The sequence below is a fragment of the Ambystoma mexicanum genome, chromosome 1p (assembly GCF_040938575.1).
Source record: "Ambystoma mexicanum isolate Mex_15411 chromosome 1p, UKY_AmexF1_1, whole genome shotgun sequence".
Lineage (NCBI taxonomy): Eukaryota > Metazoa > Chordata > Amphibia > Caudata > Ambystomatidae > Ambystoma > Ambystoma mexicanum.
This window is the reverse complement of record NC_090921.1, coordinates 1,327,434,336-1,327,506,424: the sequence shown is the minus strand read 5'-3', so window position 1 is coordinate 1,327,506,424 and position 72,089 is coordinate 1,327,434,336. Positions and strand designations below refer to the sequence as shown.

Genomic DNA, 72,089 nt, shown 5'->3' with positions numbered 1-72,089 from the left:
AACATGCAGAGCGGGGCTTTGAAGTATAACATGAACACTGCACATTAGCCATGATCCAGAAGCCTCATGGCTTAGTGCAAGAATGAATGATTTGTTGAAGCAACAAAAGAAACTGACTTAGACTATCGCACTCAAAGGGGTGGTCCAAGAAACAGCAAACCCCCTTTGAAAAAAAAATGACAAGTGAAAAAACCAGAGGCTTGAAAGACACTGCCTGTATGGAGAAACATAAACAAAGCTGCTGCTTGTACAACTGTAGGCGGTATTGGACTGAAAGACTTTACCTTTGAAAAATGGAGTGATGCCAGCAGTGCAAACTAAATCAAGATCATGAGACACTGGAAGCAAGTTGGCGCCTGGCATTTGTGATCGCTTTGGTGAAAAAGAAAAGCATTGTGCGACCTGGGTACTTATTATATGGCTTTGTAAAAGCACAGATCAGTCTGAGGTACCATTGACCAACTATGATCGCATTGCACAAATGAGTTTGTGATTAGGCAGTTACACCCCGTATGGTTGAGTGTAAATAAGCCCCCAGAAACATGCAGAAGGGTGATAAATAATTGCAGTAGCAATGATAAAGTGTGTAGTTACCTGATGAGACTTTTTTGAAGATGGGGGTGGTATTATGGGAAGGGGTGGATAACGCTGATATTGAAGTTTTGATGAAATCCTAACGTTTCTGTTTGTATTTTGCCTACGCAAATAACCAAGAAATAGATTGGGGGGTAGACGTGTGCAAATGCCGGGTGACACTGATCAAGGAAACAGACGCATTCTCAGAGAAAGCGAGCCACTGCGACATGCTATTTCAACTTTAAACGTGCCCTGCACCGCACTCAATGCTGCAACCTGCGAAAGGTGTCCAACAGAGTAATAACTTCTGCTGAACTGGCACGATGCAGACTTGGCTAATTACCAAGTATTTGATGCTACACATTCAAATGACTCAGTTGCTGGAAATAACTTAATTGACATGGTTTGCCCTTTCTTGTTTAAAGGACTGTGGACAATGAGTTGTGGACTGTAACATCAGGCACCACAAAAAGCTGTGTGACACAGCAATTGAATGCTAACACATTGAAAAATGGTTTTTAAATGCACTGTTGAGATGAATCTGAAAAAAAAAACGAAATGGTTTTACTCTTCCAACTGAATTGCTTTAACCAGAGATGTTTTGTTTTTTGAAGAAAAAAAAAATATTCTACATTGCACGTAGGCAGGAGAATGATTTATGAACTGTTGAAGCAGCAGAATTATGCAAGCAGGAGCGTAATTTATTTTGAGATAAGATGAGTGCGCACATCAAAGTCACCTGTGCGTAGGTTAAGATTCTTAATTGAAGTAATGCTGCCAAGTGTGTGAGCTATAATTTGAAATGGTAATCTTTGAAACACTGGATACTTTTACAGCCAGCTTAAGGCAGGTAAATGAAACCATGACTGACTTGATGTTTGATTTTATGACACAGAGTGTGACACGGTTTTTGTTAAACCAACCAGTTTCATGTTTTTGTGGGGACAGCTGTCTCCAGCACACTAATGCAAAGAGTCACCTTTTGATTGTAGACATTTGGAATAATTCTTTGGAAAAGCGCTACAAATGAGTATCCACATGGAATTGCTAGTGTACTGGCCTGGCACATTGTCGGGCATCTTTTGTCACTGAATGGATACGATTTGTTTAATTTGTCTAATGTGATGTTTTTCTGATCAAGAACTGCAGCGAGTTTCTCGCCAAGATTTTATGGACTATAACTTGACTAATGCATTTTTATACCATGGTGTGATGAAACAGCCACTGCCGGATAGTAGTATGGTGTTTGTGGCTAAAGTTAATATTGTATATGGTAGATATCCCACTTGAAGAAGAGTATTCTCCAAGTCACAATAGGTAGACACTGTGAACATGTTAGATTTTCCAGTAGTAAGGTAACATGTAAATTGTAGGCTGGTAATGCACACCTCCATAATTACAGTGATACACTTAGACATAGATTTATCATGAGGCAATGTTTCCTTAGTACTACCAAGCTGCTACAAATGGAGTCCATTTGTATGGCCCATCGCTAGAGTGCGCGTAGCTAGGGAGCTAGATTCATTAATTGCAGGTGCTTTATATGCTTGTGACATAGAAACTGTGCACAATAAGCTAGCCACTATGGGTTCTGATGCCAGCTCTGCTATAGAACCTCTGGCCTAGTGGGGCCCATTGATACGCCCAACACTGCTCCAAGTATTGACAACCACTGAAAATGGCAGAATTTTAGATATGAAGACATTTTTTCTGCCATAGGGCAGGTCAACAAGACTGCTAAATACACACAATGCATTGTATGGCAAACATTGTTTAATCAGCAGGTGTTGGCTTTTTACTGGGTGGGGGCGACCATCCTCCACACACTGGCACGCAGAGCTACAGTTACCAGCATACATATGGATTGAATTGCTTGCTTTTGATTGCATGAATAACACATGCCATGCTTTGATGTAAATTAGTAGAATTGTTTTTATTTAGATAACCTGGTGCCCATGGGTTCACCTTGTTCACGAAATTAGATGGTTTCTGGTTGGGTTCCACATACATGGGGGAAGTGTCTAGTCACACAGCCCACAGTCACGCTTGAATGCCCTGGGATCAGGGGGAGGGTAGGCCCTTAGAGTGAAAGGCTGCCAGGTTTTAGAATTGGTAACCATACATAAATGCAATAGTGCATTGTAGATTAGACTACACTGGATTGCCTTGACATTTTAACTGCATGCTGCTTTTTAACTGACAATCAGTCATACAAAATTGATTTAGGTATTGTTTGTGTAGGCCAGGTTTTGGCTAGAGTAAATGTCCATGTTCACTTGGTGTAGGTATTTTTAGTGTAGGCCAGGTTTTGGCTAGAGTAAATGCCCATGTTCACTTTGTGTAGATATTTTTGTGTAGGCCAGGTTTTGGCAAGGGTATATGTCACTGTTCACTTTGTGTACATTTTTGTTTAGGTAGTGTTTTACCTTGCATGCCACGCTAACTAACCGCTAGAAGATAGTTTGCTTAAACCTCTTGCAAAGCCCCAAGGTCTTTATCACTGCACTAAATACTATATTGATAGGTATTAGTCAGCATTTGTCGCACAAACGTTGAATAGGGGTGGAATGTAGTGATACACGAAATTGCAACCTTGCCAATCAGGGCTTTAGATGACAGCATTAGCCGCTGAAAGCCAATAGTGTATTCAAGGTATGTGCTAAAAATGCTGACAGTAGTCTGTTGTAGCACTTCCATTATGCAGTAGTGAGCTACAAGGAATACGCAGGCCTAGTATGAAATAGGTCACATTATGCATTGTTGATAGACAGGCAGGGAGAGGGCCCCTAGCTCTGTAGCTAATAGGTATTTTCGGAGTGTTTGGAACATTATGGCACCTACATAGCGCTTAGATAGCCAGTCTTAAGCGCTATAAACACTAAGTTATGAGTGCATGCCTTTTAGAGCTTGCAGATGGGGTTAATACATCCCTGCTTCCCTTAGAATATTCAGCCTCACTAACGGTAGCCCTGGCTCCAAGCTAATCTTGCTTTTCTCTGGGAAGGCACTGATAAAACATTCCAGTGTTCGCAGATGAGAGCCAGGGAGGGGCTCAGACGGAGCAGTGGAAATTAACAGAGCTGGGTTTTTTCCATGAGCAAGCCCATATTTTTGCACAGGGAAAGTTCTGGAACTATGCGTCATGGTGACTGACAGCACGAGATTATAAAATATCCATGCACACATGACTCGGTGGGAGATCGTCCTGTGGGCTTGATTCGTGTACAGTCAAGTGCCCGGAATTGGCTCTCACGGTGTCCTCCAGCATTGTTTTTCTGAGCGGGGCTTGTTTTTACAGCTAGCTTATGAAAAGCCAAGGTCTCCCAGTGCTGATTAAAGGGACGTAAGACTGTGTTTCTCTATGTTTCTCTATATTTCTCTATGTTTCTCTATGTTTATCTAAGTTCCATGTTTCACTATATTTTGCATTGTTCTAAGTTTATGCTTTGTAATATTCTTTAACTTGAATCCCAAATGTATATGAAATTCACTGCTTAGAATAAATATGCTAAAACTTTGAGGGTGTCATTTGTCACTAGCATGAGATCACTGCTCAGCACAATAGTACCTGTATTTTGGGCTGAATTGGGTATTTTTGCTCTCAAAGGGCTGGCCCCGAGGAAGATTTTGCCCATATCAAGACAGCACCCTATCCACATTCACTTGCCTTCTTCATAGACCTGCCCGCTCACTCAGTGTTAGTACAACAATGGCCCTCTCCACAGGCCCACTTTTTATTTTTCTTCAAAACACTCTATGTTAGAATGCCAATGCCTGGCCATTTCCCTTATCTGGCACTGCTTCTGCCCCTAATATGCCAACCATGAATATGTACGTTATCTCTGGTGTTGACCTTTCCACCTCGGCCGACCCCACATAAACCGACAAATACTCCAAACCGCTACTAACCCAACCAAAATACCAACAACTAAAACAATAGAAGTACCCAACATATACTATCCTGTCGGGTGCCGTTCTTCAATAAATCGACAAATCATAAACACCCTGTCCCCAAAAATGAAGCAACTACACAAATGCCTGCACTATGTGCAACTCCCATCTAATGGGGTCCGCCACCTTCTATGCACTCTTCTGCTCTAACGCAGACATGCCTGCCAAAAACTCACTCCCTATTGGAGGAGAGGAACTAAAATCTAAGACTGCTACGGCTGATCATCCTCCCCCTGTTGGATGCGTCCTAGACACCATAAGAAATGCCCCCCCCCCCCCGTGAGCATGCAACCACAGTGTTGCACGTACATGCAAGGGTACACTCAAGTGTTCTAGAGATCCTCTAGTCCTCCCAGCACTGAGCCTTCCCAATGGCTCGCCCCTCCACCTGAGTGTAGGAGGTGCGAGCCAGGCAGACCTTTGTGAACTCTGCATCTGCAGGCCTTCCTTGGGTGTGCACTTAAAAATGGCCCGTGCTCGCCTGGTCCGCACCTCCCAGGAGGGCCGCCGGAATACCCTAAACTGGCGGAGGGAACTGAGGATCTCGCTGGGGCCTCCAAATGTATCAGTGGTCTGCCAAGGCTGTTAACAACTGGAACACCAAAGGAATCCAAAAAGGAGCATACACCAAGCAAGAAGTAATGCTGTTTATTACAGGCCCAGGCGCAGCTGGGAGAGCATGGTTCAAACAGCACGGTGGACCAGAACTGTGTGAAGAGAGCTGTCAACGCTGACCACAGCGGATTAACTTTTTATACATAATCAACATAATTTGCATAAGCACAGTTGCCACATTTCTGAAAATTCCCTAAAAAGCTGATTGGCGAGACTACGTCAGTCCCCTATGGCTAGGCATACATTGAGCGTTGATGATTTTTGCACGCCATCCTGATTCGCATTGTCCATCACCCCCCTCGTGACATCACAAACCTTCTCACAATGGCATTTATTAACATTAACTGATAGAGCTGACTCTCGGAACTTTATTATTCTGCCATTGGTTAGCTCCCATGGGACACACAAGACAACCAGAGTTTGGCAAAGGGAAGACATTCACACCACATCCGACCAATGAGGTTCCCAACCGGATATCAGCAAGGATACAAAACAGTGTTGCACCCTAGGGTCACTGAAACTCTCCAAGTGATTGGTCCCATCCCAGCTCAACCTCTCGCCCCACAGCCCTCTTCCCAGGCCCATCTGCCAAATGGAGATTTGAAACTGCTTACCCCATTGTGATTTTGTTTTAGTTGCTTGCCTCTATTTGTTAAGTATCTACATTTTCCCAGCGAACATCCAGGTGCCTGGCTCACTGTCCACGAATATATCTGTTAGCCCCATTCCCCCGCTGCTACGTTCTCCTGGGAACAGCCAACTTGAAACATTTCTCCATCACTCTGCAGCAGCAGAGTGCTATTTGCTCCGGGCCCTGGGCCTGGGACTTCGAATAGCCAAATGCTTTTACTTACCTCTGGCCTCTGCTCTGGCCTATGCTCTAGCATGGGTGCTATTTTGTTTTATCTTGCGGTATACAACCACTTCTACCCCTTTCCCCCAACCCTTATTCCTATCCCTGGCATGCCCCTTTGCCCCTCGCCTGACTTGATGCCCCACCCCTGCTCTTTCCCACTGACTTCTCCGGCTTCACCTGTGCACACGTTGCATAGGTTACAGTGTACAGCTATCAATGAGGTACCCACCTATAAGGGTGCCCTCTCCCCTTATCCACTGTGCTCCCCCACATCAGTCACATAGTTGGTAGATGCGCCCCCCCCCCCGCGGCAGCACTGAATTTGCACTTTTACTGCAGTCTTGCGAATGATTGAAGGGATCAGCACAATATGCCATCAACGTGTGCGGAATGGAGAGGGTTTTGACTAAAAGGGAAAGGGGGATGCCATGTCTCATCCGATAATGTATCAGCCCTCTGAGGGTCGCCTCCCACATGTGGTCCTCCCTCATATAACTGCCACAGGGTCAGTATCAGGTAGTGGCTTCCGTCTCCTGGCCACATGGGAAGAGACTACTGCCGGGAAAGGAGTGATGGCATCATCAGATTCATCACATTTGGCTCTTTCTTCATGTGGGTGCATGTCCCAGACTCGCTATGGCTTTAATTGGGATCTTCTTGGTTTGCTTCTACTACTACTACTTCATCTTTGGACACAGCCAACATGGTGTACTCTCCTTCCAGGTAGCTTCCTCCTGGGAGGGTCTCTCTCTTTTGGCAGTCCTTCTTCCCTTTTTATTAGACGAGCGGCATTAGCCGTTCAGTGGCATGTAATCCACACACCTTGGTTCTGCGGCACCTGCCATGTAGATCCATGCCATTTCCTCGTCCCAGTAGGGAGAGCTTCATTCCTCACTAGGTTGTTGCTGTTCCTCATCCCAGTATTTCTTGGGGGAAGAGACATTGTCTACTCTGCAGACATACATGGAAGTGTGTGGGGTTATGTCTTGTGCAGGGCAACAGGGTGAGGGAGGTTGGGATGTAGGGGAATAATACTGTGTATCTCCCAAGATGTCATCCCTCGTCCCATGGGGTTTTCCCTCACCATGAGATAGATACACCTGCTAAGTACCACCCCCATGGGGACCATCAGGTAGCAGCCTCACTTCCCTGGTCTCATGGGTAGGGGCTTTCCCCACAGAAGCAGTGGCGACATCCTGGGCTTTATCACATTGATCAAAGACATATACAATGGATGTATCTAATAGCACATTTTTGAAAGTATTAGCCTTTAGATCTGTTATTAGACTTGGCAGAAACCCGTGCCTAAGTATCACATACAGTCTAATTACCAAACACATGGTAATATGATGCTCAGACAGGTCTCTATAGCAATAGGGCAAGGCAGTGCAGGGCCAACATGGTAATGTGGGTGTGTTTGCATGGTCAGTGAGTCTCATTTTGATGAGTTAATTCATTGTGCAGCCACAGGTTTTGGCCAGTGTGATGGAACTAATGTAATTTAAAATGCACAGTTAGGAAAGCTTTTTTACCCAAATGTTCACATTGGGAACTGCTCAGTCTACTTCAAGAGGAATGATAGATTTGGGAGTGCAGGCCGGGGTTTCATTGTTGACTGACCAGATTTCAGTCAACTGTCCCAAGCCTCTGTGATACTCCAAATATGTTTTCTTAATTGGGAGTCACTGACAACCATGATACTAAAAGTAAAATACATTAATATTACAGTTGAGGATGGATGGATAAAAGGATGGATGTTGTGTGTCACACCTGAAGGATATGGGTCAGTAATATAAAACATTGTTCCATTGAACAGAAGGAAGCCAACTGGGCTGCTGAAAGTGCAATAAAGTTTGAATAATATTTTAATTAATTTAATGTAATACTCACTAGTGGAAACTTCCGGACAAACAGTGTCACTTAGCTAACACATCAATGTTTTCAGCATATGAAGAACAGACCCGAAACAAAATGCAGCATAAAAGTCCTTTTGAGGGGTAATGCACTTTTGTGGGGTACCTTCTTCAACAATGTATGCCTGACACGTAGAATTCTCCTGGCAACAGACATTGGGGGTCATTACTAGCAGGCGGTACAAGGTAAAAGTGTCTGTAACTGGAATTTCTGTACTTTCACCGGACTGCCGAATCACAAGTCTGCGCAAATACCGTTTTACCTGCATACTCATTCTGGCCACCATTGTCCTGTCATATCGGCATCACTTCACACCACTGACATTGGCATCAAATCGATAGATCAGCCAGACGACTGCGTTGAAGTGCAGTGATGTCGCCTTTGCTGCCACTGCCTTGCACCGGGAGCTATTGACGTTTCTTGACGCCATTTCTTTATCAGTATACTCAGGTTCAAACATAAAAGCAGACAACCCATCCTAAACACATTTTAAAGAGGCTCTGTTAAAAAACGAATTTGCTAGTGTTGACAACCTATAACAAAATGTATAGATGAACCAGGTATTAGTGAAAAGGATAAATGATTGAACAATGGTAATCACATAGTTTGTGAAATTAACAAATCGAAAGATATGTAGATGCAATGCTTGCCACACAATTTATTTACATTATACATCGTAAACAAAGTGTAGTTTATGTATTATTTAAAAAAGCACAATTTCAGAGAATGCTTTGTGAAATGCAGAAACCAAAGCTGCCGATTGTTTCGTAGACCAAAACATTTCAATTAAAAATCTATTCATCAATTGGTGCATTCCTCGAACATTAATACACCCTGCACCCGTTTTATATATATCCAATGTTAAACACTTAGTTTGGCTGAGTTTCACCAAGATGTACACGCGACACAAACGTGGATAACAAACTTAGAACTGCAAAGGGCTGTGCTGATATGCACTGAAGGTGAGGACTTCTTCTGCCTTTGCATGATGACACGTGATTGCGTAAAAGCGTTCTCAGAACGTGTAACTCTCTGGCGGCGTCCTGCGTCGGCAGCAGGGGCATGTGTTAGGGTTTGTGCCTTAAGAGCAGACTAAGTTAACTTGCCCAGGTCTGCCTGCCAGTTATCACAAGATGACCATGGTGGACATGCGGAGTCGCTGGGTTAAATGAAATGACACCAGGGATCCCGCAACGCCCAAGAAGACCAGGAAGAGGAATCAACACATATGTCAACATAGAGTAAGAAATTTACTTTCACATACTTAGTTCATAAGCATTATTTTCCAACACGGGACCACCTTTCCTCTTGCAATTAATGAACAGCTATAACACACAGACATGGACATGGGGATATTTATGTATCTCTACATAACATTAAACAATTTCAAAGACAATCAAAATTGCATCCTGCACATTAATACTTACGGCTCGGTACGCTCAACAAATGTTAAATAAATAAATAAAAAGTGCTAAATGTGCCATAAAGTGCTGTGATTTCTAAACATACATGTTAAAAAAGCACAGCACTTTATGGCACGTTTAGCACTTTACTGTTTAGCACTTGTGTTAGTATTAATGTGCAGGATGCAATTGTAATTGATGTTATGTTGTCTTTGAAATTGTTTAGTGTTATGTAGAGATAAATACATATTCCCATTTCCATGTATGTGTGTTAGACATGTTCATTATTTGCAAGTGACAGGTGGTCGTGGTTATGATATAAGTATGTGAAAGTATATGTTTTACTCTACGAAGCCACATGTGTTGATTATTAGAGTCGCTGGGTTAAAGGCATGAAAATGTGTTTTCCCAAAGAAAAAATCTAGAAAACATACCTATGAGGTGCGGTGTACCAACGATGGACCAAGAAACAGTGAGAGGGGCGACCATTCCTTTAAAGCTTTGAAATTCAATATTTTAACCCACATGAGAATGTTTAGGACCACACCAGTTAGTATTCCCCTACTTGTATACTTCCCTTGATGAAGGTGAAAATAACGCTACAGTAGAATCAATGTTTTGCAAAACATTGGACATATGGATTTTTAAAACAATATTATGATATTGGGTTATCGTGTGATTCGTGTACTTTCAAAGACAGATCTACAAAAGAGAGTATTATTTTAGTTCATGATAATAAAATATTCACAAATAATTGCTTTCCAGTTCTTGGCATAAAGAAGGTGTGATGTGGTTACTACTGAAATTGCACACTTAGTTAAAATCCCAGCTTCACCAGGTAACCAAAGTGTGGCACCTTGGGCAACTTCGTGCTAACCTGTCCATATTGCTTGTCTGTAAATATTTCAAAATGTGCTGCCCATACGAGTGATCAAGTTAGCAGGGTCCACTCTTCAAAAACGCCTCACTTATGGTTTAACTGGCTAGTGTGCTTCGTATATAATAACAGTGACTATTGAAATATTGCACAACGCATACATGGTGATACATAGAAACATCCTGGAAAACCATTGCCCTTTTTCAACCTCATCTTATGTTCGGATATGTAGGAAGCTTGCATATTCTTTCCAATCTGTCCTGCTTCCATGTTTGAGAACATGTACATTCTGTAAGGTTTCTAATCTGAGATCTGCGTCTATACTAGGTAATGCGCACCTTTTTCATACCGTTACTGGTTTGTGTCCTGAATCTATGCTACAGTTCTCATACGTTCTTTGTGTCTGATATTTTTAAAACGTGCCCTCTACCTAAGCAACACAAGTATCTGTGTCGTGAATTGCCAAGGTTGCCTCAGAAATTACACGTGTTTGTTACTCTGATTCCAGCATGGATTAACTGGATACTGGGACTTGAAGGGAGTACCCATGTTTATTTATTTCGTTTGCTGCCAGGGCAGCATATCAAGCTTTACATTTTGATCATGAAAAATGGTGATCATAGATTTTTGGGCCGCCTTCATTTTTTTAGATTGTGTGGGGCCCCAAATGTATGTTAGCTCCGGGCCCCAAATTCTCTAAAAATGACCGTGGGTATCATTTCCAATCAACTTCATTTGTAAAATTCCATTGCCGTGGTTATTTTTACATAGGAGTTGCATTTAAAACTTGGAAGTTTCACTTGAAAGGCATTGCGCAGTACTTACTGCGGATTTCACAACAGGGAATACTGATTTTCCATGCTAACTTTATAGAAAGTCAACATTCTATTAAAGACACAGAGACCAAGGATTATGCTTTCTCTCTTTACTTAAAACTCAAGCAGCATTGAAAACAATTACAACTCATATAAAAAAATTACACATTAAAAACTACATTTCCCAGATATAGGGCCTCATTACGAGTGTGGCGGCCACGGAATGAACGGTGCCGGTAAGGGACCGGCACCGTTCATTCCGGGCCGCCACATTACGAGTCCTGCAGCGGGTCCCGCTCTGAACGCCTGGCCAGACCAGACATGCAGAGCTGGACCCGCTAGCAGACCAGGATGCTAACAACGGGCCCGTCATTAACAGGCCCGTTGTTAGCATCCTCCCCATTCCCAGGGAATGGGGACGTACCGGGTCCGGAACCCGCGAAAGGGAATTACCGGGCCCTCCAAGGTCGGAATGGCCCAGTAAATCCCCTTTTGCGGGACCCGGACTCGAGTTTGGGGGTAGCCATGCCGCTAAAAACGGCATGTCTACCTCCAAACTCGTAATGAGGCCCATAGTCTTTTTGTGTGTAGTGCATTTTTGGTATGTCCTCTAAACCACATGACATTTTAAACTGATCTGGTCGCACTATGTCCCTTTTCTTCCTCTATATTCCTCTGTCCTTCCTCTTTCTTTGCTGCTCGTGCAGCAAGTTAAGTGATTCAATTTATTTATGATGATTATTCGGTTTGATGACAGAAAAAAAGGCTTAGACGGCTTAACGTACATAATTCAGTGCGAGCGCAGCGCATAGGTGTTTGGCAGAGCGCATCCACATATAGTAAGAGAGTATTAGGTCACGGTGAGTGGAAGTTCGCAAGAGGGTAGTAATGGAGAGCTGGCACTACTATCACAAAGGTGATCCTGAGCGCGACGGGACCAGATAGGTTCCGGCGCTCAGTGATCCCATTCCGGATTGTTGAGAGGTGCGAGGACGCAACGCTCCGGGCAAGTATAAATCATTATTTAAAATATAACGTGCACAAACGAGGGACAGCGTAACAAAGGGAGATCCGCTCAGAGGCTGACACAGAGAGTCGTCAGAAATAGCTCAGAGCGCCATTTGGTCGTCAATTATGTTACCGACAGGAATCAAGTCGGGAGAAGCGAAATTCTCTTATATTCTGGCAGAGAAGGCAGCAACTTTCATCCTGAAAAGTGCTGATACACAGATTATAGGCCCATACCCAAGATAAAGTGGTGCAGTGAAGTAACCCGTGCCCAGATAAATTGCAGATTTGAGACAGGCACAGGCCCAAGAACCCTGTAAAAACCCACCAGCATAAAAATGCACAGCTCCAGCGAAGAATTAGAGGAACCCCAAACTAGCAGCAGTGGACAGCGTCCAACAAGGGCCAAGCAGTGGCCCTTGTTGGACGCTGTCCACTGTCTCTTTGAGTTGTTATTGTTTTCAATGCTGCTCGAATTTTAAATAAAGAGAGAAAGCATAATCCGAGCCTCCGGTCTTGACATAGAATTGGTCATGTTTTTCACTAATAATCTGCGCATATCGAGAGTTCTATCCCCATACCACAAATGAGGATACGTGCATTGGAATCAATTTGGTGTGTACTATAAACAAGCACCCATAAACCAGCAGATACACTTTTCCTTTTGCATTAGTATCTAAAATGAAAATGCATATGGATACATTTAAGAATAGTAAATTCAATAATAATAAAGAGAAATGGGGGTAATACGCGCTAATGATGAGTCTTTATAGGACCATAAATGCGACACCGAGGAAAATACTAGTATGAAAGGATTTGCAGAAATGTATTTTCCCATCGCAAAAACCGATAGACAGATCCACACGTCGCACAATTTCATTTGAGACGTAACCAAGCATCTGCATAAATGTAACCGTCTAACCACTCAGCCACCCAAAACACATATTTACATTCGTGGGCGTGGAGCTCTGGCGACCGATAGAAACAATGGAGAGCAGATGCTGGTGATATGGGGGGCTTTAGGACCTCACGGGAGCCGACGGGGAAGTCGGCCATTTTTGCCCATCTACCACCCTTTTCTCCACCTGCCGAGGGATACTCCATCGGGTCCAAGCGCCCGCCCGTCAACTGCCGCGGCGTCCTTTGTTCCAGGAATCCATGCACCAACTGGAGCCCGAGGAAGGTTTTCACCCGGACAGACTTAGAGGACGCACCAATCTGTTCTCCATCCATATCAGCTGCCCGGGATCACAATGAGAGACAGGTATTCGCCTCGCTTTATGCATTGTACCCTAGTTCTAAGCTCTTTCAAGATGGGATACAGCCCTGCAAAGCTTGTGCTATGCATTTGGATGGGGGCATTTAAACGGGCACATATTCTATTTTTTATTTTGTAGTTTTTAAAATGGTCAGTTTCCCTTGTAATGTTGTAGCCCCGTATTAAAAGTCCCCATTTGTTTAAAATTCGCCACCCTGAATATACTCCATTTAGCCGAATCCCCCCATTTGCTTGAATTCCAGTTTGAATGGATCAGCTGGTTATACTGTCTTGTGTGTCACTAATATGCAGATCAGGGTAGATCCACCTTGTTGCAGTTGATATGCTGGACTAACCTTGTTTTGGTAATGGAAGCGCCCATTCGTCCCGGCGAATAATACATAGTGGGGATTGTTCTTTTACAGGAACATCTGGTAAATATTGCAGAATATGTACTGTTTACCCGGATGCTAACAGTACATCAATACATACCTTTATGTATTGTCTCTACTCTGGCCCAAAAGGGATAATTGAATTTGAGGCACATCATTTTATAATACGTTTGGTGTTACACTGTAGCAATTTCGGAGAGATAGATTGTCCTTTTTAATATGTATATGAAGATGCAGTCGCTTTTTGATATAATTCCATATTCTGGACTGCTATTGTGGCAGAACATTCAATAGAACATTATGCTTTTAATCAGATTATTCACTTTATGTTCCTGTTGGGGGTTATATCTTGTCTGTGAGTGGTCCATTTAACCATGGGTAATCGAGGGCACTCCCCTAGAGTTCAAGAAGACATGGACAACCTGGGCTTTTGTGAACGTTCATAGCTCTGATTAATAAAGCACTCCCCCATCTGATTGCTCCCTGTGGGGAATCAAGCAGCACCCGGCAAGAGCATTGTAGTGGGCTAAAAAGAAGTGATGACTTGCTCTGAAAGCTCTACCCTTAGTTAAGGCAAACATGCAAGCCAAAGCATGGGAGTATACATTTGCCTTAAGAGAAGGAAAGTCCCAATCGCAAGGAACATCTTGCTAAGAGTTATACCAAGCAAGAAAGACTGCCTGCTGTTTTGAGATTTAGTGGCCAAAGAGCTGATGCACGGCGAAGAGTAATGCCAGTGCCACCAGCATTAATCCTAATCAATCACGTAGTTCATTTCGGATCTTTACATCCATAAAACCATCGCAGTTACCACATTTCTTAAATCACAAAATGCATATGCACACATGCTTATAATACAGAAAAATCACAGTCTAGAACACGCACCATAATAAGATTATGAAGAGTGGGCTGACACTTCTGGTTGGCGTCAATAGGCACTGTGTAAGAGCAGCAGTCCACAGTTAAATGCACAGATTTGATTAAGCACAGCCACCCACGCTCTGCCCATCAATTGAGTCATAATAAGATATGTTTGTTTGTTTATTTTATTTAGTATAGCGCTCCAGACCCAGGGGTAAATGGGCGCTTAAAGGACAAGTTACAAGGTTACAGTATACAAACAGTTAAACAATTGTGGCGGAAGTATGCCATATATGGTATTTACATGCAGGTATTATGTCTGCATCAAGCAGCAGTTCCCTCAATTATATCAGGCGTCATCTCTCTCAGTGATACAGACTTGCAAGTACACTTACTTATATCCACTCAGACGGACCCAACCTGATTTGCCATCAAATGGAGCATCTCCACAATGCTTTCTCTAGGTAACATACTAGGGCAAATAGCTTCCCGGGCTTCCTTGAAGTTAACAAAAACAACATTTCCATTTGACATGACCTTATCCCACTCTCGCAGGCTATTCAATAAGAGTTCTGCCTGCAAATCCTCAAATAATGGGCATAGCAGAATAAAATGGGACGAGGTCTCAAAGCTGCCACGCATATATTTGTTATCTGTGCCCCTGCACTGTCTCTGTGTCAAGTCTGTATGACTGCCCCCACAAGTAGTACATTCAATCTGGCCTTCGTAAGGAGGGCGTGCGGGGCACAGTCAGCAGACACAGATAAACTGCACATCCAATGGAAGGGGCTAAATGTGTGGAGGCCCTTACCTGTGTTAATTAATCCAAACGCACAGGTGGGGCATGTCTCTGCTGTCTAGAATGGCAATGTGAAGCAAGTAGATAAAGTTCCCACCATGGGGGAACTCCCGTCCCCTGGACACTCTCAATAGCTGGAGACAGCCACGTATTCAAGAACACGGTATTGATTAGTTCAATTGAAGTTAAATATAAATTAAGCTGGTTATCAAGTAAGGCCGTTTCAATACATAACAAAGTAATAATACATGATTAATCCTATCTCCATCTATATTAAGAACAAAAGTTTTTGTCCACGAGGTACTGTTGTTTTCACCAATTCTTCTTTCAACCAGATGCCCAATGCCTTTCGAGCAGGCATGCTCTTCATCAGGGGTTCATATAACTGTGACATGTCAAAGAAAAATAATAAACAATGTGTAAGTCTCTTGGTTTGTATCAATCATCTACATTGATAGGTGATAGAGCACGATTTTCATGTCAAACTGTGTTTTTGACATATAACACATAACATGGACATCTTGACAACAGCTCCTTCTTATTTTCCTTTGTAGCTCCACGTATCAGCTCCGTGAGATCTTTTAGACTTTGACGCCAGATTCCTTTGCAACATCGTTTCCCCAAGGTGATTTATCAAGCTTTGACTACTATTAAATATCAATGTAGATGATTGATACAAACCAAGAGACTTACACGTTGTTTATTATTTTTCTTTGACATGTCACAGTTATATGAACCCCAGATGAAAAGCGTTGGGCATCTGATTAAAAGAAGAATTGTTGAAAACAACAGTACCTCGTGGACAAAAACGTTTTGTTCTTAACATACATGGAGATAGATTATTACTTTATGTATTGAAACTGCCTTACTTGACTTAATTTATATTTAACTTCAATTGAGCTAATCAATACCTTGTTCTTGAATACGTGGCTGTCTCCAGCTATTGAGAGTGTCCAGGGGACGGGAGTTCCCCCATGGTGGGAACTTTATCTACTTGCTTCGCATATTTTGACAGTCCATGTGCCAGGACCTTTCTATTCTACCTTGCACCTTAAGACTCTAAACCTTTCACCTACAGACCTATAATTTCAACTAGCACTGAGTCTACTCACCATAAACAGAGGTGTGCAGTGCACACTATCTGCTTTGCTAGAAAGACAATGTGTCCAACTATCCTCACTGGGAGTTTGCAGAACACACCACAGAGATCATTACTCAGGGCCTTCTGAGGTGGCAGAAGCAACTTAATCATTCTCAGATAATGGAGCAGCTGGCTCTGTCACGATAGCAATATACTTGTGCGAATCAGACGTATCTATGTGGCTCCCATCTTGGCGAATGTTATGAATGCAGTTGTTAATGCTGAAGCATGCCATGCAGTTGGAGACATGTAGTTGTATTACCACTTTTCAAGAAGGGTGACCGGATGGGTGCTGGATTTTACTGTCTGGTTTCTCTCTCTCTCCTTGTTAGTGTCTGTGAAGTCTTTTGGAAGAATTATTTATACTGGACTTTAGGAATAGGTTGGTGCCTAGAAAACCTTGTCCAGTAAACAATATGGCGTCTGTGAAGGGATGGACACTATTGAGCAAATCCTTAATTCTGTGCCGCATAATGGATACAAATGAAGAGTCTGGACAGGTGCATTGTGGTGGGTCTTTGTGAACCTCTCCCAGACCCTCGAGAGTAAGGATAGAAAAAATGTACGTTAAGCTCTTTGGCAGTTTAGGGGTATTAGCTCCTAATTATATCAAAACTGCAAGCCATGCAGACTGACTTTATTTGAAATTATAATCGATTTTTCCATGCAACAACCAGCCAGAGTCATGGCTGTGTTCCCCCTCCACTATTTTCTAACATGCACGCCAATGGCCAGCTGAGAGAACTAGAGGAAGCCACTCCTCATGTACCCAGAGTAGGAAAAACACTGATCCGTGTTCTGCGCTAAGTTGATGATATGTTTCCAGCGGCCCCTACGCCAATTGCATTACAGACATCTCAGAATACATACACAAGTTATATGCACGGTTGTCATTTTGGAGTAAATGCCACCAGATCTAATGTTATGTATTTACCGAATACATGTAAGACCCCCTACTCCATCGAATGTCTGTGGGAAGTTCATAATTCGAATGGATGGACAATTTCAAACCTACTGGGATTACTATCAATGACCAATTGAATTGGTAACAGCACTGGAAAGCTCCGGCGACAAAATAATGCAGTGCTTATGAGATACGAAAGGTCTTTGTGGCAATCTCTCGGCTGAAATAATGCTCAGGAATGGCTCCTCAAAGTCAATGAGCACTATCCTATATGGGACGTGTGTTTGCAGGGGCAATGATTATGTATGAATTACTTCAGAGTGTGGGACATTATTAGAAAAATACTTTGAACCTTCCACAGAGCATGTCTACATTGGCTGCACATTTGCTGTGTATGAATAACTGGGGTGTCAGGATCTGGTGGTCACAGCCAGATGTGGACAGATGTTATTATGGCTGTCCATCTGGAGGACTGACCATGCGTTCCTTAACAAAGAGCTGACCTCGGACCTGAAAGCTGCGCTATAATCACACAAAATGAAATGGCTACAAAGTTGGTGAACTATTTTGGGGTTGGGCGATTGGAACCCAGGTGTGATTACAGTATCAACGGGGCCAAAAGTAGTTTAAAGAAAATGTATATGGTTATAGAGAGCGCATTCGTGGAACTCGATAAACCCACATTGCAAAGCTATTTCCAGTTGAATCACTTGGCATAGAGGTTAGTCAAAAGTGAAGGGGCATCTTGTCCAAACAAGATCTAAATAAAATACTGATTGCTAAGTAGCAGATAAATGGCAAGGGAAACCGACGATTCTTCTGTGTGGCACCTCTCATGCATTCCCTGCTGTTTTCGTCGTTTTATAGTTGAACACATGCAAGTATTCGGCTTCCTGTTCTGAGGAAAAAGGATTTTAAACAGTGTCACTCCCCTTTTTTCTAGTGATACCTTACAAAAGTGGGGCACTAGCCCTGCAGAATTTCACTAGACAAGCCTTACGAATTGGTAGACCACGCATAGACACAACATCCTATGCTTGCTGACATGATGAGCAAGTTTTTTTTTATTTGACAGATCGTAATAATAGGCGATCATTTTCATTAATTTCACCTCTTTTAATATCAAACTGTATTTTAATGGAGTCTAATATATCTTTAATCTATTATGTACTGCAATTATTTGGAAATATATTTCTCTAAATAGTTTATAGTGATTGATATTACCTGGAAAGGAGGATATCAAGGAGTGGATTCAAGCAGCCACTTTCTAATGTAACTTTCTCTGTACTTTTTATCCATCTATAAACAACTGATCACACCACAGCTCGCCAAATTAAGAAAGCCTGTATCGTCTTTACCATAGACCCCAAATCCTGACACTTGCTATCATGCAAACCAGCCAGCCGGCTATTCAGATATAGGGCCTCAGACATGAGACTAAGACTGTAAAGTTTGCCAGGATTCATAGCATTTCAAAGGCTTGGCTCCACACTCTCAGTTTCCTATCAGGATTCGTAAGGTTTCAAAGCCCACACTTCAACCTCTTTTCCCTTTTTGGTGTTGAGATAGCCCCTAGGGATTGCCTTCCACCGCTTAATTTCTTATGATCCAGCACTGTTTCTCAAAGGCTCATGTACAATCTCTTGCTCTTCTGGATACTAACGTTCTTTAGATACTCATACCGACCACTTACATTTCTCTCCAGTCAAGCGTTTCCACACAGGCCTTTTTTCTATTGAGAGTGTATTCCATGTCTCCGATTGTTGGGCAAGGTGGCGTTACAGTGAGCCCATGTCTTTGTCATGAGCAAAGTATTCCTAAAGGTAGTCTTGAGGGAAAGAATATTTAGTTTGTCTGCCACCTGTCCCCTTCTGAATGCATGGTTCTTCCTTTTTATGCCCATTGCCTCAAATCCTATTAGGTGATTCATGGGGGTTTTCCCTCCTTCTATCTGATTGGTCATGGGGCTTTAAGCTTTGCCATATCTCCATCTCGGTGGCGGACGCTTGTCATGTGATGAGGGACACCAACCTTATAAAGGCTTCGGACACCATCTTAGATTTCAGTAAAATACATCCTCATCTGTGAGATCGGGAACAGCAATTACTAATATGGGAACTCTATTGGATAGGTTATCTCAAATCAAAGTTTCCAGTTGGAATGAACAAACAGACTAATTCACATAGATTTGTTTAAAATATATATTTTAATAAGCAGTGAAGTTGATTATTTCACTGCTCTGTTTTTGCTTGAGAATAGCAATGTGGAGTCCATTTTCTGTGTCCGTGATTCATACATTCCGTTTCCTGAACTTCTAGTCTTTTGTTTATGTTTAGACGTTGCACAGGAAATGATACACGATACACTTTATTAGGAGGATAGCCAAGTGAAGTCTCTTTATTTCAGTAAAAGAAAGTCTTCCATAAAAGCAAACCTATTATAAAATGACAAAGCAGCATAGGTAACTTAACATTTTAAATCATTAGTGCAATTCCAAGATAAGAGCGTCTTCTTATGCACAAAGCTGATGATTCACTAGCATTGCTTATTGTTTGTACATTCTATGAATCCCTTATTTTTCAACAGTGGAGTTACATGTATTTTCTTCTGTCGCCTGTATAACGTACAGGATAAATTAAATGTAAAAGTGTTTCATTCTCCACTGACCCACATGAGCATGTTTTATCTGAATTCACAGTTGATGACCAGCAGCTAACGTATATCTTGAGTGGTAGTTTCCCAAGGTGCAGTCCTATTAAAAACAGGTCTTTAGTTTATAACCCACTGTGTATAATGGCATTTATTGTTGGATCGGAATAAAGGTAAATGAGATCTTTCCTCTTCTTAGTAACATGCCTGAGCCCATATATCCAGTGGTTTGATCGCAGGCATGTCTTCTAGGTATGGCTGATTAAGGTCATGATACATATTGTTATATTCTTATGCCTAGATCTAGATAGAAATGTGATTGTTAGCATGTGCCACAATTAGGTGGAATTCCTAGCTTTAGCCTGCGTCGCATCTAGATAGCAATGTGAATGTTGGCATACGCCACACTTAAATGAAACTGTGAATGTTACTAATGGCCTCACTTAGATGGAATCGTGATCACTAGCCTGCCACACATCTAGATAGGATATTGAAGATTAGCAAGTGCCACACTCAGATGGAATAGTGAATGATAGCGGGCCTCACACCTAGACATAACTTCAAGGACAGCAATGCCAATTAACCGATCCACTAACAATTCCACCCCTCGGCATACACCGCTCAAACTCTAACCAAACACAACCACAAGTGTACAACACAGCAATCCGCACAAACGTCACTACACTGCAACAACAAAACAAACCACACATAGACTTGCACAACAGCACACAACGACTACTGACCATAAAACACCCCAAGCCTAGCCAACAGACCCACCGAGCTGAGGCTGCCAACAGCACATCACTGCTCTCTTGCACTTTTCCAGTGTATCCCCACTAACTTACCCCCCCACTCCTTCCCTCTTTTTTCAGAGCCGCCAGGGGACCACTTTGGTGGTGATAGTGCACGGTACAAATATCCTTTAACATTAACATAACATATGTTGACACGGGGACACTGAGATCTTTCTGTAAAACAATATTCTCCATCAGGCCCTTAGGGGATGTAATCTCACCCCAGGTGTCAGCACCATAATCTTCCACAGTCATTGCTTTTTGATCTATAAATTGACAGCATCGTGTAGTATCCCCAGACAGATGGATACTGCTCAATCATTGTCCCTAAGGAATAGAAGATTTCTGTGCCGAACGTGTCCTAGAGCAGACAGTTTTGTGAATGCTTCTTGTTCAGCCTTTGACAGTTTAGAATTAATCAAGTACACACCCAAAACAGGTTAGGTTTCGAAATGTGTGTTTTTTCAGCACTTGAAAGGGGCCAGTTACACCAGAACCACGTTGTGTTACTATGGATTAAAAAGCATATAAATTGATATAAATTGGATATTTAATTTAAAATAGTTCGTATTAAAGCCAAGTGGAACGCTGCAAACGTTGTGGGTGCTATTCGGAGTGCACAAGCATGGCTCGTTTATGGAAGTAGCCATTTATTTTGCTCTCATCCCTCCACAGGGCCCAGCCAGCCACACTTCCTCAAATCGACATCCAGCCTATCAGGAAAACATTCCCTTGGTAGCCCACCATGACATTTATTTATGGGCGTCAGAGACAGGTTTCACATAAAGGAACCTCTGGGGTGTAAAATGTCATTGGGGAGAAGCACATAACATATTGGCACACGAAAGGAGTAGTGAGAGACACAAGCTATCCAGGGAGCATGGATGCAGTCAGCAGATTTTCCCAGAGGCAGTAGCAGTCTTAGAGGCATACATCAAAAGCAGGAAGATTGGGAGTGAAGCACAGATGGGGATATGGAGAAGAACTTCGGAAATCAAGCAGAGTATTTGCGTGCGAAACAAGGAAAGCAAAGTATAAACTCTACTAATGGCAACACGGAACGACAACGTGGGCGTGGCCGGCCACCATGATCATCTTGCCGGACTCCAAAATGGCAGCCGACGAATTGATGAACTCACCCCACAGAGAATACAAGCAAACAACGGAAGAGCACAGGCATGTGGGCAGCGCACATCTGGATTCGGTAAAAGGGAGAGGGGACACACATGGGGAGGTGTTAGGCAAGGGTAAGGAGGAAAGGCCATAGCCAATCACAGACATTTCTGAAGCAGCCCAATCCAGTAAAGCAAAATCAGAAAGAGGCGGGAAACCAGCAATGAGGGCGCTTGAGTGGCTTTCCTGAGAGTAGGTGTGTTATCAGAGAGAGTAGCAAGAATAGAGCAAACTAGGTGGATGAACCACTTCGCATAGTCACCAGGACAAATTATTCTTCTAGTGGAGACTGTTGCCAAGAGTCTGCTGGGGTCTATAACCCAGAAGCCGGCAAAGGCAATTGAATACTTAGAGGGAACAGCCCTTTGATTGGCCTGCTGTGGGCTGTAGCACTGATCCCAGTGGTAATCTTGAGACCACTAGTGTGTGAGAGAGTGTGTGTAGCATTGCTACCGTTCCAGGCAGGGACTACAGGGAGCCAGGCAGGGACTGCAGTTCCTGAGAAAATGATGAGTCTGTATTGGGCTCAATCTTGGGAACACAACTTTTGGCTGAAAGTTATATTTCTTGTAGTCTGACAAGGACCCAGTCAGGAGTGGAGAGGGGAGGGGATCATGGAGGCATTGGGGGTAGACGAGGATTCTTTTTTGTATAATTGAGAAGGTATCCACTAGGACATGAGTGGTAAGGGATAATCCCACAGTCCTGCTCTGGTAAGTGTGTTATACAGCTATAGATCTCAGAAATAAATGTAATCTTCTTGAGCAACTTCCAAGGTTAATAAATATGTGTTGGGCCATTTCAAATACCCTTATACGTAAGGGCGTTTCCAGGGTGCGACAACCCTGACATCTTGTACTTTAGAAAGGGTAAAAGGACTTCGAACCAGGAGTTTGGGCAGCAGACCCATTTACCAGATGTATTGGCTTCTCTGTCCTGACACTATTATTAGAAAGCCTTTCCTTTTCTGTTTGAGATGGTTTACCTGTAGGAATTCTTCTGACGTTGAATTGTTACTTGTGTCTCAAGTCACTTATAGTATTCTCACTACAACATTGCCAGCATGTAGCACAAGTGTAATAGTGTTGACTTGAATGTTCCAATGTATGACGTCTGATACCTGATTTTTTCCTTGTAAGAAGTGGCTTTGAGGGATACATTGATGTTGTGTACTGTAGGTCGTTAGAGGTTAGCATTTATTGAAATATTTTCTCTCACAATGTGTAATTGATTCGATGTTTTAGAACTAATTTAATGTAATTTTATATTTTCTTTGTTAATATGGACATTTTTGGTTTTATTTTTATGTGTATATTTTGATGTATTATTGCATTACTGTATGGTATATTCGTTTTTCTATTTGAAAGTCCGTTTTTACAGCTGTATCACATAAAATAAAAAAATAAAATAAAAATAAAGGATGTAGAAGAAGTTTGTGTTGACCATTTAGATCCTTGTTCTGATGCATCAAAGAGAAATATTTTGTTGACAAAAAATAAATTCTTGACATTTTTCCAAGTGGAGTTTTCATATGGGGCTTGGTGCAATGAACTACTTTGAAAAGCGTTTTCCTTAGAACTTCTCCCTAATGATGATTTAGAGGTATAGATTGTATTTCTGCATGAAAATGTGTTCTCTTGCCGTGTGATTTGAGGACTTTACAGTGGGAAAAACCTGAGCAGGACACCCCCATAGTTTGTCTTGTTTGCTTAATTTAGGCTTTTGAGTGTATTGTGGATGTCCGATGCTGTTGTGCTCCATTGTGTGGTTATCTGTAAAGGATTGATGTCTTAAATTGGTTAGAGATGGTGTGCCCCATGGAGTTAAGGGTTTTTTTATCGTAGGTGCGTAGTCCGGGTTTTAAAGGACCTGGTGAGAAGCTTGCTAGGTCTCTGTGTGTACGATGGTTTTTTGTGTGTAGGGTTGATAATTACATGCCAATGTAATCTGACCAAGAGAGACGTATGATTGCATAAACCCAGGAGTGGGATGTGATTACAAAGCCAAGTATTGCCTTAAGTGTGAGGTGGCTGAGAGTTGTCAGAATGCTGAAGAATGATTCCTCCTTAGAGATTAATGCCTACCAGCACTATATTATTTGTGCGTGGGCAGTCATTCAAATTTCAGATTCTATGATTAATTTTCAATTTGGTAATTATTGGTTCAAAGTAGGTTATGTAAGAGACTGAAAGAGAACCAATTTGTGGGAGTTGGAGGGAAATCACAGGAGAGGCCTTCTAAGGATTCAGTTATCAAGATATCTTTCATTGTGTAGGGCATATATGCTTTGGCCATTGTGGTTAGGCTGCTGAGCTTTTGTGGCTGTTGGTTGAAGTGTTGCTGAGATGTGGTCTCTGACATGAGGCTTTCTACTATGGGGAATGTGTGAGGGTGAGCTACAGCCCTATGGCCAGTGTGTGTAATGATCTGAAGTGTGTATTTATAAAGACAAACATACTTTAATGATATACTGAATAGTACACTGCACTTAGTATGACTGGCTGTGATGTCATGGTATAGAATGCTCAGAGGTCTGGAATGATACAGTGAGAGGACTCGAGGAACAGACGGTTGTAGGAGTGTGAGAGAGGAACATCAGATGATGGGGCTGGTGGGTGTTCATATCTCCGAATTATCTTAAGCTGTAAACTAAATACCGAAGACACTAGAAATCAATAAAAGGTGCTTGACATAAAGAAGGCTTCGGTCTCGGTATGTTAAAGACCCACTTCGCTACATTGGCGACGAGGATGTTGGCTGCGGCGGGCAGCGGTGACGTGGCGAGGAACTGACGAAGAGGTGTGCTGTTCTGAAGTGATCAGCATGCGCTGCAACAACATAACCCTAGCCGAACCGGTACGGATCCTGGAAGGGGTTGTTAGCAGTTGGGCACCTTCAGTGCGCTGCGCTGCCGATCTGGGCGGATCGCTCCAAGAACACTGACTGAAAGGTAAAAGCCACATCGGAAGGTCGGAGCCGGGCAACGAGCAGCGGACACCCACCAGCAACCCCCTGCTCCACGGAGGCCCCAGGTGAGCGAAGGCCCGATCAGTGAGGGGTCCGGTCGCTAACGACCGTGAGGCGGGCAATCGCGGGGGTGGAGTGAGACCCTTAGAAATAGACACAAGGCGTGTGCAATTGCTAATAGATAATAATTTCTGCAATGGTTGCTGAGTGGGAGAATTCAGATTTAGCTTTGATCAGCTTGCTGTTTGGCTTGTAGCAAGGTGTGTTTGGGTTCTGATATATAATATATGATCAGGCAGAATGATTTGCTTGTATATTTGAGGCATTAAGCATTGAGGTTCTTGTGTAGAGCCAGGATGTTTTGGGGGTGGGTGGGAATGCTGTATTGCCTAGTGCTAGAACTGTGTAGACTTTGAAGCCCTGGCCCTTTTTGATTCAAATGAGCCCCAACAGATATCGCCATATCTTTTTTTGCCCCTCTCTATATTCTCAGGACAGACGCTCCAGGAGACTTTGGATGTATGGGTGGAAACGAATAAAAGGTGACTTTTGCACTGGTCGTCTTTGATGTGTAGATGTACGATCAAGGTTGAAGACGTGGTTGCCAGTAGCTTCTTTCATGGAATTACTCCGGGGCTTGTTTTAGCTTCCTAATTCTCAGAAAACTGTTGCTTGGCTAGGTCTGTTTCCCCGTTCCACGATTATTGTTTATTGGTTTCCAGGGATCGAAATTAATATTGGATAAGCAGGAGCTAAAAGCAGCTACTAGCTATTTAGCATTAACCATTGACCAGGAGCAACCAGGCAGGTCAAGGAGCTGGTGAATAGAGTTCCACCAATCTAACTTCCACATACAATGCACAAATATAATTGTGTCCATTATGTGTGATCCCTTATGCTTTAAATGTTTTATAGTTGTATCTTAATGTGTATTTATAAGTTACATTCACATAGGTGTGTTTGTTCTGCATCAGTTGGCCTGGGGAGCCAAACGTAGCTCCTGGTAGTTGGTGTCAAGCTAATAGGCTCTTGTAGGCTACAAGCAGGAGCTAAATAGCTCCCACATCCCCCCAATTTCTAACCCTGGTTTTCAGTGTGGGTCCTCAGCCTCCCAAGGATAAACGTGTTGGTTTATTTATACTTGGTTCAGGAACTCTTTTAGGTCCCACATTAACCGGTTTAAGGTGGGACCACATAGATGCAGGTGGGTCACAATTTGTCTTTCTTTCTTATCACTGTACTCCTGCCTTCAAGCTGATGCTTCACCAGAATCAACCTTTTCGAGGTCACTGCAGTAGCCATGCATTCCCCGTTTGTGCCACTAATTCTCACCTGCCAGAACTCCTGTTCCACTTCTATATGGAGATGACCAATATTTCTGTCACTTTTCTTTACCTGGCACAACTGCATTTTCAAGTTTCCTCTTCTAGAACAGCTACGTCCCAAATAAAGTCTCAACCAACTAGTATGCGGACATCTATGCCTGTGCATATGTAAGAGATGCCGATGGGGGACCTTGGCTATAATTTCAAATCTAATCATTTTATTGATCTTTAGTGTTACACTTCATCTTGGACACATTTTCTTTATTCATCACTGGATAGTACAATGTTCTGGATTGTGCTAAAAGTGCGAGCCCTCCCGCCCACTTCAGACAGAGGTTCTGGCCACGTTCCTGGCCTATGAGAAGGCTAAGTAGCCTTGGAACCCCTGCCCCGCCACCCCCATCCTGTATTTACCTTAAAAATTAATACAGGACTCTACCAGATAATCAATGTTGGTTCTCCTCCCAGATCCCAGCTTAGTGCAATCCAGTCTTTCATTTTGCTACATCAAACACCTCATTCGGTTGTGTTGGCCTCATGCTCTATGGTGGGAAGTGAACAGTCCTATTATACTTGATCTCGCCTCTCAGACATTTGGAAACGTCTTTGAGTGATGCAAAGCTGGTGTAGATGTAAACAGGCTAGCTTTACTCCATAGGAAATACAGAAATATATTGACATTTCTTTTGATAATTAGATGTGTGCTGTCTATAACAGATTGCTCAGACTGTGAACCCACTTTCTGTAATGTATAGACCCTCCTCCCTCTGGCCAACTCCATTCAGGGCCCCACCAATAGTAGGCCAGAATTCATGAAGGGCTTTGTGCCATCTTAATTCGGAGCAATCCACAGGATCAACACACATGTGCCAAGAGGAGGAAGAAGGAAAGGGCTGCTTCTTTGCCACAACTTCTGCCTATCGAGACTAACAGAACCACCGGCGTTTGAGGAGCATGCCAGTCTAACAGTGGGAGATGGGTGTGAAGTTACAGGTCGCCGGAAAGTCTGGAAGTCTATTGGAGAAGATCCATTGACCCCTTTCTGCGGTGGTTCAACGTTTCGAGTTCCTTCATCTTCCCCTTCCAACCTATGTTCCCTCCTTATGATCATGTAGGTCTCTCCAAATCTCCTTTTGGTAATCCTGAAACTCGGAGCTGGATTCTATGGACCTGGTTACCATGAACAACAGTCATCAGGTTTTCTATTCTTATTTCTTTGCATTGGAATACCGATATGCAGTTCTGCGTACCTTCTTGGACAGCCAACGGTTCTGTATTTAGTCCTCCCGGGGCGTTACAGTACTGAAGCAATAGGACTGGCATTGTACCATTGATCCCAATGATGGATATTTCCAACTATCCATCTGGGAGCCTCACATCGAGTTTTTAAGGATGTCACTTGAGATTCACTCCCTGTATTGTCAGATGTTCAACATGTTCTGCAATAGCCCTCGGGCCACTGTGATCGCGCCAATGCCTCCATTCACCACTATTAGGCCACCTGCCCTTGAGTGCCCGATATCAGAAGGCATTGGAGGCCCCATAACTGGAAAGTAGCTCACATTCTTTGGGTGATCCTGGACCCAAAGCGGGAACAGGCATTTGCCCTCCAATAAGAGCACTCCCCCTGCAATGCGTTTCTAGCCATTTCGTGTCCTATCTCCTTCTTGTGAGCTGCCTGCTGTCGCAGAGAAAGGTTTCTGGGGTGAAGACACGATTTCAAGCTTGCTGCTCATTTGCCGGAAAGAGAATGCAATAGATTCGGTTGACCTGACAAGACCATCCTGCCTGTCGCTTCCCAGTAAGGATTACAGCAGGTTTGTTATTGCATTCTCTTAGGAGGCTCATTGACCTGTGCCTGCCATTCAATGCCAAACGGATTACCAGGTACTTCGCTACACACAGCAGGATCTAACAGCATCCGGTGAGTGGCAGTTTGGCACCCTGCTGTTACCTCAGCTCAGAGTATTCGCACATTGCATTTATTTTCCTCCTATGATTCCAATAGAGTAAGTGTTTCACAAAGACCAGGTTGTGCTTAGCACCCATCCGGCTTGTCCAGGATTTAGTTTGATGTCAACATCCATCGTGGAATTGTGTCTTTTATTTATTTGTAACACTTCCGCTGGTCCTTGTGTAGTCAAGATTGGACATCTAGTTTTTAGATTAGATTTTTGTGACCTGTTAAATTTACAATCCACATAACTTGCTCTCACCACTGGCTGGTGACAATTCATGTTCGTGAAATTGCGTAGTGCTGGCAACCTGCCCATATGTATAGTCTAATCCATGGATGTATAGTGTAATCCATGGTGGAAAGCCCAGTTACAGGTTCAGGCCCTGGGTCAGGCCAGCAACCTTTCTTTCAGATGCTTCTTTCAGTCCCTGTTCATGCGGGGATTTAGGTGCCACTGTGCTGCTTGATGCCAGAAGGTCTGAGTGACGGCATCCTGGGGTTGCCCCGTGGGCATGGCTGGTGTGCGGATTCCACATACGCGCCCTGTACACTTGGAGTAAACTGGTGAGCCACCTGTCTGGGATTGTGAGGCAAAGTGCCGCCACTGCAGGAGACTTGATGCAGGTATTTTCACATGTTTTAATGCCAATTGACAGCACACCTGCTTGGCCAGCGGTGTGCCTAGGACCTTAAAAGTAAGGCAGAAATCGCACTGCTTTTGCTGGGTTTTTGTGTAAGAGGGGGCACGGGTATGGTGTGGGCCAGTGCAACCATTCCAGACAAGTTACCCGGGAAGCATGGAGAGAAGTGTCCCCGGGTCTATTAAATTGGGCACTAAACGGATTAAGTGGACTGCAATCTCCCACTAGATAAATTATTTCAGGTTGATTTGCTAGGTTTGTCTTCTGATAATCTAGTGATCATTCTTTGAAAAACAAATGAACCCTGCATTTTTGCTTAGCAAAGGCCTCCTTTCCTCATGGTGTATTTTAAGTGCCTCCGCGTTTATATTTCAGTGGGATAAAGCGAGTGGGCCTGGCCTAATAATCTTTCAAGGTTTTGTTAAGCTTCATGATATTAGCTGGCCTGGCCTTGCAACCTGTTTAGAGTTTGAAGCACTTGCTCATGCACGGTCAGTGTGTCTAGCGTTCAGATTAAAAATCTTGCCCGTAGAAGGTAGCCTTCAAGTAAGGGACTTCAGCAGACTTCAACGCCGTAAGCTTCTGGGTGATCACAATTTTAGCATCTAGCAGCAAGATAAAGCGGTTTTCACAGGATGTAAGTTAGTGGAAAGTGGTAGTGCACCTCTTCCATGTTGGTGGCTTTGTTGCACATGGCTCTGCAAGAAGGAGGGCGAGGTGGTTGTGGTGTTAGTGGAATACAACATGGTGGTGGCTTTGTTGCACATGGCTCTGCAAGAAGGAGGGCGAGGTGGTTGTGGTGTTAGTGGAATACAACATGTTGGTGGCTTTGTTGCACATGGCTCTGCAAGAAGGAGGGCGAGGTAGTTGTGGTGTTAGTGGAATACAACATGTTGGTGGCTTTGTTGCACATGGCTGTGCAAGAAGGAGGGCGAGGTGGTTGTGATGTTAGTGGAATACAACATGTTGGTGGCTTTGTTGCACATGGCTCTGCAAGAAGGAGGGCCGAGGTGGTTGTGGTGTTAGTGGAATACAAGGGGAGAACAGCCGAATCCCGAGGTACTGATGCTTGCAGACTGGAACCCCTTCAAAGTTGTCCTGGTATTATTAAGTAGATGTCTGGCTTGTGCAAATACGGTATGTGGGTGTGCTAAGTGATGGGAGAGCTGCATTTATTAGTTTGATCTCGGAGAGGCATTTGGGAATGCAGACTCCAGTCAGAAGGTTTTTAATGCTAGACTGAAATATTTCATTTTCAATCTTTTGTTGATCTCGGGTGGCAGTTTTGTGATGCTGTTCTGGGGCTCGAAATTAGGGTTTGTTGAGCCGGTGCTAAAAGTAGCTCCTGGATATATGACGTCATTAAGTTAGCAGGAGCTACCTCTAGGGAACGAAGAGCTAGTACATAGCAAGTTGCAAATCTGGTTTCCACAAGGGAGACAAACAATACCATTTTCTTGCCGTTCTCTAATGCTCTCTTCTACCTAGTTCAAAACACTGAGTTAATGTCATACAGGTATGTTTCTCTGGCACCAGTTGACCTGGGGAGTCAAAAGTAGCTCCCCGAAGCTGTGGCTATCAAGCTAACCAAGCTCTCGTCTCTTGTCTTTATGTGGCTCCCAGCTCTATGACAATTTCTAACCCTGCTGTTATCCATCAGGATGCCGAGTCCTTACTGTTCCTGATTTCCGTTTTATGGGAGGAGCAAGAGAGAGACTGACAGGACTTCGTCATATCTCCCATGTTCCTAGACTGAGGCGTTGTGCACCAGCAGGTGGCATGTTGGAGCGAGTAACCAGCGAAGCCCCTGACTCTTCTCCTTGCTTGCAATCACATATTTTGGTCAAGGTGGGAAGCCAGGATTTGAGCACAGGATTCCTGATTCTGCATTAGCACTCTGGAATGTCTGCCAAGCCTGACAGCTATGTGGGAACACAGGCTGTATTCTGTTATCCTGCTTCTGCGTGATTCGGCACACACGCTGCCTGTACTTTGCCCATCTCTCTTCCTGCTCCCTCCCACGCAAATCCATGTACTCCCCTCCACGATACATGTCCGGCAGGCATCCAACGTTGTTGGAACATCGGCTGCTATTGGAAGAGAAGAGGAGCTCATAGAGCGCTCTCTTTCACATCTCCCATGGCGGCCCAGTTTGGTAGGTGAACGTTCTTTGATGCAATGCCACGGAAAGCTCATAACGTCTGATCAAACACACTTTACAACGCCCCATCTGATTTATATCACCTGAGTAAACACTCCCAGACAGAACGTAACAGCCCAATTTCAATATAGCGCTTCTTTCAGCTGTCAACATTTTATTTATTTATTTTGTTATTTATATAGCGGGCACCGGACGTTTATTGAAGTGTATTGCGTGCGCACCCTTGTTATGCGATCCCTTTTGCTCAAAATGAGGGCAAGAAACTTATGTGTGGATAGCTTGAAATGATGCACACTGTAGTAAAGTGTTCATTTAACATAGCGCGTATTTGATCCTGGTCTTCTCGTTCCACTTGTCTAGTTGGAAAATCTGCCTACTAGAGAGGGAAAATATTGCATTTAATGCGGGCAGGCATATCCAGGTGAGCAGTAGGCTATGACAGCATGTGGGCAGGCCGTTCCTTGCACTGTAAGTGCCCGAGGGAGAGGGAGGAGCAGCCATGGCAGCTGGCCCTATTTAGTTGCCAGTTGCCTTGGTCTCGCTCTCTCGCCAGCATCTCCAGCACCCGGCATCTTCTTGCATCACTTAACCCTGAGAGAAAGAAAATTATATATGAGGAAAACATTAAACGACTAGAAACGTTGACACATAATAGTTGACAATTTACAAAAGTCAACGCTATTCTGTGATGTGATGCTATTATGTGATTGAATAGAAAGAACATCGTTTTTTTCTCTGTGCCACCATGCTCTTGATTGAAAACCACTATTTAGCCCTTTCTTTATTTCTAATGCCACTAGGGGCCTAATATGACACTTTGTTCTCTTTTTCTGGTCCTTTGAGAGCAACTGATAATTGTTTACCCTTCGCTTGTTCTCCATGGCATCACTAGAGGCACGTGATGAAATTGTGTACCCTCAGATAAGTGTAATTTGGCCATTAATGTAAATTACATAATCACTGATCTTGCTTATTATAAAGGTAGCATCCAAATAAATTAAACACCTATAACCAGCCCTCCAGGCAAGGGGTGTATCAGCCACTTTTACTCCATAGAAATTGGCAAATACTCCCAAAAAATTTAAATTAGGAGTAAAAATACTCCAAACAAAAATTGGAAAAGGACATGGAAAATCTTGCACCCCTGCTTTCACCCTCCCAGCTACATGGACATGTTTGGAGCAGTAGTACACATAGTACCACAGAAATAAACTACTTTTTTAACTGCCTGATTGGAAGAAGCAAACATGTATCTTTTAATATGCATGAATAACTAGGTGCAAAGAAATAAATATTACAAAAACATTTCCGTTTTTCAGTTAAAATGTATTTTTACTCGCTTATAACTACTCCCATTGGGAATTGGACTTACATTTGTACTCCCAAAAAAATCTTTTCACTCCCAACTTTAAAACATAGTGAGTAAAATACTCCCACTTTCAAATCTTATGGGGAGCACTGCCTATAACAATAAAAAGTACAAAGTTTTGCTAACAGCACACGTGGACTGACACCGATCCAATACTCGCACCAAAGCTCAGTACCCGGTGTCTACCGAGTTGAAGCTGCCAACAGTACACCACTCCTCTCACTATCCTACTCCCTCTTCACCTTACTAACCCATCCCACCTTCTCATTTACAGATCCTCGAGAGCGCCTAGGGACCAATTCCGTTGGTGACGGTGCGCTATATAAGTACCTTTAACATAACAACTATTAGAAACTGGGGTATCTTTTTCATTTCCATCATCAGAACCGCTTTGCGATAGAGAACAATTTCACCTGCTGTGACGTTATGCACTTTGAGAATAATGATCATAACTGAATGACATCTTTTTCATCTTTGTGTGCAGGTCTCACAATTTTCACTCACAATTAGACACTGGGCTGTTAGAGTGTACTCTTGGCGAATAAGAAATGGTGTGCTGTGTGCATGTGGAGATCTAAGGGGGCCAGTGGCCATTTATGCCCCGCTAGTAGCTTGTGAATTCTAATTTTGACCCCTGCTAAGTGCATATGTAAAACTCCATCATAGAGCAGGGACGTAGTTAAGAATGATGTCATAACAGGAAATCTAGATGACAACCTTATATTGGGCTTCCCCCTTCTTTCAGAAATAGAGAAACCCATGTTGCATAAAATCAACCGCTAAAACCGAATCACTGAATTTAACACATGGGCCTTTTATTTCATTTGTCGAGAAGTGAAACCTGTGAAACCTGTTAGTAGAGGTTTTTTCCCTGTCATTATTTTTATTATACAAAATAAGTATACATTAGTTGACACTGGAAAACGCAGCTGTCTCATCCTCCTCTCTAATCATTGTCCTATAGAAGCAAGTAAGACACTGATTTTCATCTCCACGTGGGGTTACGCCAGTGCTCTGCTTCGCTTGTTCTATTTTTTTTTTTGTATTAACATCTGTTGAGCTTCAGGGATACCTTTTAGATGCAGAAGATGGCAACATTTACATGTGTTTTTTTCTGAATCCTTGTGAGATTATCAGGGCATTTTTGTGCTGGTGCTGAAAGGATAGACTAATAAATACTTTACTGTACAGGGTTTACTTTTTCCTTGTACCTCTTTGCTAACTGTAGGGATTGGGAAGGCATGTATTCTCTTTTAGAGATACTGTTTATTGTTTGAAGTTAATTTAGAAGTATTCCTTCCTTGGAGTGTCCTGTAGCAAAAACTAATATTCTGCAAAGCTGCCGAAGGGAATTAAATTCTTAGTGAAAGGTGCTGGAAATCATGCATTGTCTTGCCATGCATCACTTCCTGTGACATTGTTTATGATCATTTGTTCCTCCACTTATTTTCGTCCAGCCCGCTCCCGCTCGTCAAGTCGCCCCAAAGTCACCCCCGCCCAATTCTTCCAGCGTGCTACATCACAACCGATTTTGGAAAACGAAGAAACGTAAGGGTCCTTGACGTTTAAGGAAACGTAGCCCCACTCCTTCCCTCACTCAAGCAGCATCTGAATTGCACATCTCGCATTTGCTGTGATGTCGGGTCCCATTTAGTGTGCGGGGCCTGACCTCGTGGGTAGGTCTGGCTTGGGCCTGTCTTAGTGCGCAGCGCTTCGCGGCGCTCAAAGGAAGACGCGACCACACGTTAGGCTGCATAAACCTGGACTGGCGTTCTAACGCCAGTTCCGGTGATTCCTTTATTTCCGGGTGTCACGTGACCCGGAAGTATCTGGGCACGTGACACCACATTCCTCTCCAACTTGGAGGTGTTTCACAACAGTTATACAACAAACATGTTATAACGGGTACCGTACACTCTGAGCCACTCTGACTTCATCTTGGCCGGGTTTTCTGAAGGTAGACTCCGTCCACCACGTATCCCTGGAGGCGGGACGATGGTCTGGGCTTCTCTCTCAGGAGGTATCGGGGACTTCCCCTCTCCAGCTTGTCTGCCACTGGACGCTCTGGTTCAGTCCTATTTTCTTGTTGGTGGGGTGCCTCCGGCTCTCTTGGGGTGGCATAGGTTCTGGGTGTCATTTGGTCTTGGGGCGTGCAAGGTGACGCCGGCTCTCCTCTTGGGGATACCAGGCTCTCTTCCCATAGTTCCGGTGGCACCTTCCTGAAGTGCAACACATTCCTTGTCACTGTTTCACTCCCTCGGGTGGCGGTAATCATGCTGTGGTTTGCGGCACTGACTGTCCACGGTTGGAGTTCAAAATTGAGGCAAATTTTCTTGGGCGTCGCCCGGTTCTTGACGATGACGGTGTCTCCTGGTGTTAGGTCTCGGTGGCTGGCTCGCCTGGCAATACTCTCTTGCTCATTTCGCCTCAGTCTCATAGCATCTATGGCTGGGATGTCAGGTTCCGGAGCTACCCATTGTGGTTGTATCGGGAGCTCTGCCCGTATGGGTAACCCAAACATGAGGGCAGCAGGGCTGATTCCTGTAGAGGAGTGTGGAGTTTGTCTGTGCGTCCTCAGGAATCGATACACTGCCTTCAGCCATGGATGCCTTCGTTCTTTAGCAATGCAGATAACTTAATTGAGTGACCCCATGAACCTCTCAGCGTCACGATTTGCTTGGGGCCATCTTGGGGTGATCCACTTGTGTTTTACGTTTATGTCTTTGAAAAATGTGCGCATCTCTTGGCTGGCGAACGATGGTCCGTTGTCGCTCTTGACTTTTGTCGGGATCCCATGTGTTGCAAAGATCTTTTCTAGTGTGAGGATCATTGTCTCTGCGTTGGTGGATGCCACGTGTTCTACCTCAGGATACCTGCTGAATTCATCGATCACAACGAGTAGGTATCCTTCGCCGGCAATGGTACAGAGGTCCATGCTGACTGCCTCCCACCGTTTGCTGCTTCTTGGGGCGCTGGCGATGGGTTCTGGTTTCTCGGCCCTCCTGGAGGCTTGGCAGGCTGTGCAGGATTCCACCAGCTCCACTACTCGTTGTTGTATGTTGGGCATCCACATTCTGGACTTTAAGTATGCCGTTGTTTTGACGATGCCCTGATGTCTGCTGAGGGCTCTCTCCTCTAGTGACGCGGGTAGCACGATCCGGTGACCCTTGAGGAGTACACCTTCGGGGGCAACTGAGAGTTCATGTCGGATCCCAAATAGCCCCCGAAGTTTGGCTTGAGCAGACGTGGTGCGTTGGGCCATGGATGTGAGGTAGTTCTTCCAGTTCCCTGACTGGATGGCTGTGGTAGTGTGTGTCAGGATGGTGTCTGCTTCTGTCTCGCTTGCTATTTCATGTAAGGTCAAGGCCCGTGGTCGGACGCAGGCGACTACATGACATACGTGTTCATCTGTTTCTTTCGCGTGGCGTTATTCCCCATCAGTGGCGGGCCGCGGGTGACGGGACAGGTAGTCGGCTGGGTTGTCCGTCCCTGGGCGGTAGTCCACTTCTATGTTGTAAGGCTGCAACTGCAGCATCCACTTCTCAATGCGTGCTGGTGGGTGAGGAGCCGATCCTCGGAATATTGGGATCAGGGGCTTGTGGTCCGAGAATACTTTTGCTTGCTTGCCCAGCAGGTATACTTTAAAATATCGGCATCCCCACAGGATAGCAAGGGCTTCCTTCTCAATGTGGGCATAGTTCTGCTCTGGTTTGGTGAGTGCCCGACTGGCAAATGCGATGGGGTACACGTTGCCTTCATTGTCTGTTTGAGTTAATACTGCCCCGAGGCCGACTGGGCTGGCATCGACAAGAAGTTTGATGTGTCTTTCTATGTCAAAGAATGCCATAGTTGTGGAGGCCGATAATGTGTCCTTGATTTGTTGGAATGCTTGTTGGTGAACAGGTGTCCATTCCCACTTCTTATCTTTCTTGGTTAGTTCCCGGAGTGGGCTTGCGATGCTGGCAAGGTCTGGAATGAACCTCGCGCAGTAAGTTGCCATCCCCATGAAACTCCTCACCTCAGTGGCCGATTGAGGGGCTTTGGTGTTCTTTATGTCGTTAACTTTAGAGGGGTCCGGCGACACTCCTTTTGCGTTGAATATGTAACCGAAGAAACATTGTTCCTCCTTCGCGAATTCACATTTTTCTGCGTTTAGTGTCGGACCGGCTTCTTCCAATCTGCCTAGGACTGCTGCCAGGCGTTTGTGGTGCTCTCTTTCGTTGGATCCGTACACAAGAATGCTGTCGCTAATGTTCCTTGTTCCCTCTAGGCCGGTGAACTTTGCGGATTTCGTGTTGGAATACCTCAGCGGCTGACGATATCCCAAAGTTTAGCGGTTTGTAACTTCTCAGACCAAGGTGAGAGGAGAATGTAGTAATATATCGTGACTCTTTGGCTAATCTGAGCTGGTGATAGCGGATCTGAGGTCAAGCTTGCTAAAGATTGTTGCTCCTGTGAGGTCCACAATGAGTTCATCTATCGTTGGAGTTATGTGGCGCTCTCTTCCGATGGCTGCGTTGGGAAGTCTCATGTCGATACAGATTCGTACCGCGTTGGGTTGCTTGGGTTTTTGGGCAACCACAATGGGGGACACCCACAGGGTCGGACCTGATGTCTTTTCTATTATTCCTGCGTCTTCGAGCTTAGCTAGTTCCTTCTCTACTGCTTCTCTCAAGTGGAACGGTATCCGTCGGTGACGTACAGCTTTCGGCTTGATGGTAGGGTCTATGTGGAGCTTGATGGTTTGGCCTTTGAGGCATCCGATGCCTTGGAATATCTTCTGGTATTGTTCTAGTAGGCCGTCGAGTTCTTTGTGTAGAAGGCTGAACGTGAATTGTATTAATTTCAGTTTTTACGCTGTCTTACAGCTTAGCAGCATTTCGCAGCCAGCATCCATGACATATATGCGTGCCCGGCAATTGGCGTTGTTATGAGCAAAGTCTGATTTAAAGGATCCTTGCACCGGTAGGGGTTTCTTGCATCCATAGGCGTATAGTCGGACCTTCTTCTCATGGAGTTTGGGCTTCGGGCGGAGCTTGCCGAATGCGGTCGTCGGCATTACAATCACTGTTGCGCCAGTGTCGATGACTACTTTTAGTGGTTCTCCGTCGGCGATGATCGTGCATGATGGTCTCTTCCGTTGTCGGGATCGATGTGGTTCAACGGCCGAGATGAGGTGCACCCGGTGTATCTGCTTGTTCCCTCTTTTCCGTCTGTCTTTGTCTCTCCTCTCGGGGGATTCGCTGCCATCGCTTTCGTCGCTATCACTTGTGTCCGGGGATCTTTGGGAGTGATCAACGGCTCTGGCCTTTCCTTGCCTGTTAGGCTGGTATGGAGTCTCTCTGGGTGCGAACTTTTCCCGGCGCTCTTGCCCTGGTCGCGGAGTTGGCTCTCTGTCATGATTGAGGCGGTTGCATTTACGGCAAGTTGACCCCCATGCGGGACAGGACTCACCTTTGTGCCACGGGCCGCCGCACCATTTGCAGGCTTTGTCCCTCCCTTGCGGCATGTGGGCCTTTTGCTTAGGCTTCACACGAGTGTTCCGGTGTCTGGATATGGCTGCAACGTCTTCCGTTGGCTTCGGGCTGTCGAGTGGAAGTCTCTGGATCGCCGCTTCGATCAACGCTACCTGGTCTTCCGTCTGCTCACGAAGACGTGCCATTTCTAGGATGCAGGATAGGCGTACATTCTTCTCTGAGAGGATAGCTCTCCTCAGTTTTTCCGAGGATATGCCGTTGATTATTTGGAGGCGGATGGCGAACTCCTCGTCGGGGAACTCGCAGCCGACCGCCATTTCGCGTAGGCGTGCATGGAATTTATCAACCGTCTCGTTTTCCCGCTGCCTGGCCATGCAGAAATGAAAGCGTTCATAGTCCGGGTTGAGGTCTGGTTTGAACATGTTGGTGAGCACCGTCTTCGCAGTGTCGTAGTCGTTTCCGTCTCTGCAGTTTGGGATGGCGTTGAACAGGCGTAAGGCGGCAGCCCCGATGTTGAGCAAGAGGAAGGTGCGTTTCTTCTTTGGTACTGTGATATCTCTTGCATCGAGGTGCATTTCAAACTGTTGTAGCCAGATTTCCCAGCGAATGGCTGCTCCATTGGTGAATAGGTCAAACGGAGGCATGAGCGTGGTGAGCGCTGGGTCGGGGTGATCTGTGGTGATGCTCCTTCTGGTTGACGAGTTAGTGGTGGCCCTTGAGGGGCTTGACTCTCCACTGGACATGTTGCGTTGCTGGGGTGAGGGCGCAGCCAAAACGCAGGCTTGTTGATCTTCACTCACCAGTGTCGTGATGCAGGTGCCTGGGTGCCTGAGTGGTGGCCTTGGTTCGCAGTGGTGTCTTCCATTAATCCTGTTGGCTTGGCTGTGCCTCCTGATAATTTAAATGTTCAATAGGAAAGAAATGTTTTTTTTTTTTGAAAAAAAATCTAAATTGTTCTTGGATGAGGCGGGACTTGCTGCAGCCACTTTGTTCCAGGCGCAATGCTCCTAGAACGGTGGGGGGCAGAGAACGAGGCTTTCAAAGTTTCTGTACATCCTGCGTGTTGATTTCGAATGTTGGGGGTGTGAAAGTGAGGCTCGGATACCGCACGTGTTGATACACGGCTCCGCTCTGCTCACGGGCTCTTCTTCTTTCCATCCTCGTCGCCAGTGTGATGTCGGGTCCCAGTTAGTGTGCGGGGCCCGACCTCGTGGGTAGGCCTGGCTTGGGCCTGGCCTAGTGCGCAGCGCTTCGCTCAAAGGAAGACACGACCACACGTTAGACTGCATAAACCCGGACTGGCGTTCTAACCCCAGTTACGGTGATTCCTTTATTTCCGGGTGTCACGTGACCCGGAAGTATCTGGGCACGTGACACCACATTTGCCACATTCAATCCCCATTGATACAAACTACGTGCAGAAATAGTTTGTGAAACTTTTCTGAATTTCTCATTTTCCTCTTTTGGTGCCACACAATGCTTAGCATACATCAGCTGCGTGTCTGTCTACGGCACAATGAGCATGTGCATGGTATGATTTTCCTTTGTGCGCACGTGTGTGTATGGCAGTAAACAGCAACTCAAACCACCCTTTTTTTCTGAATTCGTTTTTCATGCATATAAAAAAATAGTGTCAAACATTCACAGGATATACGTGGATCCGTTGTTCAATTAATTATCATTTGCCAGTCTTTGTCTTATACAAAGTGCGGTGAGCCATCAGAGGCCTGCCTCTCACATTTATTCTCAGGCCCCCTCACAGAGGTTAAGAAGGGGGGAACAGAGAAAATAACCACACATAAACATACACAGTACTATTGAATGTTATGTTAATGTTCTGGTTACGTTGGAAATGTGTTTTCTCACAGTGCTCCAAAACGGACTTGCCAATGGGCAGTAAATAAGTGAAATGTATTGCTCTGCTAGTTTGACACTGTAAAGACTGGAGGGGGTATCTCTATATGGCAGAGTAGAAGCATCGAGTACCCCAGCCGAGGTTCTCTATGGGGTAGCAATGGGCGAGCAACCAAGGCTTAAGCTCTCAGGAGGTGATGCAGGCTGGTTCTTGAGCACAGTGTAGTCCCCAAGGCCCCCACAAAGGAATGTCCATACACTATGCTATGTGCCAACACAGTTCTTAAGGTTCAAGATATATACACAATTAATAACACACTTTGTACTCTGGCAATTCCAATATGGCAAATATATACAATGTCTAGGTGGTAGCACACTTAGCTATTGACTCCTTTAAAATGCATCCACTACTGACAGTTATGATGGCATACAAAATCATATAACAATGTGTATTAACATAAATCATAGGAAGGAAGACAAGTTGGGTTAAACAATGGCAGGAATGCTGACCCCCCTCTACCTAGAGGCAATTCTGAGTGAGGGTCCCCCTGTGATGCTGGAAATGCATTGGAGGGACAGGGCCTCCCTGTCCTTGTCCTGTAGTCCTTTTTCATTTATGTTCTGTATTGTCTTCTGCCCAGGAGTCCATGTGCGACTCCTGGCAGTGCAGCTCTTCCTGTTTCTGGTTGGTGTACAGACCCCTGGGATACCCTTATGGCACCCATGGGTGGGGGTGCAACCCTGTGCCCATAGTGTATGTTTTTGGGCACCTGTGTGTGGCCCACAGAGCAGGGTATGGGCTGGTGGCAGCTCCATGCTGAATTCGACAAGTGCTCTGAGTATCCTCCATTTTGGGATACCCAGGCCCTGCCATTGGAATCAGTTGATTCCTGATAGGAGACAAGATGGCCTCTGTGGCCTCTTGCTTTCTATTGCCTGTTACCTTGTTTTCCCAAAGTCCTGGGAAGCCCTGACTCTGTCCCTTCCCTGTGACTGGTTGTTGGGTGGAAGTTCCATATATGGTGTTGTTGTGAAGTCCAGACTGGCTGGAGCCTTCCCAGTGAATGTATGTTGTGGGTAAACCCTATGGGTGGGACCTGGGTGAATGGAGATTGTAACCAATATGCACTTCTTGTTGTTGATGTCTGGTATCTGGTGTTTGACACAATGACTGAGACAACCCTGCCCAAAACTGGTATGAATGCAGTGTGTAGTGTTGAATGGCTGGGTACCTGTCCCAATACACATTCCTTGTTGTGAGTGTCTGAGAGGGAGGAGCATGGCCTGAATGCACTGTATGCTTGATTGGCTGACTGACTGCTAAATGCCCTTCTGAGTGATTGGTTGCCTGAGTGTGACCCAGCAGAATGAATGAGAGATCAACTAGTATATATGGGGGCCTCTCACTGCTAGGATTCGTTCAGAAGCTGGAGTTGAAACTAACATTGAAACTGAAGCTGAATCTCGAAGCCAAGCCTGAAGAAGAAGGTTGACTGCTGTCTCCCTTTGCCGAAATCCGAAAGCCAAAAGCCGTCGAGACTAACCCAAGAGAGGACCTGGTTAGGCGCCCTCTTCCCGTGCTCTGAGGGACCATCGAGCACCGCTAACCTTCGCCGAAGCTCCCTGGAAGTCAGACCCTCGACAGACTGCCGACCGGAGACGCTAACCGCAGAGGAGAACGAAGATAAGCACCGGACATTCCGTCCACCGCCGTCGACCAGGGTTTGCATATTTGCATAACCGCTGGAGGCCCATCGAAGCCGTGTTGCCCAGAAGAGGGGACCGATTGACGCCGTGCCATCGACGACCGGAGCCGTGCGCTCCTTTGCCTAAGACTTTTGATTCACAGACGCGCTCGTGTGCACCGCTGCCCGCCTTATCCCGCCAGAGAAGGCCAGGCCGTCGATGCGCCGAGGAGCATCCACCGGTGGCTTTCCCGCCACCCAACGACCGTAGAGACGCCGGACGACTCGACGCCCTTGCTGGGCCACAGTTCTTCACAATCTCTTTGCGGTCCTGAACTATCGACATCGTGGTGCCCCGCACGCCTCTTCCTTGCAGGACGTCTTCGAATCGTCGTCGACGAGCACCGATGGGACCGAAGCTGCCGCCTTGACGCCGAGTTCACTTTCTTCGAGGGATCTCGACGATCCGTGGCTCCTGCTTTAAAGGGAGCCGCTCAAGAAGGATCCGTCGATGACTCGTCGTCAAACTCTGCTATTCTAGGTACATTGGGGGGGTAGAAACCTTATAGAAGGAAATAAGACTTATAGAACAATATATGGACTGGCTTGTGATATATCTTTACTTTACAGGCTGCCCAGGTAGGGGGATCTCCACACAGAACTATGTTTAACGGTAGAGGACAGTATTCTGCCAATTGTTCTAACCAACTGCTTTCCTCCTCGGTCTATTGTTGGTTACCCTTATTAAGTGATTTGTGTGACATTTAACCAGAGTACAGTTGATGCACTTTAATGAAATCTAATGATAATTGTGGTACCACTTAGAACTGTATATATTTGCCATTGTAGATTTACTGAGCACAAAGTGAGTTACTGTGATTGTGTATATAACCTTGAACCTTAATTATATAAATACTGTGTTTTAACTAATACAGTGTGTGGAAATTACTTTGTGGGTGCTTGGGGACTACACTGTACTTAAGAACCAGCCTGCATCACCTCCTGAGAATCTAGGCCCTGATTGCTCGTCCATTGCTACCAACAATAGAGAATCTTGGCTGGGGTCCTCTGTGCCTCTCCTCTGCCATATAGAGAGCAGAAGTACAGACCCCCCTCCAGTCTTTACACCCCCACCTGTGCAACCTGTAATAAAGAGTATTGACAAGCCCAGTCCAGAAATGTTTAAATAGTCTTGTTTCCAGGTCAACATGTTCAACTACCCCAATGTACCGGTATCAGGTAATATTATCCCCATATATATGGTTGCCGTAAATAATATCGCCGGGAAAAGGTTGTGGCGATATTATATGGGTGACCATATATATGGGGATAGGAGCAGCCCAAAAAATAAATAAATAAATAAATTTTAAAAAAGAAGGGTTTGGGGGTTTTGCGGGGGTGTCCCCTGTATGTTCCATGCAATAATGTCCCCACAAAAAACAGCCATTTTTCGGCGATATTTTTGCATGGCGATATTTTTGTGGGGACATAATTACATGGAACCAATGTACCTGAGTTAGAAGAGTTTCTTCATCGGTTCATCGACTGATCCCTCGAGAGTGGACTCCCTTTAAAGCAGAAGCCACAGGGTATTGAGATTCCTTGGAAGAAATGTGAACACTGTCGTGGAGACAGCAGCTTTGACCTTCGCTTTGCTCTTCGACGATCGATCGTGGATGTCCTGCAAAGATGGTGCACCTCGATGTAAAGAGTTTGGGGCTGCACGACCAGGACTGGAGCACGGCTGGTTTCCAGATCTTCACTCGTCTGCGTCTTTGTGGACTTCAGGTGGCGCGAAACCCACTGGCGGATTCTCCTCATTCATCGACGACCTCGACTTTCTCCGGCTGGACAAAGCGGTTGAGGGTTGATGGCAAGGGAGCCCTTCGTTCAATGTTCTTAGGCAAGGTGGAGCGCTGCAGCTCCGGTTCTTCAGTGGCCCGACGTCAAGCTGTCCCCGCTTCTGGGCAACACCACTCGACTGGCTTCCAGCGGTTACAAAAATCCTCCGAACCCTGGTCGACGACGATGGACATCGACGGCCTCGATGTCCTGATGCTTCTCTTCAAGATTTTGCAGCGGATCCCTTCTCCAGTGGACAGCCTTTTGGGACTGACTTCCAGGGTGCCTCGATGAAGATCAGCTTGTGCACGATGTTCAATCGTAGCTCGGGGAGAGGTCTCCTAGCCAGGTCCTCCCAAGGATCAGTCCTTGACAGACTCGACAGCTTTTAGATTTTGTCAACAGAACATAGCAGCAAACCTTCTTCCAGCTGGGCTTCAAGGATAAGCGGCTTCAAGTTTCAACTTCAGCTTCTGAACAAATTGGCAAGTGAGAGGTCCCCAGATATACACATCTGTCCCTCATTCACAGTGCTCAGCCAAGCTCAGTCAGCCAATCAAGCAGAAGGGCATTCATGCAGGCAGGCAGCCAATCAGGCTCACAATGCATTCATGCCATTCACTTCCACCCAGACACCCATAACAAGGAATGTGAATTGGGGCAACCACCCAGCCTTCCAGTACACCACACTGCATTCATGTCAGTTTCGGACAGGGTGTCTCATTCTTTGTGTCTCACACACACAGATACCAGATACGCATAACATGGAATGCATATTGGTCACACACGCCATTCACCCAAATCTCACCCCAAGGGTGTACTCACAACATACAGGCACTGGGAAGGCTCCAGCCAGTCTGGCCTGGACTTCCCCACAATACCATATATGGTTCTTCCACCCAGCAGCCAGTCAGGGGAAGGGACAGAGTGAGGGCTTCCCAGGACGTTGGGAAAAACAAGGTAACAGGTAATAGAAACCAAGAGGCTTCAGGAGCCATTTTGCCTTTTTATCAGAAATCCACTGATTCCTGCGGCAGGGCCTGGATATCCCAAAATGGAGGATACTTCCAGCACCTGTCAAATTCAGCATGGAGCTGCTACCAGCCCATATCCTGCTCTGTGGGCCACACACAAGTACCCAAAACATACAATAGGGGTACACAGGATTGTACCCCCACCCATGGGTGCCATAAGAGTATCCCAAGGGTCTCTGTTCACCACAACCAAAAAGAGGAAGAGATGCACTGCCAGGAGTCCCACGTGGACTCCTGTGCAGAAAATTACCCAGAACATACATGATAAGGGAGGACAGGACAAGGACATGGAGGCCCTGTCCCTCTAATGCAGTTCCAGCATCACAGACATAGATTTTGGAGATTGCTCTAGAAGAGGACTCTTACAAAGAATAGTTCAGTTGGGGTATTGCCATGAAACAAGAGTGCCTTTTTACTAGGTTTAGTGGGTTAGTTATAAGGTTGACCAAAAAATAAAAAACTTAATCTAGAATGTGTCTCGCAATCCCTATTGCGGATTCGTGAGGCTTTTACCTGTCAGTCAGTCTTGGGGGGGGGGAAAGCATCTCTCTCTCTCTCTCTCTCTCTCTCTCTCTCTCTCTCTCTCTCTCTCTCTCTCTCTCTCTCTCTCTCTCTCTCTCTCTCTCTCTCTCTCCCTCTCCCTCTCCTTCTAAGTCTCCCGCTCCCTCTCTCTCTCTCCACTTTCTAGGTTCTTCTGTCATCTCGCTAGGCCTCTCATCACCTCCGTCTTTAACGGTCCTGGCTCTACCCCCAACCAGCCCATTCTCTCATCCTTGAGGTCTTGCCACATGATCATAGCTATAGGAAACTTGTCTTACCCCTCTCTTCTCCCCATTCTTGTACTTTACTTGCACCTCACTATGCTTCCCCATGTGCTCTTACCTCCATCCGGCCAAAGCCTCTCATGTTAGTTTCAGGGTTCTCCCTGCTCAACTCTACCACCTTATCCCTCTCTGGGCCAAATGTAACCTCTCTCATTCTTCGATAGCGGTACTCCTCGACTGCCACTCTCCTTTCCCCTCACCATACTTCTCTAGTCTTCTGTCAGCCCTTCCTGACCTTTCTTCTTACCCTCATCCGTCTGCAGTAATTCACCCCCTCTTTACTCACACTTCTCCTCCTCTCTTCAACTCCTGATATTCATTCACTTCCCTAATTTCTCCATCTCCTCCACCTCTCCCACTCTCCTCCTGTCCTCTTTTTACCAACCTCCTCCTCTCTCCAACTCCTCGCCTCCTGCCTTTATATTCCATCGCACTCTCCTCCATCTTCTGAATAAACTCCTTCTGAAAACACCCACACCCTTCTGGCAGAGTCCTGCCCTTCTGTAGGGCTCTGATTTACCCCACTGCCCCAATCTAACAGGCTTCAGGTGTGTTAGCTCAAGATATCAGGTCTCTGTCTGGCTGCAATCTCATAGGCCTAACCCTTTTCACCTGTGTCTGTGCACTGTGAGCTGATGAAGGCATGGATGGCCATTATTTCCCATGCATTCACACATGGTAAAGGACTGCAGGAGTTCATCGGATCTGCTCAAGCTGCCCGTGGGAAAACTGCACAGCACATAGGAATGCACGCTCTCAGGTACTTTCTTCACAGTCTGTAAGTGACTCTTCCGACTGATTCTTGCTGCCACCAGACCCTGATGATATAGATTGCAGTGGAACTGGGCTGAGCTAATACTTATCCGTACATTTCACTGAATCCATTTTCATCTAATGTGAAATCTTCTAATTATTTTTCTTGGAATTTGATTGGGTAAGTGGGTACATTTTAAAACATAGATGGGAGGTGCGGGTGGTCTCCACACGCATAATTTTTTGTTGTTGAAGAAAACCAAATTCCAAGATTTCACCTTTAGGTGAAGTAAATTCAGTGAAATCACGGACATCCGAGCTAATACTCTCTGTGTGAACTATATGGGGCGCTCAGCCTTTGTCACAGCTGGATCTCTTCAAGGGACATTGCCCTATTGTGGCCCCTGTCTCCTATTTCGGCATGGTTGAGTTGACCAGGGGATATCCCACCTCTTCCCCCGAGCATGCACCTGCCCCCCTTAGCCTTCCCATACATCACCCAAAGGGACAGCCATGGGCTTTGCCACAGCATATAAATGGTTCTAAAATCGGAGGGAGTTTACAGCAGGGTTCCAGATAAGATGTAGACTAAGATTGAAGTCCCTACTATTTGACATTAGGAGTACATCTTTTTGGCTGTTTGTTTTTGGTAACTAAAAATATATTTTAGCACTAAATCGTATATCTGTTTGTAATCAAATTTTTGCACCTTCTAAATCATGCAGATTAAATTAATAAAAACATTTGTAACTTTAAGTTCTGCTTTAGATCGTGCAGTAAATAGGGCTCCTTCCTGTGGCACTACTCTTCTGATATTATTTATCATCCATCTCTGTGGAGATGTTTGGGGCAGGAGCTGCCGGCGCAGTCTACTACGTAGTCTTTTTTTTTGTTGCTGACCGTATTTGCACTCGGTTTTCTTTGGTTGTGACTAGTTGCACGTTTTCAGGGCGTAAACATGCTTGTTGTGGTACTTCTCTCTAGGCATGATTTAGGGTAGTAGGCAGCACACTGATTTAGTCCATATTTGGTCTACGGGGTGGATCCCTGAGAAGGGTTTGGTTCTCAGCAAAACTTGTTGGATTCTGTGGGCTGTGGGTTTCTGACGAATGTGCACATGTGGGGTTATGGAGGGTGTTGGGAGGCGTGGGGGCGTTGGTGGGCCCCACACTGTCATACACTCATGCGCTCCGCATTCATACAAGGAGACACGCCAGAGATGTGTTGCCAGTCAGGTCCCCGGCGCGAACTGCCGGCGGGCCGTATTTATTTTCTACAGCGCATGCATGAGCCTCGTTCCCGCTCACGCATGCGCACTCTAGCGTATTACTGCGCAACATCCCTCCTTTTTCCCCAAACAGTGAACATGAACAAACATTAGAACTAACAGTGCTCTATTACAACTTTAACTGTCAATGCGGCACTGATTACGAGGCAGGGTCCATAATAAAGTCTTGGAACCTCTGCGGCGGCTTGCGCCCCGCCCGGCTCGGGTACCTGCGTGCTTCAGCCTGAGGCACCTCGTGTGTCCCTTGAGTCTCTGGCGGTTCATCGTGTCTCAGTGGTGATCCTGCATCCTGCTCTGGGCCTTGGGAGACGGTCTCTTCCGAGCTCACAGCTCCGATGCGCTTGAAGAAGGAGACGTTCCTCGTGACTGTTCCTCGTGCATTGGCGGCGGTGACCATAGATCCTTTGACATGTGTCACTCCCAGTGGCTGCGTTTCGTATGGTAGCGACAGCTTTCCTTCCGGTCTCCTGTTTCGCACCAGCACGGTGTCTCCCACAGCAATCTCCTTCTCTGGGAGTCCCCTCCGGGCGGTCTCTCTCTCATTCTGAGTGGCTCTCTCTCCTCGTACCTATTCGTCATCGATTTCTCCTGGATGTCGACCTTCAATCTCCGGTAGCAACCCCCTTGGCACCCGTTCGAAGAGCGCCTCCATCGGGGCGACCCGGTTGACCGATTCGGGCTCGAGCGGTACTCTCGCAGAAACTCAAATAGGTTGTGTTGGAGATCTTCACCCCCATTCATTGAGATCCGGAACACTTTGTTGAGCGTTCGCATAAAACGCTCTACTTCGCCATTTGCTCTTGGCCAGAGGGGGGTGACTTTATGATGCTTTATCCCACTTTCCTCACAATAGCGCGCAAATTGTTGCCCTTGGAACGGGGCACCATTGTCTGAGCATATCTCCAGGGGAAACCCATGAGTGGCGAACATCTTCTCCAAGGCCATGATGGTGTGGTCACTGGAATTGGCCAGGAATAAATAAACAATTGAAATATTTGTAATATCATACCAAGAATGGTGGATTACTTAATGAAAGAAATATAAATTACTGATGAGAGTGAATTGAAACCCATCGAGGGGAGTGAGAGCGAGCTCACCCAAGGTTGGAAGTTGTCCAGCCCTACTGTATGGATATTGTTTAGAACCTAGTGCCTAGGCTCAAGGGTGAGCCCCCACAATTGACTGAAAAATAAGTAACAAGTAGAAATTTAAGCAGTGCCCACCCCATCTCCTAATTGTACACTGGCATTGGACTCCACTAGCTCCACTTCTGGATAGCGTGACCACTGGTCTGTCACCACCAGAAAGTATATTCCACGGCCTGTGGACCCGAAGTCGGCATGTACTGTCCCCCATGGCTGATCACTTCCTACCATGGTCTGGATCAGCGGTCCTCTCTCCACCGGACTTGCAGCTTTGCAGGGAACACATTTTCTTACAAACTCCTCCACTCTGCTTTCCAACTCCGGGAACCAGACTTTCAATATCAGACGTGCTTTCATCTTGGCCATCCCCTGGTGGCCCTTGTGGGCGAGATGTAAGACCTTGTCAACCAATGTTCTTGGAATCACGATCTGGTGACTCCTCAGCAGGAGGCCGTCTTCAGCTACAGTCAACTCATGACGCGCTTTCCAGAGAGCTTGCAGGTCTTTTTGGGCCCCCATGTTCCCCTGGGAGTTGTCTTGAAGGACCTCACACCACTAGCTATCGCCAGTCGGATCTTGATGAATGTCTCATCCATGTTGGATTCCTCCGCTATTTCCTGGCGGGCCAGGGCGACGGGCAGCGCTGATTCGACTGCCAGGTGTATGGCCTCCACGCAGTCTGCCACCTCTGAAGAGTCTCTGGACCTCCCAGCACCCGGGTGGCGGGACAGATAGTCCGCAGGGTTAAGTGTTCCTGGCCGATACAGTAGTTTGACACCGTACTCCATTAGTGAAAGCATCCATCTCTCTATGCGAGGTGGTGGTTTGGACGAGGTCCCTGATAGAATCGGGATGAGTGGTTTGTGGTCTGTCACTACGACGACTGCTTTCCCCAGAATGTAAATCCGGAAGTGCTTGCACCCCCATAGTATGGCCAAGGCTTCTCGCTCAATCTGGGAGTATTGCCTCTCTGTCTCGGTGAGGGCTTTACTTGCATAGGCAATGGGTCTCATGGTCCCTTGATTGTCCGCCTGCATGAGGACCGCTCCCAGGCCCACTGGGCTGCCGTCGACCACAATTTCAGAGTCACGGTCAGGGCTAAAATATGCCATGGTCTCCTGTCCTGATAGGGCGTTCTTGATGTCGTCGAACGCCCTGTTTTTTTCCGCTCCAGTTCCACGCAACATTGTTCCTGGTGAGCGCTCTTAAGGGTTCCGATACCGAAGCTAGGTCGCGGATGAAGCGACCACAATAATTTACCATCCCCAGGAAACTTCGAATTTCCACTGGAGACGTCGGTGGGGCGGCTTCTCGGATGTCTTTCACTTTCTCTGGATCAGGGGAGATACCCCCAGCATGGAAAACAAAACCAAAAAATTCCAATCTGTCCTTCAGGAATTCACACTTTTCTTTGTGTAGTGTTAGACCGAGATTGTGCAGCCTTTCAAGGGTGTTCTCTAGGCGCTTTAAATGTTCCGCCTCCGATCTGGCAAAGACCAGGATGTCGTCCGACATGTTGATCACCCAATTGAGTCCTGACAGGGCCCCTCTGATGGCATTTTGGAAGACCTCTGCCACGGATGAGACCCCAAAACTGAGCCTTTTGTATTGATATAACCCCTCATGGGTCGTAAAGGTCGTAATGTATCTTGACTCGGGGTGGAGCTCTAACTGGTGATATCCAGATCTTAGGTCCAGTTTCGAGAACACTTTCGCTCCCTGGAGTTCCCCAACAATATCATCCAAGGTGGGCGTGATGTGGCGTTCCCTCTTGATTGCCACATTGCGTAGCCTCATGTCCACGCAGATACGTACAGCACCTGGTTGTTTAGGCTTTGGGGCTAATACAATTGGGGAGACCCACGGGGTGGGGCCTTCCACCCTTTCAATGATGTCTCGGTCAATCAAGGACTGCAACTCTTTCTCGACCTGTGCTCTCAGATGGAACGGGATGCGGCGGTTTTTGAGCGCTGTTGGTCTCACCGACCCGCCTATGTGAAGACGTATCGGATCCGCTTTCAGTTTTCCTATGCCTCTAAAGATGGTCTCGAACCGTTGTAGTAGACTCTCCAGGTCAGCGCAGTAGACCGCAAATGAGAAGTGCACGAGGCTTAGCGCTTCCGCCGCAGCGCAACTTAGAAGGGAATGCGGACTCACGCTTGTGACAAAGAATCTTGCTTTAATTTTGTTCTGTCCATGACTCACTGGGGCTACGAACACACCCTGGCATAATGTCCCGGTGTGTCACACCGGCCACAGACTCTTGATTTGGCGGGACACTCGCCCACGTGAGGCAGGTCATACCCGCAGTACTGGCATGCTGGGGCATCGCTGCGCACTGTGGGGTTGTCTCCACTTCTTGGCACCCATCTTGCCTTCCCTGTCGCGGAGCGTCCGACTGCGAAAGCCTCTTCCTCCTTTTTCACATGCATAGCCGCGTCCATTTTCGCCCCTCTGGCATCAGCCAGTCCGTACACTCTTCCCGTGTCCAATATTTGTTGCAGGGTCAGTCCAGGTTCTCTCAGGACTTGTCTCCGCAGTTTTCCGGAGCTACACCCTTGCAACAACTGGTTTCGAACCATCTCCTCTTCGTTTCTCCATCTACAGGAGCTTGCTAGATGTCGGAGTTGCGCACAAAACTTGTCCAGTGACTAATCTTCACGTTGCTTCTCCGCGCACATGACAAACCTGTCAAAGTCTACATTTGCCATGGGAAGAAAATAGTCCCTGAGCGCTTGTTTCACTGCGTCGTATGTGGCAACTGGGATGTTCAGAGAGTCATAGATCTTGTGGACCTCCACCCCTGCCGAGAACACCATGATGGCGATCTTCTCTGCATCATCCGTGACTCCTGAGGCCATGAAGAACATTTCTAGCCTTTTCACCCACAGGAGCCGTTTTGGTCCCAACTTAGATGGAGGGCCCGTGGTATCAAATTCGGGCATGGGAGCTAGTGTACTGTTCATCCTGCGTGGGATAGGGGCAATGGCGCCTTCTAGTTCATCCTCCTCCCCCATCCTGGCGTATGCTACTCACAGGAGACTGCTGGACACCTTCTGCAGCGGGTGATCTGGTCAGGTGGGTCCACTTGTGACGTGGTGCTTTCTCCCTGCACCCTTTCTCCTCTTTTTTTTTCTGTGCCACTGCCCTGCGGCTGCAAGGGCTGTGGGGTCCAAAAATTGATGTCAGGCTATGCAGGTGGCGCACGAGCACCCTCACGGGCCGCTACCACTGCACTTCACGTGCGACCTAAAATGGCCGCCGGCCACACGCATAGGTCTGTGTCGACATGGAGCAACGTTTGCCTCCTCGAACGCTGTCGGAGCGGAGGACTGCTCACGCGCCGTCCTCGTCGCCAGTGTTGGGAGGCGTGGGGGCGTTGGTGGGCCCCACGCTGTCATACACTCATGCACTCCGCATTCATACAAGGAGACACGCCGGAGACGTGTTGCCAGTCAGGTCCCCGGCGCGAACTTCCGGCGGGCCGTATTTATTTTCTACAGCGCATGCGTGAGCCTCGTTCCCGCTCACGCATGCGCACACTAGCGTATTACTACGCAACAGAGGGTATATGAAGTGTGGCATAGCGGTAAGATATGTATTGCCCATGCGATAGTAGCATCCACATCCTCCTAGGTTGGCATGTGTACATGGAATCGGCTTTAAAAGTGGGATCTGTAAATTGGGTGGGGTTCAGGTTGGAAAAGCAGAGCAGGAAGTACAAGGTTAATCATTGCTTTGCAAAGGGTGCCTTCAGCCTCGACAGCTTGTCTCATCTTTTCTTTAGTTTGAGTTGCAGAAAAATTGTCTCTTGTGGAAGCAGGGTATTGCCCTTAAAATTCACATTGTTTATGTGTGTTTTCTTTTACTAATTCTGCTCTTTGATGGAGCTATGACTTCACATGCTCTGCCACTGAATGAATGAGTGAAGTATTTATCATGAAGAAAACCTTTTAAAAAGCTAAGTGGTGAGGTGAGAGTCCTTTCCTTCCACTAGACACGAGATCCTACAACTGGACCGACTGGCGATTTCCAGTAGGTTTATTGAGGTAGTCGGCTAGGTGCCTGGAAATGTGGGAGGAAATGCAGTAGATGGTAGGTTAGGGTGGTTTTCTGTGGATAGTTTGTTTCACTTTTGGACTTTAAAAAATAAGCTGCCTGGTTTTCCCTCCAGATTACTGGCTTCTTGGATACTTGAAATTGGCCAGAGTTTGCAATTGGCTGCTTATTTGTCTCTAATTTGTGAGGAATTGTGGAAAACCAAACCGTTTTTTGGATGATAGTTTAGATGGCGTACTCGCCTTTCTGGCACACTGCTAGTTCCTTCAGCTTAGGTGTGGACTGCGAGCACCTGTCGGCGCTGGACATCCATCTTTGCTGCCACAAGGACTACCTGTTCCAAATGATGTTGCAGTCTACGTGTGAACAAATTTAGACCGAAGGCTCCCAGCAGAAGGGCATCTACTTCAATTCTATCACCAGTGGGAGGAAAGAAATTCCCTTACAAAAGGCAGGAGAGCAGGCATTTCACACCACCCACGTCCCAAAAGCCAATCCCATCTTTGAGTCACATATATCTCTGCACTGGCTCCCGGTTAAACAGAGAATCGACTTTAATATTCTGTGCATGGTTCACAAATGCCTACATGGCCTCGCTCCCACCTATTTAGTAGATAATCTAACATGGTATAAACCAACCCAAAGTCTTTCTTCTTCAGACAAGCTGCTACTTGTCATTCCACCTTCATGCTGAACCACGAGAAGGGACAGACGCTTTTCAGTATGTGGACCAAAACTCTGGAATTCCATTCCTGGCCGCATAAGGAACTTGAATGAGTTGTCACAGTTCCGGAAAGCACTGAAGACCCATTTGTTCTATCATGGCTATGGCTCTCCGTTTCAATAAAGGCTATCGTGGATGCTTCTTTGGTAAGGTTGACTGACGGTTAAATGCGATCGGCACTCAGATGCAGTTAATTCTGTTCGGCCGCGCGGTACAAGTAAATCAAAATCAAACCACCACATTGCCCTGTGTATTTAGGTTCAATTCTTTACTCAAGAAGGAATTCTTCCTCTCTATAGTGACCTGGTAGTTCACTCCAAATATAATTTCCTGTCAATATCTTAGGTTGCTGTTGAAAACGGTCCCATTTATGATTAGTAACTATGTGCCAGACGATATAAAAGTGATGCAGAGCATGTTCCCTTTATACTTTTATGATTTTGAGGAGTGTGCCGGTCCTCTTATTAAAAAACGAGGCCTGAGCATTTTGCAGGTCGGTGCGCCAGCGTAAATGATGCATTTACCCAGCACCCTTGCATACATTAGCATTGTGAATATGACCCTGACGCTAATGTATGGTGGCACCCAGCACCCAGAGAATTTCACAGTGACAGGCCTTAAGTGTACAAACATTGTGAAAACCACACAAATCCAGAAAATCAATATTTCTGTCCCTGTTTGAGTGAGAGAAACATACGTGGGGGCAGCAATGGCTCATGGCATTGCTGTTCCACAAAAAGAAATCATGAAATGGTTTACATTATCTTCTCATGCATTGCTCCAATTCTATGTGTTCTGTCCATTTGAACGCACATCCAGTCTGTTAGTTTGGAGTGCACTTTGAAAAGTACTGAAATGTCCCCTTTAGCACACTGGTTGGTTTTATTACACTCAAGGGGGAGGGCAAATCAATGTGGGCAACTATGATACACGCCTTCACATGCACTGCCTGAATTGGGCAGAACGTTTATCCCTGTAAGTCAAGTTGGTGCACTAGCATATCACATTCTATTGCATGAAAATAAATGGAGAATTAGGCCTCTGGCTTTTTTAGGTTTGTTTTTGCCATAGAGGCAGCGCTTGATGTACAGAAGGCTTTGTTTGATCCAGGTGCTACTGGTGAGTGTGTGCATGTGTATTGCCTATTTGTTCAACATGCAGACAAAAGAGGATGGTGGATTGTCTGAATGCTAACATTTTTATCAAATCTCACTGTTTACGAGGACCCTTCTAATATGCGGGAAATCCCTGTTGTAGGGCAGTGTCTATGATGCTCATTCAAGAAATGAGAATGTTCAAAAGCATCCTTTGATGGAAGGTGTTGAAGTCTCCAGATTGGTCCAGTAGTACACCCAGTGACACTTCCCAGGCTTTGAGGGACCGCAGCGAATGCACAGATCACTATACAATTAGTATCACTCTTGCATGTTGTACATCGCATCTTTAGATTTGCAGTGATTTCCTTTTCTGTGTTCTTTGTGCAGGCACGATCAACATTTTTGCTCAAATTATTATATTGCCAGGCCATTGAACAGCTTGATGAAATATATTTTGTATTATCTCATTTCATATGAGAATCTTTTCCATGGCACCTTTTTACTGACTTAACATGAATATTTGGTTTGATTTACTAATTGGTTTCTCTCTTCATTTAAAGTTATGGACCTGTAAATGAATTTAAATATACTGCTGTCACAAGAGCTCACAGATGGAACCAGCCAGCCACGACAAAGGGTCCCGCCAGCCTTGGAAAACCGAGCCGTTGTGGGATAGCCAAGAATGGGGCAGGCCACTCCCTTCTATACACTCCAACCCGAAGATGGAGGAGCTTCCAGATTGCAATCCTGTACCCAAATCTTTGGATGGAGCAGACGTCGCTGTCACCGGACCAGCAAAGTCTGTGAAGGTTGAACCCCCCAGTAAGTACGATGAATTTGGTAGTGGCGATAGTCCTGCTCTACAGCCAAAGAAAAAAGCAATCTGGAAGCTACTAGGTAGCACAAGCTATCCTCTTGTCCCAAAGTGGACCTCTTACCAAAATGATTCCAAAGGGCCCTGCAGTTTCCCAGGCTATCGCAACCATGGAAGCAAAGCCTACCAAGGTTGGAGGAAAGACAGCGAAGAGCCCTCTGCAGCAATTGTGCCAGCACTAGAGTTTTGCAAGTTTAAAAAGCAACCTGTTTCCAAATCTAAGGCTGTGTTCAGCCCCATGCTAAATTCTCTGTTGACTGTGAAGACTCCAGTACCTGAATCCATACAGGAAAACACACAAGGGCCAATGCACAACCATCACACCAGGGAATCCATTCTGGGATTGAAGGGAGACCCTGGCCACACGGGAGTGATGACTTCTGGGCAGAGTACAGTTCCTCAGGCAAGCCCGAAGCCGAGAGGACCATACCGCGCCAAAGTTAGTCCAAGCTTAAAACATTCCTCTGAGAATACCCAGTCTGAGCCTGAGCCCTCTAGTAGTGCAGAGGAAGTACCCAATAGCAGTGTGGCCTCAGTAAACTCTTCGGTCCTTGGAATTGGGGGGAATGCCCTCTCAAATGAAGCGGATAAAAGCAGCGACCAGAAGCCCACACCTGAGAGTCGATTTCTTTTGATTGATGATCAGGGTGTTCCCTACACTCTGATGAAGAGAGAGATGGAGAACAAGCCAAAAGAGGAGCATGCTGCGACTGTGGACGAGAAACCACCAGCCCCTAAAAAGCTCCATTACTGCCTCGTATGCTATAGGACATTCTTGTACCTGTCAGACCTAGAGCGCCACAGCATCACACACTCAGAGCACAAGCCCTTTGAGTGCAAAGCATGTGGAAAGACCTTCAAGCGTTCCTCTCACCTGCAGCGGCACAAGCACATTCACACAGGTGAACGTCCCTTTCTCTGCCTCATCTGCCAGAAGGGCTTCCGCGAGTCTGGGGAGCTGCATCGGCACCAGAGAGTGCACACTGGTGAAAAGCCATTCCAGTGCGAACTCTGCCACCTGCGATTCACCGAACGCAATACACTTCGCAGGCACATCAAGCGGAAACACACCCTGGACAACCTCTTCCAACAGGACAGTGACAACCTCAGCGACTGGGGGGAGGCATTTTCAGAGACTCCAGAGGAAGACATAAAAGCGAGCAGCGATCAGGCACTCAGCGACAATACTCAGAAATCCCTCTCCTCCTCGCCCAGCTCCTCCCCCTTGCTTCATTAAATATTATTTATAGCCTTGCTAGTCTTTTCTAATCTGATCGGTGGAAGTCAGGTGACGTGATGTGCTTGGAGGACATCCTTTGTGACAGAGCTTCTGGCAAGGATGGGTTAGCACAACTAGATCAGCCTTGTACTACCCTGTTTATTTGAATCTGTCATCTCCCACCAAGTATAATTCTGATGTGTGCAGTTCTGTGTTTGAGGCCTACAGATTATGTTAAAACATGTCCATTTGAGGTGATCAAGTCTGATCAGGGGAATCCACAGAGGACCTTCAGAGTTTTACCAGTTGACTCTAAGAAAGGCATGGCGGCACTGAATTGTCTCAGACATCGGGAGCACCAGGTCGTTTTAATATACCCTCTCGAAAATCATCTACCCTACTTGTTCTCCACCATTACCCTTGTTTCCACAACGCCTTTCCTATCTTGTGTTGGATAGTTTGTTAATGTTGATGTCTTTCTTTTTTTTTCATGTTATTGGTTTTTTAGTCCGTTAACTGGTCTGGTGAGTTATTGTTTCTTGACAACTGCATCTCTGGCCTTTAATGTTGGCAGTCTACATTTTCGTGGCAGAACTACACGTGCCCCAATGTAACAGTGATGGAAGTTACTCGCAATAGACACGCCCAAAAGTATGCTTTCTCATGTGTTGGCACCCCCTGCCCTTCTGTCTAAAATTAGAAGACTGAATTTGCTAATTAAGCATGCAAGACGACTGCTTTTAATTTATCTCACAACACAGTTTATTTAAATGTGCTCTGTCCTGGTTAGATATCATCTGATTACTGGAACGTCACTGTTCCATGCTTTCCTCAAACATTGCATGATGGGATAGCAGGATCCTTTAAATCATGGCTCATAGGAGGACATTTGGAAAGCAGAAGATTCTGTATGCCATCTATGAACAATGCACTCTGCACTGTATAACGAACTACACAGCCAGCTCTCTTCTGTATCTCTCAATTCTAGAAAAGCTCTACACTATCTGACATTGGCTGCAGCAGCTTATGTACAATTAGGGAATCCTAAAGTCTTACATTTGATGTGTATGGCTCATCCAAATGTATCAGCAACAACTTGTAATATTAATAGGAATTTTGTTTTTCAGGAAAATCTTTTTTCTTTTTTTACTTGAATGCCTAAAAGCCAGAGTCGGTGTCGACAAGTGAATGTTTAGACTACAACCAGAACGTCTAGGAGGTGGATCTTGTGATTCAGGAGCCCACTCATAGGATGCTTTTGTAATAATCAGCAAGTTGACCTTCACCTTTCTGTCCAATTTAGCTTCGTAGCTAACTGGCCTAAATTATGGAAACAACTTGTTTTGGTGGAATTTACATTTTTTAATATACAATGCAAATTTAGCTGTATTTATAGTGAACCCAAAACTGTAATCACCTGCAAGGTCTGTTTTACACTGAGTCTAAAGAACTATTTATCAAGTAATTCAGTGCCTGTAAGTTTGGTAGGAAGATATAAAATTACAAATATAAAATCTGCGCTCTGATGTTTTTTCTCTCTTAATTTTCAGACTTCTGTCACCTAACCATGAGCATGCTTGGTGACCGTAGTTTGGTAGTGAAATGTAAAGTCTAACACCCTCTTATGTGACACACAAACACTTTCCTATACACAGATGTTGGCATTGTAGGCAACTGGTTTACATTTGTTTGAAGGCACATTGGATGCAGCTTGTTGACATTAGGAGCCCAGAAGCTACATGTTCCTATGCCACAATATATATATATATATATATATATTATTCTGAGTATCTTCATTGGCTTAGGCTTCTTCTCCTGTGATGGAGTTGCTCCAAAGCTAAAATGCTGCCAACACTCCTAATTGGCAAGTTGGCAAGTCATGTAGCAATTTCATGCTCCCCTCCCTATGTACCTTATTTCTTCTGAATTTCCATCTGTTCTGTGACCTCTCCCTCTGCACTCGTTCAATACTCTCACCTTCCTTGTACATCCTGTGTTTCTCAACCTCCTTGCGTGTCCCATGCCCTCTCTCTACTTGTGCAAGTTGTGCTCTCCTGCTCACAAGTTGCAGAAGTCACTTTTCTCGCTCCTTATGTGTCTGATGTGGTTTCAGTCCCCCATTAACCTGATGCCCTTTCCCACCGCTTGCCCGATGAGATTTGTCCGAGCAAGCACTCCCTCAGCATGCATTGGATGTGTTTGTTCAACCGTTCTGTATTTCTGATTTTCTTGGGCTCACCACGTGTCCTCCGTTTCCCTTCTTCCATGCAGATGTGATTCTGACTTGCACCCTCAACCAGATGCTCTCACAGACAAACAGGTCAAATGCTTTGTTCCCCATTGTCTAATGTTCATCTGCATTGGTGTGACCCTTTCTTCCCCATGCTCTCCTTGTTTAGTGCTTGTACTCCATGGGTCTGTTTTTTTCTTCACTCCCATCTCTAGATATGTTGAACTCTTCTTTCCTTTTACCCCCCCATTCTTGCTGTTTACCCTTCAGATCACTACCTTCCACCTGTTAAATTCTTCATCGCCTTGGCTCTCCAACACACTAACCCATTCTTTCCTCCGCTGGATCGATGCCCACTAAGATCACCAATATAGACCCTCAAGCGCAAGTTTACATACCACCAATACTGGCTGCCCTCACAATAATTATAATTATTCTTTTATAACACGCTTGATAACAGTAAGTGGTTTCTAAGTGTGGGATCAGGATTCGAACCTGTGTTGCGCTGCGTTGTCTTGCTTCCAAGAGAAACGTGTTGGCCCTGAGCGATCCTTCATCTATACATGGCATCACCTTGACTATTTTAGAAAATGGTTATCTAGCACAAGCTAAGCAGCATTGTTCATATTGGATCTTACACATCTACAAAGCTAGACTGGTATTTTACTTTCCACCCTTTTGAGCACAGTCCTCATCCTTAGTCCTTATCTAGACCGTGAAATTAAATTTCTTACATTTGCTGTTCCTTGTTTGTGAGGGCTTCTTTGCAGAGCTGATGGCTTCAATCGTGCATGTTGACCTTGGCTTAAACGTGAATGGCCTAAAACCACTGAATGTAACTTTACGACCTGGTGGCCGAGGCTTTATTGTCACAAAACTACCCGAGTGTTTGGCGAGAAAGGTCTAGATTGAAGGCGTGATTCCAGATTTCCTCTCTCTCCAGACATATGCACAAGACAAATCTTCCTTTTAACATAATATTGTATAAGTCAGTAAGTGCAAATTCTAATGCAAGTTCCGTTCTGATCTGTCTATGGCACTGTTGTCATTTTAGGGGCTCTGCCGAATTTTAGGGGTTTTGTTGCATTTAAGCAGCACCTTAACACCACTTCAACTAAAGATTTTTTCACAGAATTTTGTATCATCAGATTGTTTGCGTCAATCTTGTGTCAATTTAACAGTGTTTCAACTAAGGGTTTCCCACTGAATTCCAACAGTTTTGTTATCCTATAGCCCCTACTACCTGCAATTCTAAAAAAAAAAAATCGTTCTGCTATCACAAGTAATATCTTTTTTATTTTTAGTATTTTATTAGGCGTTTGGTTAAACAAATACAAACCATTTGCATAAAAAATATACATAGAAAATATCAACCATTTCATACAGCTTCTAAATAGCATATTGGTTTAACACCATTAAAAAGAAACACTAGCGCAATTTCCTGTAATTTAAAAATACATAAAGCATTTTGAATTGACCTAAGTAAAATTTATTTTGACCAATTCAAGCCGTATTTATATAATACACTGCTCAATTAAGGATATACATATTTCCTGTGTACAAAAAGGCCCCAAATTGTTCCGTTTCTATATTATTCAAATGGCCGACAATTTGTTCATAGCCTTTTCTAAACCTAGATAATAACTTTCAGCAAGCAGTTAGGAAATGAATGGCAAATAGTTTCCACTTCCATACCACATAACCAGCAAGTTTTCACCTCATATGGGATGTTAGCCAATGCTCCCAAACGTGCTTTATCTCTTTACGAAAGGACCTAATGTTCTTCAGCCAATCTCTCAGAACACCAGCTGCAGATTAATTACTCAAAGATTCAGTGCAATTAAGGGATGTTCTATTTCTTCAGGAGATTTTCCATCATGTAAGCAAAGTGGTCGGTTCCATTTCGTTACAAATATCCTCAACATCAACAGATTTAGATAAATCCAAAGCTGCTCTCCAAAGTTTGCCCTCTAAGATTTGTATCTATCTAGTTTCTTTTTCCCAAAAAGCCTCCAACCCCTATAGGGCACAAGGGACAATGCTGGCTTTATACATCTGTAATAGCCCCTCAATGGAATAACCACCACTGTTGGCAACAGTAGCCTTGGTTGTGTTACATTTCCTTTGAGATTTTATAATCACAACACTGGCTAGAAAAGTGGCGCACAATGAGTCATGGATTGGGACCCCCAAAAGAGTGTATTTTCTAAAACATCTATAACAATATCCTCTATATTCCAAACAATATTGGGGGCCTTATTCCTATTAGCCTTAATTATCAGATAATATCATATCTTTTGCAAAAATGTGTTCCTAAAGTACACATGATGGGGGTTTTCCTTGCAAATCTAAGTAGTATCCAACATTTCTGGTAGACATGCATCATGTCAACCATATTAGATAAAACATCTCATCTCAAGGAGTTCACAACTCGGCCTTCTCACAAAGTAACATGTCGACTGACACTTGATTTCTTGTCTAGAAAAGAAAACAAACATAAAAAAGGAGCAATATTGACACATAATATGTAACCGATATAAAAACACATTTAGCATTGTTTTTTGCCCATTATCAGCACAGAAACAAAGAAATGTATTTTTCTTGTACTCAACCAACTAATATTGTGTGATATAATAATTTGGCCAGTGGAAGAATAATCAACTCACTGGATGGTTAAAAAAAAAATCCTTCCCATAAAAATGTATCTTGTTTTTTAATGTGGCGTATTATCAATAATTTGACAATCGAACTGTTAGTGTAGAGCATCTTTGAAAATGGTTTATAAATTAATGAAGTAAAACATTTGCTACATCAAATGTCCGAGAGTAAAAGAATACTACCTGATTGTTTACATATTGAGTATACTTATGTGCACTCCTTACTCCAGAAGTTTCAATTTTAGTAAGGTCAAAATAATATTTTCTTTAAAATTATAAAAGTGATAGTTACTTTTTTTTAACGTAAAAGTACTTATCTCCCATTGTTTTTTTTATTCACATACCAAGAAACTCTAACTTCTATTACTATTATTTTCACTATTTGTTATCAGTTTTAGTGCTGGTGTATAGAAACTGGTATTATTTGCATCAATATTAGTGTGGCTTCCCTAATGACTACTGTAGCCACTGTTCTACACAACATACACGTAGTAAACATACAAACAATCATTCCGAGAACAACTTTAAAATGTTATTAGTACTTTATATGGAACATTGTATGAAAATGTTTTAGACCTAAACAGTTACGGTGTCTAATCAATATCAAACACTTTGAAAGAAACTTTGACACTTAAATAATATTTTCTTAGACGTATCATGGAATTCTAGATCACACACTAGTTTAATTATTAGTAGAATGCAAAATCAAAAAGTACACATTGCCTACAAAGATATAATAGTACCACTAATAAAACTGTAGCCATTTGGCAGTTTCCTTCAATAAGCCAGTAACGTATTTGAGAAGAAAGAAAATGTGTGACCACTACATTTATTGTAGAAAACTGATTGACAAAATAAAGTTTAGAATCCAAGAATTCACTGACACAAAAGTGTAGTGAAAAATAGCTAAACTATTACCAAGTTGCTATTGCGTGGCCGTCTGCAACAGGCCACGTTCATACATTAAGGGTGTAATTCATAGCTTTCAGCGCAGAAGTAGTGCACATGGCTGGTGCAGAGAGGGAGCGTGCGCCAGCCACGTGCGCTAAATCCCATTTCCACACACCGCGTATTCATGGATTTCCCCATCCATATCCAGTGGTGGCGCAGCGACCATCCAGCAGCGCTAGTTACGTCCCTAACACCGACCCTTATGGCAAAAGCAGCCGCACAAATCCACAATATGGCGCAAAGGCCAGTGGACCAGCATACACCCCCCCAACAACAAAATTGCGCTAAAACGCTTGCATACTCTGCTCACGCCAGCCAAATTGCGTGTAAAACTCCACACGCACTCCTCGGAATACGGGTACGCATATTCTGAGGGGTGCGCGAGTGGGGATACACGTTCCTCGCACACCCCTGGAATAAGCGTACCTGCTCGCTCCAGCCCAATCGCGTGTAAAACTCCATGCGCACCCCCGGAAAACGCATACCCCGCTTGCGCCAGCCCAACCGCATGTAAAACTCCAGACGCACCCCCGGAATACGCGTACCACACTCGCGCCTGCCCAATCGCGTGTAAAACTCCTCGCGCAGCCCTCGGAATATGCGTTCATGAAAAATACAACTATTTACAAGAAAGGTCCACAAGGGTCCATGATCCCAAAAAAAATAAGCAATACAAGGTCCATGAAAAATCCAACTATTTACAAAAAGTGGAGCAATGTTCAATAACTCCAAAATAAAAAAAAAACATAAAGGAAACTTATACCTAAAGAACTATTTACAATGGCAGTGGGCTAGTCCTATGGCTCACTTCTTAATGTTAATGTCTTTGGTCAGGGCAGCATCAAACTCCACCATCTCCCTCCGAGTCCCCTCAATGAACGCTGCCCGCCTCAATCCCCGGCGCATGGAGTTCTCCGCCCTGACCATCGTGAGCCGTGCCCTCTCCGCCCGCCGCCACTCTGCATCTATACACTGGCCCAACCACTGCCACACGGAAGACACACTCAGTCCCGGGTCCTCCTGCCCGTCAGCCGATGCCTGCCCCTGGGATGTTGTTGGCCCAGAGTTCTGACGCCTCCCACGTCGAGCCTGCAGCCGCACCAATGCCATTTGCCTCTGCCACCACGAGGGCCTCCGGGATGATGGAATCCCCCGGTGCCACCGTGCACGTGCCCTGCTCGGAGGTGCCTGCACATCCTCCATTGGCAGAGGTCCAGTTGTTGTGGTGACCACCTATGCTTGTCCTCCGACTCCTGACTGTGTGTCAAGGATGGCACTATGTCAAGAGTGGCACAGGGCCCGCAGGTAGGGTTTGGGTGGCTGTGTTGATGTAAGGTGACAGATAAGTACACACACAGCAGGAAACTCATCAAGAAAGAAAAGTAGGCAACTGTAGTTGTGAACAGAAAGGGGCAGGAAATATAAAGATACAAACAAACTGGATTCCCTCTTGGGTGTATGCAGATGTGGAAAAAGAGTGTTCCACGGACCTGTGGAAACTCCAGCCTTCTGCACGGATTACTATTACAGAGGCCCACTCTGTCTGCTCATGGCTGGGACCAACAGCTGTGGGTGTCTGTTAAACAGAAAACGCGACAAGGGAAGGGGCAGAGGTTGCCTGCCGGAAACCAACAGTCAAGCTCTGTACAAAGGATCAACATAAGACACAAGAGAGACAAGAACAGAATTAACCAGGGACAAGGAAGTCTAAGATAAATCTAGCAGAAGGGAATGAAGGAAGAAACAGTACAATAGCAATGGGTAAACTAAAGGAGAGGACAGAGGAGTCAAGGAAGAGAAGGACAGGGATCAAGAACAAGGGGTTGTAACAAGGAAGAGAGCAAGGGAGCAGCAGCCAGGAAAGAGGGGGGCTGCAAACAAGGAAGCAGGGCTGCAGTACCAAATGGTACAAGGTACAGAAAAACTGTAGTGGATTGCAGAGGACTGTAGTAGGCTGCTAGGCAGAGAGTCCAGAGGAGCAGGACTGAGAGCTGTAGTAGGCGGCAGACAGAGAGCCCAGAGGAGTAGGGCCGCAAGGAGCGACCCCAAAGGAACAGGGCGTAGAGGCAGAGAGACCCGAGGGTCAGGGCTGAAAGCAGAAGAGAATAGCAGGCTGCAAGGCGGGGAGCCCAGCGGAGCAGAGCAGCAAGGAGCGAGCTCAGAGGAGCAGCGAGGCAGGGAGCCCGGTAGGCTATGGCTGTAGGCAGCGGAGTGTAACAGGCTGCAAGGCAGGAAGCCCAGAGGAGCAGGGCTGGGAGGCAGGGAGCCCAAAAGGCTAGGGCTGTAGGCAGCAGGGTGTAGCAGGCTGCAAGGCAGGAAGCCCAGAGGAGCAGGGCTGGGAGGCAGGGAGCCTAAACGGCTGGGGCTGTAGGCAGCAGGGTGTAGCAGGCTGCAAGGCAGGAAGCCCAGAGGAGCAGGGCTGTGAGACAGGGAGCCCAAAAGGCTAGGGCTGTAGGCAGCAGGGTGTAGTAGGCTTCAAAGCAGGAAGCCCAGAAAGAGCACTGGAACAAAAGCAGGAAAATGCAGCAGCAGGAACAGCATACAAATTCGAGACAAAAGGCATAAAGGGGCTGGGAGGACTCTAGATGCAAGAGACTGAGCTCATGCAGGCAGCTGCTTAAATACCGCCCTGCTCTGTACTGAGGCAGGCTAATTGGCAGCACCTGGAGCAGCCCACCTGAAAACAATCTGCCTCCTCCCTCTCTGGTCTTGAGATGGTGGAAGCAGCACTGATCCCTAGGGCTTCTGGGGATTGTGGTTCCAATGCTGACGAATGGGAATGGCCAGGAATTGATAGCTGTAGCAAGGTGCATTGTGGTACATGTAGTTAGTTGAGTTATATAAGAAGGCACCAAAGTCACGCAAATGGGAATTAAGTACCAAAGTGTGAATAGGGGTTGTTCCAAGAGTATTCTGAAGATAAATGAATTACAAATAGTACATGATGATTGCCAATGTGTGCGCCCATGGCGCAGGCATGACACTGTGGCAGGGATGTCTTCTCCACCAGCCTAGCCGCGGTGGATGGGGCAGGTCCACAGGGTGCCCAGTTGAGACATGGGCGGGAAGATGGCACAGAGAACGACTGGTGCATAGGGTGCGCAGATGAGGAGGGGGTCACAAGAGCGCCCAGCACACGAAGGGACCCTGTGCCAATGACTTGTCCTAGCAAGTTGACATGGGCACAAAGGTGTTCGAAATGATGTGCGTTGTCCTGCCTGGATGTGCGCAACGTGACACCGACTAGGACAGGCTCAACCCTGTCATGGATTGCCACGTCTGCAGGTAGAGGAAGGTCAGTTGACGTAGACACATCCCCTACCTGTGAACAGGCCTGGACAGAGGCATCCCTGCTGGTGCAGGATGATGCAGTCACAGGATCAGGGACAGGATTACACACAGGCACCTCCACGGCGACCTGTGCTGTCTCCTGCCCCTGGACTGCACCACTTGCACCAGTGAAACTGAAGGGGCCCCTGAGGGACCCTCGTGTATGTAAACAAGGCACAATCACCACACACTAACTGATACGCCAGACACGAGGTTGTATTCCCAGAAGCTAGGGTTTATTGCAAAGCAAATAGTCTCAGTTGGCCAACTGGGTCCCACGCCCCACGATGTGTGTTTCCAGACCCCGGGGGACGCAAGAGAGTGAGAATCGTACAACAGTTACATATATACAAAGCAAGCATCTTACAATCAGTGGTGACACATCCAATACCGCCCATAATGTATTTCCTTTGAATTGGGTATGATGATTGACAATTGTGACAAGTATGGCACAATTCTTTGTTATAAGAACACACTGCTTCTGTTCTCTGCAAGCAAGCTGCGTGCAGGGGAGAGACACATTCCAGGCCTTGCTATCTCCTAGTTTCTATTCGTGTACTGGGGTCAACGTGCTCTCCAGGGCTCTACAGGGCTCAGGAAAGGGGGGCCGCAAAGAAGAGCATAATTCAAGCCATTTAATGTTCGCTTCTAACATTTCTACTGTATTAACGAGACTAGCTGGCACCTGTGTACTGATTAAAATGCCTTGCTGCTTACTTCCAAGGACTTGTGAGGGAGGAGATCGGGCATTTCTGTCTGGGTTGCTGCGTTATGTTTCAACAAGTCTCTCACCGCCTTGCACTTTACATGAACAATAATGTACTAGTGGAGCAGAATAAGTATTCAGCAAAGCAGTTTTAACAGAAAGCAAAAGGCAAACGTTAGAAAACAAAATGGCGATTTCAGTCACTTCAAAATGGCCACACTTTAGTCAAGCTTATGGGTATATATTTCTAATACTAAACACATGAGGCAGTTGGTCTTCGGCCAACAAAGTACATTGCCTCGTGATTGAGGGGTGTCTACTTTTTCTGGACTGACAAACCCTCCTTTTGGCCGTATGCCAAACGCCTCATCTGTACATTGCATCCTCTTCTGACCAAGTATCTGATTCTGATTCTGAATCTTGCACACTACTGGTCTCCTCATTGTCATCAATATTGATTGACATGAATTCTTTTACTGTCTTTAATTCATCATTACCGTGAGTACTTGATTTAGTAGTGCTCTTTTTTTCTACCATCCGTACACACTCCTTGCTTATTTCAGTACATATTATGGGTAAGCAGTGTATGCAACAACAACATGTCATGAATATTCCTAGCACTGCTACTAGGATCGCAAATATTTTCCATCCCCATGAGCGTAATACCTCCCTGAACCAGGAGCTTATGTTTAATTCCCAACTCCTTTCAGGGGGGTGAAGGTCAGAGTTTAAAACGTGCAACTTTCTTATCGCTTCGAAAATCGCAGGGGAGGAGTCGCTTACAAATACGCAACACACTGATCCCACGATTTTGCAAACTCCCCCACGATCAACCAGGATTACAACAAGAGCCATTCTATTTTGGAGTGTCATCAATCTAATTCCTTTTTCCTCTAATGTCATATTGTATAATATATCTGTTGTTCCATTTATTGTTTTCTCTAGTATTCTTGACAGTTGTCTTATATTATAGGAGTTTATTGCTTGGCCCCAAAATGGTATGAATGATTTTGCTATGTCCTCTGTGATCAAACCTCCTTCCTCATTTCGCCGTGGTCTTGACCTAGCCAATTTTGCTATGTCTGCTGTTCTTGAAAGGAATAACCCTGGGAACAAAAATCCCAAGTAACAAGTACCTCCCCAGTTTCTAGGTAACCAGGGATACGCTTTTTCTCCACATATAAAATAAACAGGATCACCTACATAAACTGGCTCTACCTCCTTATCAAGGAATGCTATATTCATACATCTAGTGAATGTCCCCACCGAATAGGAACCCTTTTTTCTCAGGCAAAAGGGGACAGGGTGTGGACTGTAATTTACTGTATAGGAGGGGGGCACTGTATCTTTATTTCCTTCTGGGTTCATATGGAACGTAATTACAGATGATTTATAGGGCACAAATAGTCTGTCTTGTGGCATCACTACTGGTGTGATCAGTTGTGCTTTGTGAAATATAGAACAACCTATAGGTTTCATAATAATTTCTTCAAATTCATTCATATTTGTTCTATCTAATTGACCAGTTTCACTTTCGTTCCATTTCCCATCATATAATGCACTCAAGGATGCGTAACATGCAGTACTCAATGGCAACGGCTGCACATACCAACCAATTCCTTTCCCACCATGTTGCGGCAAGTAGGCACATACCAAACAATTATTCTTTCTCAATATTGGGTGAGTCATGTTCATTATTAGCACTAATGTGTTTTTCCCATAACCTTCACTGTGTCTTTCTTCCATTGGGGACAGAGTGTAAGTTATTACATGAACCGGGCTTTCAGTAGTGGAAATGTTTCCAACAGGCAAGAGTACTTCTAAGAGGTGTATTTCTTCCAAGTACCATAATACCAATACAGTAATTATTGGGGCTAATATACTCATTACGCACATCACTATCATTAAGATCAGCATGCAATTTTTTCGACAATGTTTTTTCTGTAACCTTCCAGTCTCTATAGCTAACTCATTATCAGCAGTGGTTCAGGAGGGGGCAAAAACTGGTTCCGGCATTTTTCTCTCGCTTTTCATCTTCTCCACCAATGTTCGTCGTGAATGTCTCTTCTCGCTGCACTCATTCGAATGTCAATAAGTTCAGTAAATGTCAACAGTTTGTTCTGCCAGTTCTTAGCAGCCTGGATTTGCTATACGTTGGGCAAGATTTCTGTGCATCTGCACATTGCTCAAAGAACTCCAGAGCAGTTATCAATTGCCTTCGTACCATGTGAGCCCTTCTTGTCCGTAAGGGGTGATCTGCACATGGATTTCTTTTAGCACCGAGGAGCCTCGCTCTTGGGCTGTCCGATTTGCACAACCCTCACGCCGCTCTCCTCTAGGCCTCCGGTTCCTACTTCATCTGCAATAGGAAACAGAGGTAACAAAGATCCAAAGAAATGAAGATTTGATCACTCCTTCTTCCGGTTCCGCAAATTATACCGCCTTGCTCGTGGTATCGTGTGATCAATGAATAGTGTGGGTGCACTTCCAGACTCGAGCTCGGAGTCAGCCTGTGGCGCAATGACAGATGATGGTGGGTGCCAAAGTGATGATGCAGATTTCGTTTCAGGCTGCGGCGCAATGAAAGATGATGGGCGCCAAAGTGGTACACGTTTTGTGTCAGCCAGCAATGATGCAGGTTCTGCTGGACAACGTTGGGGCACTCTTTGCCCTTCCTCCTTTATAGCATTTTTTTCAGGCTTCGTTCCAGGTTTTATTTCAGGATCAGACAGATTTTGTGGCAAAGAACTGGCAACAGTTTCTTTTGTTTCTGGGACTGCTGTCTCTTTCTGGTCGTCTCGATCAGGCAGTTTCTCGGACTGTGATGGGACCTTTTTAGCGTGCGTTGCGTGTATCCACGCTTTCCTTCCGTCCACACGAATGGCGGTCTGCGTTGTTAAAAGTATCTGGTAGGGTCCACGCCATCCGGGTGCAAGTGATGTTTCTCTCTCAAAATACTTGATCAGAACCCATTCTCTGAGTTCCAGTGCATGCCCCGGACCAGTGTATCTGATTGGTAATGCCTCCTGCACCTGCTGATGAATCAAACGCAATTTTTGAATTAACAGATTACAATAAATACTGAGCACAAGATATTCAAGCTCCCTTAGCCGCTTTGGCTGCGGTGCACACCAAACATTCGCCGGCCTCCCCATCACTATCTCATATGGGGAGAGCCCAGTTCTTGCCTGCACAGATGTGCGCATGCACAGTAACGCTAGCGGTAATGCATCTACCCAGCTCAACTTGTTTCCTGCACACATTTTGCTTATTTTGGCCTTTAAAATGCCGTTGTGCCGTTCAATAAGACCGGGTGTCTAGAACAATGGAATCTCTTGTCAATCTGGAGACCTGCGCAAATCTGTAATATCACTGCCCACAAAATGTGGGCCATTATCTGACCTTATGACACAGGGCAGACCAAATCGGGAGAAATAGTCTTTTAACATTACTTTTACCTTTGCAGTGCTTATCGCGGTGCAGTCTTTTAATGGATATGCTTCCACCCACTTACTGAATGCACATATAACCACTAGGACATACTTCAAGTTTTGCCATCTCTCCATCTCTATGAAATCAAAATGGATTACCTCAAATGGCATATAGGGAGGCCCGAAAATGCCTGTTGGATTCACCGTTGCCCTTCCCCACATTGTGTTGTAGGCAGGTGATACAATTCTGGACCAGCCTCTTGGCATTTTTCTTTGTGTGTGTTCTCCCATACTGTAGCTAGATGCTGAACTATCTTTTTGGCACAAATGTGTGTAGGGCTGTGGGCCAACGCGACCATTGCAGTTACATAGGTGTTGGGCAGCATCCAATTTTTACTCTTCTTGTCTACCCAGCAACCTTCTAGATCTAATTCTGTAGAGCCCTCAGCGCACCCTTGTATTTCATCAGCAGTGGCCTCTTCCTGCATCTCTTTGACAGTAGCAATTCCATCTTCTATCATGCAGGGCACTTCCTCAGACTGTACTGTCAACATTATGGTATTCAAATCAGTGGCAGTTTGCTTCGCAATCCTGTCTACAAATGCGTTTCCCTCTCCCACTTGACATGTTACTTTTTTATGCGCCTCGCATTTCACTATTGCTAGGCGCTTCGGACACGTAAGTGCAGACAGTAACTGTACAATCAAAGGGCCATGTTGAATTTTGACCCCATGTGATGACAAGAAACCCCTTTCAGCCCAAAGCCGGCCAAAGTTATGAACCACGCCAAAGGCATATTGGCTGTCAGTATATATGTTTACACTCAGATTTTCAGAAATCTCACAGGCTCTAGTCAACGCTATTATCTCCGTGGCTTGTGCAGAGTTGTTGGGGATTCTTTTGCTTTCTACAATACTCTTCAACGTAGTGATAGCATAGGCAGCAGTTGATGTGCCATCAGGTAATTTAAAACAGGAGCCGTCACAAAACAGTTCTCCATCTGGCTCTTTTTGTGGGGTATCTGTTAAATCAATTCTTCTTTTGGTAGTTTCTTCCTCAGTAACCATTAAACAATCATGGGGAGGTGATTCATTCTCACCAAGTTCTTCTGTGGGCAGTGGCATTAATTCTGCAGGATTCAAAGCGCTACACCTCATAATTTGGATGTGTGGTGCAAAAAGGACAATTTCATATCGAGTTAATCTAGCAGAGGTGAGGTGTTGCGTCTGTGTTCTATTTAATAGAACGTCTATGGCATGTGGCACCATCAAAATGAAGGGGTGCCCCAATACCATTCCTTCGGTTTGTTTCACTGACGCAGCAGCCACTGCAACAGCTCGCAAACAACGTGGTAGTGCGCGCGCTACAGGGTCCAGCACAGAAGAAAAATAGCCGCATGGCCTATTTCTTCCACCTTGTTCCTGTGTCAAAACAGCCAACGCACAGCCCTCACTTTCATGTACAAACAATCTGAAAATGTTCTCATAATTTGGTGTGCCCAAAACTGGAGCAGAACACAATGCAGTTTTGAGCAGATCAAATGCTCTTTAAACAACTATATAAATACCTAAAACGCAAATGGCAGAAAGACAAAACCCGAGAGAGCCGGGCCACCCTGGCCCGACACCTTTATCAGTACAAGGCCGAAATCCGGAAAGCAAAAAAAGCCAACTACAGCTCTCGAATCCTAAACTGCAAAAACCTGAGCAAAGAACTCCACAAAATCATCTCTGAATTCACCAAACCAGCTTGTACCACGACCGTCCCGACCCCCTCACAATCACTGTGCGACTCACTCTCCATCCACTTTTACACCACAGCTCTCGAAAGAACAAATACTCTAGCCACCAAACTGACGCTCTTACATCCACCAGGCAATACTCCCCCCATACCGACCTGCCAACCAGCTGCAACCACTACGCAACCAACGTCCAAATCCTTTAGTCCAATATCATCAGAGCAATTTCTCAAACTTCTATCTGCCCGCAAACCATCTGGCTCGCCACTAGACCCTTGCCCAGCAACAACCCTCAAAGAAATCGACCTGTGCAGGAGAACACGCAAGATCCATCATAAATGCCTCCCTTTCTTCTGGTATCTTTCCCGACGCATTCAAAACTGTCCATGTCAAACCCCTGATTAAAAAACCTTCCCTCGACCCTGTCAAGCCCTAAAAAAATTAACGCCCCATCTCAAACACCAGGTTCCTTGCCAAACTCATTGACTGAACCGCCTACTCCTAACTAAATGCCTTTGTCGAAGCCAACAATCTCCTAAACCCCGCACAATCAGGTTTCAGAGCCCGTCACGGAACTGAAACCACCCTAACCTCAATCTGGGATGAATTTAAAATGACAGCAGACTCTGCGGGATGCGCCGCACTAATCCTTCTTGACCTATCCGCCGCCTTTGACACAATCAATCGGTCAATCCTCCTAGACCGCCTCCACTCCATAGGAATTTGTGGAACCGCTCTTAAATGGATAGCTTCATTCCTCAAAGA

At 45.4% G+C, this 72,089-nt stretch overlaps 1 protein-coding gene across 1 annotated transcript; it reads left to right on the top strand.

The window, feature by feature from the left end:
• Positions 1 to 13,146: 13,146 nt before the first annotated feature.
• LOC138453672 (adult enhancer factor 1-like) lies at positions 13,147 to 57,807 on the top strand. The gene is made up of 2 exons (XM_069606723.1): positions 13,147 to 13,279; positions 54,749 to 57,807. The coding sequence occupies exon 2, from the start codon at positions 54,800 to 54,802 to the stop codon at positions 56,297 to 56,299; it is 1,500 nt and encodes a 499-aa protein (XP_069462824.1). The 5' UTR covers positions 13,147 to 13,279; positions 54,749 to 54,799; the 3' UTR covers positions 56,300 to 57,807.
• Positions 57,808 to 72,089: the final 14,282 nt, after the last annotated feature.

What these genes read in the sequence shown, in the direction of transcription:
- LOC138453672 (XM_069606723.1), top strand. Translation starts at nt 54,800, where the DNA reads ATGGAACCAGCCAGCCACGACAAAGGGTCCCGCCAGCCTTGGAAAACC.